The following is a 67636-nucleotide window of genomic DNA, read 5'->3' on the forward strand; positions in this document are numbered from 1 at the left end:
TGACGGCAATATGTTATTTTTTATTTTATTTATTTATTTATTTATATATATATCAATGGTTCAAAGAACCTTTTACAATAAAAAGTTTTACAAAAATAATAATCACAGCAGTGAACAATTTATTATGTAATATATTAAATGAAATATAACTATATAATTCAACTAAATAATTAAAAAATTAGTAATTAATTTTTTTACTGCAAAAAAGTTAAAAAGAAACATACAAAATATAAGATGACAAATATAAGATAACAAATTGATTAGTTTATTAACTTATGTAAACCGGAAGACACAAGTGCTATCGAGTGAACCAGAATCGACACCACCCCTCAACCGGCCAAATGATTAAAACCTTTTAACCAGAAAATAAAATCATTGTTTGTAAATTCATTTTATTCCTAGCACCACAATTGATGACAAAAACCTGGCATCATCTTAGTCAAGACCTTTCAGTAAATCCATCGGCCAACATACTAACTTTATAAACCCCACGCAATATGAAAACCCTATCCTAGGTACTAGTACAGCGTCCTTAATGACCCACCACGGCGGCAAAAGAATAGCCCAGCCCGACCTCCGACCGATACACACTCCCAGTCCTTCTTGTTAGTGTATTAGTAGATAAACCCTTTTCCCTTTTACAGAAAAAGAATGAAAATGTTTCCACCATATCACATATTTTGGTTCGACTGCAGATGCAACCATTTTTTTTCTATTAATGTTATTTTAAGCATAACGCTTTTCATACTTCTCCAAGGAACTATGAAAAGACTGCTTGGTCAGAGTCATAATCTCCGCGCCATATGTGAGGATGGATAGAATATATTGATTAAATACTCTAGTCTTTAAGAAGTTTGGTATGGAGGTATATTGAATTAAATTGAACAAATTTCACCCAAGTGATACTTATCCTTCTTTCGATTTCACTAGTTTGATTATCCCTGCTGACAGTGAATTTGTGACCCAAGTATACATATTCGTCAACTTTGTCTACATGTAATATTCTGCCATTGGTATTGATTTTCATCATTATTTTGGTTTTACTGGTGTTTATCTTAAGTTCAATTTGAGCATATTCCACTTTTAAATCATTGATCATCCCAGTTAACTCATCCACGTTCTAGGAAATTTGGAAAATAGCGTCTGCAAACCTCAGGAGATGAAGCCTTTACCCGTCAATATTGTAGCATTCGTGGAGGAGGGTACAAAGAATTGTTTTTAGAGGTTAACTCAAAAATACTGATTTTAAAGTTGCCTCGTAGTAATGACCTCGTGATATATTTAAATATAAATGTCATACATTTGGTTTAGTGAAAAACGAAGGCTTAAAATATTTTGGAAACTATGAAACATTAAGTGGTAATTATTTAGAAACAAATTTATAGGATAATTCTTTTAATACACAGTATATAATATTCAAACAAACTGACCTGTTTTAATTTTTTCCCATCTCTTTCTTATTTTTAAATAATAATTTTATAAACTTTAAATAGTTAAAAGCAAACTCGAAATGAGTCATACCTTTGTAATTGAGTACTGGTTAATTAAATATTACAAAAATAATATGTTGTATAAATTACATGTTGTCAAAGTGTCATCTAAATAAAATTAATTGCTAGGAAAAACGTATTGGTATTCAAGAAAAATTAACATTCAATACAAAAAAGGCATGTTTATGAACATACAAATTATGTCAAATTTATAGCCTATAATATATTAATAGTGATTTTATTCCGTTTAAAAGGCTAAATGGTGCAGAGAGAATTTCATAATATAGGTGAAAAACATATTTTAATTATATGAACAATACAGAAATTACTGATGTGAAAAAGAAAAAAAATGTTTCTAAAAATGAAAATAAAAATAAGATTAAAACAAAATTAGAGCGAAATAAATAATTTTGCAAAAAGAAGTAGTAAGGCAAATATAAAAACAAAACAAAAAACAAAATCAATAATTAGACCACCACACAATAACCTCTTGGCGTTCTCAACAGCCGATGCGTTAACATGAAAGGGTTCACCCTGCAGTGGCTTGGAGTAACATTTTACTGTTACTTCTTAGGGGTTGCCACAGGAAATAGACTAGATGACGATTACAAACGGAAGACACGGAAGGCATACAGGACGGTAATCACGAAGATACACTATCGAGCCTGTATCTTCAAGTTTAGAAGTAAGTATATCGAAATGTACTGAGGGCTCAAGTATCCCTCAGTACACATATCTACGCATTCAAGGCGAAAGAAAATTGTTTTCACCGAGCCCTTTTTCTTTGATTACGATGTATTGAATTTATTTTTGTTTAGAGATGTCTACTTTCTTATCTTCTATCGTACTTTAAATACAAAACAGTAATGAGTGAATATGTCATTTAACTCCAGTGGTTTATACGGAATCATCTAGCCATGAAGTTTTGAGATAATTATAGCGCATTAAGACCACTGTGAATAATAAATATAATTATTATGTTTTTTCTATTGTCCTGAAAAAACGTATCGACATATCAATAGAGCCGGCTATGTAATACCAAAGTACATAGAAATGGTATGGACGGTATAGATAAAAGTTAACTATTCCGTCTTATGAGTTCGTGTTCTTGAAAATCATGTTCAAGTCAGCACTTTTTGTTTTATTTACTTATTTATTCATTAACGCTCAAAGACCTTTTATGTTTTCAATGTTTTGTTTTAAATATAATATTCGATTTTACGTCATGGACAATAAACGAAAAGTATCTCCTTTAATTTTCTATAACACGGGTCCGTAGCGTTATTCCGTAACTCATTCGTTTCGTAAATTTATTCGTATCATACGGAAGGGAACGAGAGTAAAATTCTATTTTGATTGCTGTGGAGAGAGATGGATATCTGACGAACAGAGTTACGAAACGATATTGTGACGGAAAAAGCCTACCATTCTTTTTGGCGAAAGAGTTTATCCGTCCAGCCGCAGCTGTAACATTTCCAGGCCAGTGGCACTGCAGTCCCTAGACAGTCCAAATTGGCAATGTTATACACAGGTGGTCCTTAACTATTTCCAGGCTGCTGGCGTATAAATATTCCATTATTTTGCACGTGGAAGTCAAATGCGATGTAGATAATAAGATTTTTTTAACTAAATTTGTTGATAATTTTTACTAAGTTTTGATTAAGTGTGGCGATTCATAATTTATTGCATAAAACTTAATCGAATTCTAAATTATTATTTCAAATGCGTTGATATGATGGCGAAAAATATTTTAATGGTATCAATGTATGTAAATACGATGAATTCAACATTATTAGCATAACTTTTGGGTATGTCTAATGTAGTCTGATTCCGTAATAAAAGTGATATATCGAGAATAGTCAAGCAGAAATACGTACATTATGAGAATTATTATACCTATGCCTATTCAATTTGAACATAATCTTCGCGGTGGCATTTCGAATCTACTTATAAAAATCTGATCAGTTATACAGGCTGATCACAAACGTAATCTAGTTATCAATATTATTCTATAACACATTATAACACTTGTTTTATTGACAATATTTGCAATTTCTAAAGATGTATAACTGTTGAAAGTTACTTCATGTTGATAAATCAATATTGAGAGAAATTATTTTAGATAGAGAACATTTTGACAAAGAAAAACCCATATCAATAAACATAAGAGATTTTTTACTTCACAAAATAAACTTATTCAGACGTAAACAGAATAGTTAATATAATGAGTACTTAAATCATCCAATGACAAATAATAAGCCCAGTGTAAATACCTAGACTTTGACATATCCTTCTCAAATATGTTTTCCATTTCTCATGTAACATGAGTGAAATAATAATGATTGCAATATCGTAATCAGTTCACAATAACTTTATTTACAATGTGAAATAATAATGAATTATTTATTCAATTCAATTAATTTATTTTAAATAATACATGCATTACAAACTAAAATTTAATGCGTACATATTATAAACAGACAGAAAATATATAAAGAGGGTTGTGAAAATAGTAGGAGAATCCTGCTCCGGAAACCCTCTTCAGATACATGAAACAGATCAACATCCGGTGCGATGTTGTTCAGCATAGCGGTAGCCCTTCCAACAGGCATAACCATCGGCAGGTTGGTCCTGTATATCGGAATATGAGACAATCTATGCTGACGCTGTCTTAGGTAATTATCAGGAACATACAAACCAATGCTCATCATTATCTCAAAAGTATCGATCACCTTGGGCAACAATCGATAAAATGCTTAGTCAAATACACATTTCTTCAAGCATATCCTGGAAAAACTCGTTAGGGTAGAGCCAAGGATAATACCCGCGCACTCTCTCATGTAGAGATATCTCAGAAACTTCTTTCGGATTTTCTCTATCATAAGAGAGTACTTCAGTTCATGTGGCCCCCAAATCATCGAGCCACTCTCGAGTCTTCTTTGCACCAAGGAGTTGTAAAGAGTTCTCAGTACGTGGATATTTTCGAAAACCCTAGCAGTACGCAGAACAAATTCTAACATCTTCAATGCATTACTACTGATTGTGTCTTTGTGTTTATGAACGTTGTTTTTAGTATAAAACATATCAGTACAGTTTATTTGTAATTATTTTAAGCGCTGGCATTTACATTTAAATAAATAAAAACGTTTTTCAATGTGTATATTAACATCCTGTGCAGAAAACTAACCTAAATGTCAACCCAACCCACATGTATAAAGATGCATGGGACATTTTGATAGTAAATATTTTATATTTCACTAGAAATGTCATTTTTTGGTGATGTACCTTGAAAATTAATCTCGTTTTTATGCAATCAAGATATATAAAGCAGATTTATTTTAGGATATTCACCATTCAGTTCAGTGAGGTCTGGAAGGTGGTTCGAACTATATTCCTTCCTCAGTCAAATAATGTCGCACCTAACAGTGAGTCAAATGGACCTTATTATTTAAAAAAACTTCCGTAATGTCTGACGATTGCTCTAGATCTAGTTTCTTTCTGAGAATCCCAAAACCCATTAAGGGTTTTTCCGTACATTCCTGTTTCTACTCTTATACTTTGTACTGTCCAGTTCAAATATAGAAATGAGACTTTCTGCCGGGTCGTGCAGCGGTTGGCTATGAATAAATTAGTTTATTGTGAGGTATCGGATTCAATTTTTGACATGAGTTTGGCATGAAATATTTGTTTGGTGTTGTTCACTCAGTACTTTACCTACAGTTTCCCTTCCCTTGCATTTTATTATCTCAATTATTTTTTTTTAAATAATAGAGATATATTGCAGTTGATATGGTTACCTACAAATTTAGTAACCTGTCCACGATAATTTAATAAATAGAAGCTTAAATTTTTCGATGCGTGTAATTGGCATATTATAGAGTAAATGTATTAACAATCAATAAAACATTACTGTATCTACCCAACCTCAGGATCTTACGCATGATTGATTGACGTGCTAATATCTTTATTTTAAAAAACTACGTTTTAACCACATAATTACTTCGAAAAATGTCCTATTCAGTATTTTTTTTTAATAACTAAATTTTACAACAACAAAAAAATAGTGATTTGAATAATTACTGTAGTTTTACGTCAAATTCAAAATCAGTTTTGATTAAAACTTGATATTTTTTAGAAAATGTATTGAATTATTGAAATCAGTTCCCGAATAGTCATGTTGTTACATTATAATTGTAAAAAAAATGGAAGAAAACAGTCGGCTTCATATTTGGCCCCCTAGAGATTTTCAGGATGAAAAGTAGCATGTGACACTTGTCAGCTTTCCGGCTACCCTTACGTCCAAAATCACGTCGATTGATCTCTCCATTGTGACGTGAAAGAATCACAAACAAACAGACAAACACACTTTCGCATTTATAATATTAGTATGGTAATATTGTTTTGGTGAATTTTGGGAAACGACATGTTCAAAACTTTGTGAAATAACATGTTTAAAATATTGGTGTTAAGAAAATAAAAACATTCTTCTAAGCAGGCTTTTAGGCAAAAGGCATTTACAGGGCTTATGACCTGTCATTGGCCGGTTTAAGTGGCCATTTTACACTCTAACTTTAACACATTAACATAAGCCCTGTAAATGCCTAGACTTCCATATTCCCTTATTTAGGGTATTCGCCATCCCTGTTATGATTTGTTAAACAAACATGTCATGAAAACTAATTTGATTTTCTAAGTTCCAAAAAGCCTTAAGTGTCCGGTATTGGGCAATTTCCATGTAAGTCTTTTATTCAAGTGAAAAAAATATCCGACTTGATTTCATTAATTTATTTGACTTTTCACATAAGATGTATAATATTTTTAAACATTTGTTTTTCTTTAAATTTGTGGATCCTGTTTTGTATTTTGCTCGCACTCAAATGTATATATCAATTAATGAAGTTTTACATTCGCTTTTATATTAAAAGTGCAATTATTCAAAGATTTTTAAAAATAACTGTTATTAAAAGAGCAGAGATGTAATACATCGACTCTTCCCCTCTCTCGACCCATTTTTGCATCTATCAACCACACATTCAAGTTTGTAATATACCACATGACAGACACCACTGTGAACATATATAAATTTTTACATATTTATAACAATAACTTACTAATATGGAAGTTATAACTAAATATCAATCTTAGAAACTTTATCTAAAATATGCACCCATGTAGTTAGATTCTCATTATTTTTACTATCTTTTACGTGGCAGCTTTGTATTTTGAATAAATAAAATACAGTTAAATTGAATTAAAGCAATGACGACCAGTTCTAGGGATTACAATACAATAACAAATCATTTAACACTAATATTTCATTAGATGAGATAAATCAATTCTGTTTTCCAAACAGTTTTGCGGCATTTGTTTGACTGAAATTGTCCTATTTTAGGTATTGGTAGGGTGTGTGTGCCTTGCATTACTCGTACTGGCTGAAGATGATGGACAGTACCACCCTGAGAGATATGGAGATGATGGAAGCTACCGCCCCTTTGAAGATACAGCCAACGTGGGAAACACCCTTTCTTATACACCGTAATTATTTTGTATTATCATGAAAAAGAGTTTTTACTATTACGTTTCATAGTTACATTGTAGTGTCAAGATGCCCTATTTGATATTAGCTAGAGACAAGAAAATAATGTCTATCAGTCCACAGAAACCCAGAGAGTAAATTAACAAAGATAATATTTCATCCTTTTATTTTCACTAACACTATAAATATAATTGTCTATTCTAATCGTAACTTTTAGGATTAATCTATTTTCATTTATACTTCAAAGATTTATTTATATGTTAAAGTAAATATTTTATTTCAACTCTTCTCTTACAAGACTCAGTCATGATTTTTTAAATTTTTATATGACACAATATTTTTGGGTATTTTGAAATAATCATTATTATATCATTCATTTAAATATTATTGTTGATTGAATAAAAAAAGCTACCATCATAAAATCATTTCACAGAAGTATATAAATTAAAAGGAACTTTGTGCTTTTTCTAGTGCAAAGTTTTATTTTTATTGACTGGAGATTTTTGACGGATACGTAATATTAAAAACAAAAATAATAATATTTTGCATGATATGTATTTCGCATGATTTGTATGTCAGCCTCGTGGTGTAGTGGTCAGCCCGTTTGCCTACCAAGCAAGAGGTTTTGGGTTCGATTTCCGACACAAAAATGATCAAGATACGCTGCGATTGGTTTACCGATGCATTGCTCTATGCACCATTAGGTGCGGAAAGGGAATGATGGTGATGACGTATTTTTAACTCAGTGTCCGGGCGGATGAAGAATATCTTTGTTTGTGTGAATTAGAAATAGGCACGCGATTACAAATGCTATCTTCATCGGTACATATCGAGACGGTATATAGTAAAATCGATATTTTTTGTACGCAAATGTGTATATTTGTTTCAACATTTAAAGTATCTAAGTCGGGTAACTGTATGGAAAAAAATGGAAGCATATTTTATTTTGCATACAGAAAATTTAATTTTACTTTGTTGATAAACTTTTAGATAAATGTCAACTTCCTATTGTAAGCTAAGGCTAAGAGCCCTTAACGAGTGTTTTCGACTCGATGGCTAATCTCAGGTACAAATCCTTAAAAGGTAATCGAATCAAGTCTTCCTCTTAGTGTGGTTATTGGAGTGTTTGTTTACCGTGCTTGAGGTCCTGGGTTCGATTTCTGTAAGGGGCATCTGACATATTTTTATTTAGTTTAATTTTTATTTTTCAAAATAAATCAAATTTTAAATTGACCCATTTTAAAATGGGTCAATTATTTACTGAAAAAAGCGTTACGGATACCCTAAGATCTTCAATTAGGTACGTAAATATTAATGCCCTATTAAATTATCATGAATGATCCATATTTGTTTGTACCAATAGCAAACGACGATTTCGTTTACAGGTAAGCTATAAAAAAATATCAAAAATATGTACCTTCATAGTACATAATAAAAGTAATATCTTTATACATATCATTTTTCTGTACGTGTGAAGTCACTGAACGCTGACTAAACGACTTAACCGATTTACGTGCGGTTTTTAACGAAATGTAGATCTTTGTACTGCGCGTGTTCGTAGATATTAAAAGATATTAATCTTAACTAGATGAATAAATATATTTTTCATCGACTTACCAGTGTTGCATTTAAGGAGAATGCATATACAAAAAAATGGAAAGATATTGTTTTTTGCGTATAAAAAAAAAATGTTTTGTTTTTTGTGTATCTCAATCATATTCTTTCCTTAAATTTCTTATAATTTCTACCCATTTATTTATTTTTACTCGATTTTTGGTAATACTAAAATAATATAAACTGGCATTCAATACTTTTTGAAAATAGCATTCATGAATAAAGTGTACTCCTGTTTGTGAGAAAAGCCGAGTTTGACATTTGCAAAAAAATTGTTTATTGAAAATTGAATTATTTTATGTTTCGGAATTCAACCATAAACAAAAACCTACTTAAATTCAATATTTGAAGATTATAAATTTTTAGTTTTGTAATTTAATCACAAACATGTACCTAGGTACCGACTTATCAATAAAAAGTATTTTTCCAAGGCAAACCAACGTTCGGGCAGGACAAAATCTGTTGGGTCAGCTAGTTAAATAAATTGCTATTTTTTCTGTGGTTCTCTGTGATACAATAATACCTCTCATATATGAAATCAACTCAAACGTAGACTATTATTAACTTAATAATATATTTTATTACGTAGCAATACTATCCATTTCTTTAATACATAACTTATATTAAAGTTTGTAAAAAATAGCTTAATTAATTCAGTCGGTATTGGGTATTCCCATTACAATTGAAATGTCAACTGGTCGATGTGTTCTAAAAATGAATAATGCCAAGAACAGCCGCGTCGAGAGCCACATGTCCTCCAATATGACTGCATGAAAGTAATGGTGATCATATGTCAACTGTATCATCTCAAAGAAAAATAGCTCTCAAGAAATACTGTTTTCCAAATCGAAAATCTTCAAAGAATTTGTGCAAACTGTAAGCTTACTCTGTGACTGAAAAACCACAACTGGGTTTAAAATATTCAAAATTTAGTATACTTGAATTAAGAAATAATGTAAACAGTAATTGTTAGGTGCGCATAATCAATTATATAGACGATTTGCCTGATGTGTGACAACATCTTTCGCCTACGACTTGCTGGTTTCTGGTTATTGTGTGGTGACAAATGTGTCTTTCTTACCAAATTTACTGCAATATTTTTTTTACTTAATGCTACTGACTAATTTCTAAGCATTCACCGTAAGGTTTTCAATACGAGGATAATATTATCTTGAATAAACATAATTAAAATAAATAAAAAAATCATTTCTACCTAATTGATATATTTTTTATTAGTGTAAAATTGGAAGCATAATATAACTCTAGAAAAACGTTGCGAATTAAAATAGTTCGAGTTTATTTGAAGATTGATAATTTAAACGTTTTTTATCGGTTTAAAAAATGCACATTAAATAATCAATTTTTAAATATAAAACGTTTAATATTTGTTTCAAAATGTTTGTAGGCAAAATATTGGATTTCAGACCCAAAATGTTCTCCGAACCTATTGCAATTTGTTAATTCTAAATAAAAAAATATTTCTACGAGGTAAAAGTCAAGTTTTTTGCGCTTCTTTTTCATAATATGTCTGAATATGTTGAAAAAAAAATTATTCGTAGAGAAAATACATTTTTTTGCTACATGAAAGCAAATTAAAGCAATATTTTTTTTTTACAGTTTGTACATTTTTTTATTTATTTAGAATTATGTTGTTAGTGTTAACATCGTCAACATTATTGCACCTAATTAATCATCAGGGAAAAAAAATAATGGAGAGTGATGTAAATAAATAAAAAACTAATAATGTTATAATTTATGCAATGCTGAATTTATTTGAAATAATCGATATCCATTTTTATTTTCAGGTTGAGGTATGGAAAGAACTTAGAACTCGTGGCTCCTCAGTACGTAAACACGTTCAAGAAACCAATTGCATATCAACCAATCGCGTATCAACCGATCGCGTACCGGCCAATTAAACAATTCGTAAGTGTCCCAAGCACCCCCCCACAACAAGCTGTGAATCCAGCCTATTACGTCCATCCTATTACGACTCACTCTGCTAGTCCAGAAGCTTCCAGTCGCATTCTCTCCCAGGATGGAGAAATCCTCCCCAACGCCTATCACTACAAGTTCGAGACAGAAAATAATATCAAGGCTGAGGAAGCGGGTAGTTTGGCGAACGTAAATTCTGAATTGGAAGGGCTCAGGGTTACAGGATTCTACGAATATATTGGCCCCGATAATGTGAAGTATCGTGTGGACTACATAGCTGACGAGAATGGCTTCCAGCCTGTTGGGGCTCATCTTCCCCGTTAGACAGTCATAACTAGTATTGCAAATACAATTACTGACTTCGTTGGATTTTACACATGTTTCAAAAATAAGTACGAATTGATCATTTGTAGAACCAATCTACCGCATTATCAATCATTTATTAAAAATATTATTTCATCATTGTATCATAAACATATCATCTTGATTTCATTTGTGCATACAATGACGTACAATTAAATAGATTCACATAAATAATTGCATTTTCATCGTGATTTACTATGCTTTTTTTCAATTGTTGAGGGCAAAGCAATTTTTGCTAAAACTGAAATGCATTTAGTTAGAAAATGACGAGTCCATTTATTTTACGTCAACACGTACAAATATATTATTATTTAAAAAAATGTTTACATCGTATACATCCTCACCTTTCGTAAAAGTTATAAACATACATTACATAATGTCAAATACAAATCATTTATAAAACATTATTTGTCATTATTTTCTTCCTGTCTATGAATTCTAATTAAACCGAAGATGTAAATAATATAATTCATTATAATGAATGGCCACTAAATATTTATTTACGTTTGTTAATTTATTTTTAAAATACCGCCTTAGCTTAAAAATAAGAACGATTTAATTTCGCATTTTAGATATTAATGGAAAAATATAACGATCGATATCGGATACTTATCGGTTTTTATTGTGACGTAGAAGAATTGTATGGAAAATAGGTATAAACGTTCTAATGAAGGTAATTATTAATTTTATGAATATTATAGAATGTGAATAGTTATCATCGGCGGATCATTAATTTAATGCATTCATACGTTATTTATTTTTATTTATACTTGAATCGCATTTGTCTTAGTGTGGGTGCAAAAACTCACAGCTGCGTTGTGTCCCAATAAATAAATAATGTATTCAACAATACAAGTCATTTATTAAATTCACACGTTAATATTATAAACATTATAATATGATTGAAACCCATTTTATTAAACCTACGCATTTAATATTGTTTGAGAATACTCAGTATACTGACAGGGCGGGATCCAACAAGAAGTAACGTTAATTTATTGTTATGAAGCTTAATTGAATTGTTGAGAAAATAAAAAAAGTTTGAAAAATAAAACAAAAAAAGTGTTTCAAAACATTGTTTAGTAAGTATAATAATTTGTACAAAAATGTACGTTATATTATATACCTACCCGACTTATGCGGGTAGCAATTTTATTATATCACCGCTACAAAAAATACAGTCAAACATTATTCAAAATATATTTTTGAAAACACGCAATTAATTCATTAAGACGATAAACAATATTTTTAGTTTTTTTTTTTGTATTTTTCAAATGAATTCTAATTTAAGCAAAAACTGTACATCGGAACCAAATTTTTGACACTTTTAATGAAAATATATGTGTACCGTGAGGTACTAGACCCGTCGGTACATATCGATGTACCTACCCAAAACTTGAAGGTACGGGAGTCGGTAGTGTATCTTCGTAATTGCTCTGTAGAATGTATCTTCAACTATACCGTCATAGTGAAGGTATGACTTCCAGACGTTTACAGAAATACTTATTCTAAAATTATTTATTACTATTGTACACTTACTTTAATAATGGATACTATTCAAATTGTTCGTTTATATGTATACTTATACTTAATCGTGTTTATATTTACTATTTATAATTTATCATATAAACTTGTATTTTATACATATACCTATACTCTTTAAATTTATTTTTTTATACATTTACATTTACACTTTTTTTTTTTCTGGCATTTCTTTGAATTAACTTTATTCCCTTGTACATAATACAGTTCCGGGACATTGCTTTTCATTTCTTTTTCAGCCTTACATTTTGAGATCCTCTTGTTGCATAGTAACATAATATGAAAGAACTCATTATTTTTTAGTTTGTTTTGAAAATATTTTGAAACTATTTCTTTAGTAATTTTGTTAATTTTATTGGCAAGATTAAATTAGATTATTTGATCAATTGACATAATATCTAGAAGTTGAACTTTTTTTTCATTTTATACTAGTGTGCATTCCAATTTAGCAAAGCAATACATTGCCTTGTTCAGCTCGTTCATTTATGGAAAAAAGTAGTTGAATTTGATTAAAATTATTATTCTCTTCAAAAAATATATTATCAAATTATTCGTTACTGCGATAAGAAGGTACAATTGTGGCCCGTCGCTTATGTCGTGGACTCTTGGATCAAAGGTCCAAGTTTCAAACAAGCTTTACCACAACTTTATTTCCGTTTGCAAATATTAAGCATAACTGTTTGAAAATGTCCCCGGAATAAAAATATTTGGGTTAATCGCTAGAACGCAAATATTTTCTAATAGAACCATATTTAACAGAAATATTTTTAAAGGTAAACCTGAGAGTAAGCTTAAAAAATAAATTTGGACTGAGAAAAAACTTGTTTAAAAAGGATTTGTTGACTCATTTTTAAATAATATATTATGATTTCCAGTATCAGGGGAAGAAATTTTCTAAGCACTTTTTATTTTTTTTCGAAAAACCCTGACTTTATTAAAATTTATGTTTCCGCTATATAAATAAATGATTCAATAATTATGCAGATTATTGTAATATGTTCACTTACGTGAAACATGTATCTAATAAATTGATAAATTTACTTAGTGGGAAGTAATCTAATACATAATGGAGTTATTCACTCAACCCTTTGTGTTCGAGAAATAATTTTAAAAATACGTTATATTTTATCAGAGTTTAAGTTTTTAGTTTTAGCTACATTTGACTAAGTTATTTGTTTAGCCGGTTTAGTATATTGCGTTATTTTTTACATACATAAGCGAACTAATTTCATGTCTAAAATAGTTATTTTATTTTAATCATAATTTCTAAAATACATAGGTATACACGATTTGAGCATAAAGGGTTTTTGGCGAGTAAAAACAGAAGATTCGTTACTATTTACTACAATGATAAAATATTTTTTATCCGGTATTAACCGTTTTGAACTCATCGGGCCCAAGGCAATTTTTTTTAAAGTTGGTAAATTTTCTTAAAGTTTTTTGTAATGTTTATTTGGACAAGTACTGGATTCAGCTCTTTAACTTGTCAAACATCAACAGATGAAATAATTGAAGAAATAAAGATGTTCAAATATTAACAGAATGGTGAATGTTACACAGTATGTAAAGTAGCCACTTAAACCAGCCAATGACAGGTCATAAGCCCAGTAGATGCCTAAACTTACATGTTAACTTTTCTTAGATGTTCCTTATCTCCGTTGTAATCTTTTAATAAAAAAGCACTGTTTTAAATTTTAATGAAGTAAGAAACGCGGATTCAATTTTCGGGGTCATTCATTGGTTGGGTTCGATTATATGACGTCGAAATGATAAGTCGGTAGAGCATATCAAGGTAGATAAAGATACTACAGAAATTAAGTATACCGTCTCGGCTATCGCAAGAGGCTAAATTAGCAGTTCATAATGGAGTTCTGGTACCAACCCTAATGTATGGAAGCGAAGCATGGAGTTGGAAAAAAAGGGACGAAAGTAGACTGAATGCTGTTGAAATGCGATCCCTCAGGTGAATGTGCGGAAAAACAATGTATGATAGGTGCCCTAATGTCGAAATTAGAGCAGAATGCAAGGCTGAGTTAAGCATTATCGACAAAATTAAGAAAGGTCTTTTGCGATGGTTCGGTCATGTGGAGCGAATGAATGATGAAAGAACGGCTAAAAAGATTTATGATGCGAATGTGTCTGGTTGTAGAAGTCGAGGAAGGCCGAGAAAGACATGGCATGATCAAGTACAACAAATTCTTGAAAGTGGTCAAGTGAAAAGTCGGAATAATCGACGTGCGTGCATGAGAAGATGTATGAATGTGAAGGAAGCAAAGGAAGTGTGCCAGGACAGAGTGGTGTGGCGTTCTATCCTCTCTGCCTACCCCTCTGGGGAAATGGCGTGATGGTTAGTTAGTAGTTAGTTAGTTAGTCTCGGTACGTACCGATAAAGATAGCTTTTATAATCGCAACCCTGGTTTATACTTCAAAAGGCAAACCAGACAACCAAAATAAATGCATATATTATGGCAGTAAAAACTCGCGCTTTACCAACAACGTGAACCCGGTGAAGACATTACATTTCTTTTGTTAATAATCGATTGAATGGAACATAATACAGAAATAAAAATACAAGGAGAATTAGAAACAAGAGAGAATGGGTTAAATTTTACAAGATTTAAATTTCGTCTGTATACAAAGAATACACACAATCCCATATTGCCTTTAATGTTGAATGTCAATCGATCGCCTTGGCAATTAGTTTTAAAATGGATACATTTTTCAGCAAAGACATCTAACTATGGAAGATTTATTGGTATTAGAACGTTTCAATATCTTCGATCTGTTTTATTAAAACACATAATCCTTCCACAAATGTGTAATATTTACACGCAAAATGTTTCTTCTTGTAACAAATAAACAGGATACAAACAAGATGGAAATAATATTTTCGTATTACAATTATATCAAATTACCATAAAAAAATTCATTTATTTTACAACAATAATGTCACAATACGAAATTGTTAATGTTTAAAACCCAAATTTACAAATAAGACTAGAAATTTTCCACTAAATGCATTTTTTACTACCTACTAACATTTTTGTTTGCTTTGCATACTTTCGAGTACATTGTAAGAAGTATAGCCAATGAGAGGTTATAAGTTATAAGTAATGTAAATTCCTCCCAAACTCTGCGATCCAAACCTACCAGTCTGTATTAAAAATCTGTATTTAGTTTATTTAAATTAAAATAAGTATGGGTAAACAAAATAACAAAAAAATGAGAGTAATAAAAGTTACTTTGTCTATTTTTGTTTCCTTTAATATTTGCATTTATATTAGGGTTGCGTGCTCTAGGAGTGCGCATTTATTGGTTTTATGTCTAAATCTAGTAATAAATAAAACATTTCTTTATTTTTTAAACTTTTAGTAAGTCATCCTTAAAATACATTCGGTTTAAAAAACCTTATTAAATCCTACGAAAAAAAAAAAAAAAATACGAAATCAATAATTTTGTGTTTAAATTTTGGTGATTCGGCAAGTGTACGCACTATAGCAAGCACTCACACTAATAGAATGGACTTGTTCAATGGCTACATTAATAATAAAATATTTTGACAATGGAAACGGATTTTCTGGATCGATTAAAGAAGATATGGTAACAGATATATTTGAGATCAGTTTTTTGTTTTATTTATGATTTTTTTACAGCCATTTATGTACTTTATTGTTAAGTTCGTTTTACCATTTTGCATCCGGTTTTCAAGAGTTTTCTTTCGGCTTTTTTTTTTATCTGTAAAGAGTTTATAAAGGATGTTATTATCTTTAATTTTTTTACCATAAGAAAACATAACTGCTTTGGCTTGTGTTTTGTTGGGGAATATAACCTTTAACAGCCGCTGCTTTTCCGCAAGTTTATTTTTTCCAAGCCTAAACGTTTTTATCTTTGTAGGTGTTTCATGCCCCAAAATATTTTTAATGATTTTTCTAGAGTTAAGATTGTCCTCATTTCCCTTTTCTTGAACATTTCCAGAAGAGTTTTCTTCAACATATAAGATAATGATGTTGTGCTCTTTTTTTTGCGTTCGTTAATTTCCATCATGACTTCATTAATTAACTCCTCTGAAGTAGGTTGGTTGTGTTATTGTGTCTATGGATAGTTTCAAAAGTCTGATTTCATTTTGAAGTTTTTTGTTTTGATCCTTGAAATTGTCTGCACACTTATTACAGTGAGAGTTTAGATTTTTCCTTTTAGATTGTATACATTTTGTTTCAGAAGCATTAAGTTCAGAACAATTAAGACAAATTTTGTCACTGCATCCATCGCATTTGAAGAGTTTATCTTGCTGCGATAATGTATTACACTTGCTACAGTAGCTCGGTATTGTTAATATATTTGTACATTATGAATGTTAGAAATGAACGTTTAATAATGACAAATAAATACTGACCAATTAGACAAGCCAAAAATTACAAATGACCTCACGGCCGGCCAATAAAGATAATTCAATAGGACCAATCAGAGAGCTAGATTTCTTTTTTTAACAATAATATATTTTGTGAACTAAATCAAAAGTTTTAAGTTCTTATATTATCACAACTGGATCACTTCACAAAAAAAATAGTTTCTTGTTCTGACAGCTGATTTAAAAATCCATATTTAAATCACTTTTGGGTTCACTACCACTTTTTTACTAATTAACAGAACACCACATGGGAAGCATAAGTTTCCAACAACAATTTAATTATTTATTTGTTGAACAAATTTACGGACAATGTCCAATTTAAACAAAAATAATAAAATAGCAAATAATAGAAGCAATTCAACAAAGAAAAGAAAAGCAAAGACAAGTTAATACATTAAACAGGCATTATGGAATCCAGGTTAATTCTACAAATATAGAGTAAATTTATTGGGAATATTTTTTCAGTCTATTTGTAAAAAAAACTCAATTTACAATAAAAATAATTATGATCTTGAGATTCATTTACAAATCTTATCATTCTGGGTAGAGGCGCATGGAAACCAAAATTAGTCTTATAATGACCGAGGAACAGAATTTTATCATTTCTGAGTCTACGTGACGGAACATTAAAAGATATTTGTTGAAGAAATACTAAGCCGAGCATAGATTATTAACAAACTGAATTTGGTTTATGAAAAATTAAATAAAGTTAGAAAATATTTTTTTATTTACAAAAATGTTTAAGATTTTATTCTGTGCGTTTGAATGGTTTTTCCAGAAATATAACATTAAAAACATTAAATAACTTTAATATACAAATAGGAATAATGTTTAACTGTGTTTTTGTCCATCTCGGTATTATTGATACTACTTTTCTTTGACTAACGAAAATACATGTCGCAAATTAAAGCATCAATATTTCTCATTCGGCCCGTTACAAACGATCAAAGTTTTTACATTTCATTAAATTAAACGATACATTATAATACTATTATATATTTTGAAAAAATATATGTAAAGTTACCACCCGACAACAGGTAATACATTTTTAATATCTAAAGCATTAACTTTGTGGTCAAACATTTTACTAAATGTTATTGAATATTTGTATGTAACCAATTTTTCTACCGGTTTTGAACTGTACGTGTCTCTTCATCAGGACACCACTTAAACCAAAATGCAAAACCCACTATACACCTTTTAGTTGTAGCACAAAAATATTAATCGAAAACGACATGCATTTTAATAAGCACACGCACTGATTAGGTTATAAAAATATTTTATGTTGTGGGAGAAATAGTTGAAAAAGGGAGGAGGGAATGAAAAGAGGAGCGTGAGTTTAATATGTATGGGTGACCATTACAATAGTACATCGTATATAAGGCTATATTGAAAGGTTGTTAGATTATTGATCAAAGGATCATTATTTTTTAAAGCTTTCCTAATGTGAAATATTTCCATATTATTTACTTTTAACACTTTATTATTTGTAAATAAGATTTTAACTCCTGTATTTTTATTAAAGTCACGATTTAAATTTATTAAGTTATTTGCGAATTCGGAGAAACTGTAATTCTGAAAACACCTCATATGTTTTTTAGCACGAATATCAACATTTCTTGATGTTCTTCCAACGTTAACTGAAGGACAAGAATTTCATTTTAATTGGTAAACACCAGAATTTTCAAATAAACTATTTCTTTCTTTATTGCTCAGCAATAATTTACCAGTATTGTGATTTGTATAAAAAACAGGTGTGATATTATTTGGTAAAAATTTTGATGCATTTGTGGATATGGTATTTACGTCAAGTATTTTTCTCCATTATTATAAATTATATGGACAGAATATAAAAATTGTTATATTTGTCGCGTTCGTTTTATATTTTTGTGCAAAAACTATGGTGAAGGTGTAAACTGGGTTTCACATGTTGGTTTAGTTGGTGTCCTGACGAAGAGACGGGCACGTCTCGAAGCAAGTAGACATAGATAAGTCGGTAAGTAATTATATGCAAATATGTAATAACATTTAGTAACCGGTAATACAAATTAAGGCCGGTAATCTCTTTAAAAATGGCCACTCCTACACAATGTCTCCTATCCAATCTAAATACATTAATATTGTTGTAAATAAAATAAATAATTCTAATTCTATTACGATTAGGTAAATAAATATTCTCAATACGTTTTAGCTTGAGGATGACTACATAATTACACATGTGTGGAGATTTATGGCTACTAGCAAGTGCTGTTAAAATGGATTTTAGAATATGCCGAAGCGTTTTCTTTGTTTAGATTCTACGATTTATTTACGTTTTGCTCTTTGACTTTTTAGAAAAATGGAATGAATCCTATTGTAGATATAACACGCCCACAATGCAATCAAATATATTTTTTCTCGTCATCTGCCTGAATTTATGATCCCAGCGCAGGATTTTAAAATACCGGCATATAACCGCAGAGTCAGAAAATTACTATCACAATATAAATTAATATTCTTTATTAATTGGCTAGAACACTAGTGACTGCTTACGCATTTTAAAAATAATCATAAAAGCGATTCTAAAGAGCCTTACTCGTAAAATCGGTATAAAGTTAAGCATTGGCATGGTGGTAGAATACAGACGGGAATACCATCCTTATTCTACCACTATGCCTAGGCGTAACTTTACACAAGGTTTATAAGTAAGGCCCTTCTAAGTACATCGAGCTTTTTATGTTTGGTACAATATGTATTATGTAGGTATTAAAGGAATTATTTTGTCGAAAAAAAATCGAACCACTAAAAAGACGTACTTAGATTTTTTGTAACTGTTTTTTGTAATATTTATTTTAATTTATTTTATTAACATAAAGGGCAAATCTGCCTTTTACCAAAATTTATAATAATAACATATTTGGCTTAATAAATATTTATATTTTTTTTTTAAAAACATTTTTTTTTTTATACCCAAGATTTATAAAAAAAAATAAACCTAAAAATTATAAAGCATGTTCAGTAGAAAGTTTAAACATTTCAAGAATAAATGTTAAAAACAAAATCAAATAATAAAACATTCTAAAGTAATACAACAAGAAAATCATAAGTACTGTTTCATACAGCTGGGAAAAATGAACAAAAAACTGTATATATTATGAAATGCATGAATAAATAAATATAATTACCATTCACCATCTTTGAAAAAGTTCAAAAGGTTTGTTCTATAGGAACAATACCCTCCACTAAATATATCAGATACGTGGGAATAAAATTGCCTAATATTAACAGAGAAATTAACCATGTACGTGTACTTGTGTATCAAAACGCAAAAAAATATATTTTAATAAGGATAAACAATTAGTACGATCTTATAAAATATTCGTATCAATAACATTAAAACATTCATACTTGTAACAAGTAACATTTTTCAATGATTAATAAATAATTTGGCCTAAGTCGGCCTCGTGGTATAATGATCAGCGCGTTAGCCTGCCATGCAAGAGGTCTCGGGTTTGATTCCCGGCAAAGTTGATGTGAAATATTTATTTAAAAGAATGTTTTCAAACTAGAATATTTCATAGTCCCTGGACCGGTACCTGAAGCATAAGACTGGTCACCTTACCTTCATGTAACAAAAATGATCAAGATACGATGCGATTGGTGTACCAATGCAGGGTCCTATGCACCATTAGGTGCGAAAAGGGAACGATGGGGATAATGAAAAAATAATTTGAACAAATACTCGTATAGTTTGTAAAAAATCAATGTTTTTCTAATTTATTGTATTACGTTTCTAATCTAAAGATTCAATTTGGGTAGATTCTTTTTTTACTAAATCTAGTCTTGCATGTATCCGGGAGGATGAAGAGTAGAGTTTTGAGTGTAAAAGGGAGTAAAAGAACCAAAACCCTGCACAAGTTTTTTCGAACCGATAGAGTAAAAATCCTGAAAAAACTAAACGAGTGGAGATAAGGCTGCCTCGTAGAGCTGTGATTGGCACGTTTTTATGCCACGCGTGAGGTTTAAGATTCAATTCCCGCCAGGGTGGATGTGAAATATTGATTTCAAAAGTGCTTCTATACAGCAATATATCATTGTTAGTGGACTAGTACCTGAAGCGTCAGAATGATTAGTACGATCAACTTACGTTCCGTGTAACAAAAATGATTAAGATTCACTGTAATTGTAGCACCAATGCAGTGCCCTATGCACCACTGATTGCGGGTAGGGAGGTGAAGATATAAAAATGCGTTTTTAATATATATTAGATTATGTTTATCATAGATCTAAATAAAATAAGTAATACTTTTTTTAAAAACCTTGACACACTGCCGCGAATCTACACCCTGGCTCTTGACTTCACTTATCTAACACCAATTAAAGAACTCTTAAAAAATTCTAAACAGTTTCATTTTGGTGAACTTTTTCAACTAGAGTCATTTGAATTTATTTATAAGTTAGTCACTGATATCACTGTAGACAAAGAACTAAAACTTTTTAAAAAATGTAATAAACATGGACATAATACAAGAATATCAGAACAATATCACATACAACATTTTAAAACAAGACAAGGACAATCGATACTAATAAATCAGGCACTGAAATTATACAAAAAACTACCAGACAAAACTAAACAAAAGACTCAGACAAACTTTTTAAAAGACGTAAAAAATATTATTATAAACAATAGTTTGAATAAAAAATTATATATTAATTTTGTCAAATGAATGTTATAATCCGTAATAGTTAATAAATGAAGTTTCAAATAAAAAAAATGTTTGATCAGTTGATTTATGAAATTGAATTAACATATGGCCACAATTTACAATGATTATGGCATTGACCGATCTACAACTTTATCCGTCGAAGAAACTGTCTAACGATGTCTCACGCGGTTTGATTAATTATTGGCATTCATAAAAAAAAAAAATAATTTTAATTAGTGTGAAAATTAAAATTTTCCCACGCAGATTTTAATTGATTTCTTTTTTACAAATTGGTATCGATCGTTCAAAAACTTGGGAGTGTATTGTACTGTATAAAACTAGTATTTTGAACGCCTTAATGCATGGCTGTGAGGCCTAGTGCCTATGTTAAGAAAAAAATGAGACTAGCGGCTTTTAAGATATGGTCCTATAGACGATTTCTGGGAACCCTTTAGAGAGACAGCATCACGAATGACGAGTTTCTTAGAAAAAGCGAAGAAGGAAGGCACCTGCTTAAGATTATTTCTGAAAAACGTGCTCAATGGATCGGATGGGATGTCTGAGGGGATAAACTACAACGGGCGCCCTCGTCGCGTCGGTGCAGTCACGTAAAGTCTTAAAGAGGGCCAGGCAGGACAGACCGGAGTGACAAAAGAGGTGCAATGATATGCTTCAAACCAATCCAGAGGATTTAAACCAGAGAGAGAGAGAACATTTCAAAAGTGTCTTACTAAAATTAAACTTTCTTGGACAAGAAATTGAAGGCTGAATATCGTGTTTTTTGCATAACAAGATGAGCTACAACTAGTACCAATATTTATTTATTTTTCTATACACCATTAGATACAGTCAAAATGCTTAAATGCGTTAGTGATTGAAGCTTTGTCACTGTAAAACCACTTTAAAAAAAAAATGTATTCGCACTTATTTGCCACTGCGTCTCCATATTTATAATGCTGCGTACATAAAGATGTAATATAAAGAGATGACACTCCATACAAATCCGATCTAAAAATTTGTCCCTAAAGGAAAGGGAACCAACGAAGGGAGCAAGTATCGTCTCCTCATATCACGTTGACTTTTGCAAGCAAAACACGTAGTGTAATAAAAGCTCGGACTGTTTACATAGATATACTGTAAGTTCTTTTCAGTATATTGCTCCCTTACCCATGCGCGTCACCTTTGTTTATCGTTTCACTTTACGCCTGACCAACTGAGCAGGACAGAGACAAGAGATAACTCATGACTAATAAGTACCCGGTAACATATTAATAAGACGTTTTTTAACATAATTGAGCTATTTCATTCAAGTATTGATTATGATAATAACATCACTTAATGGTGAAAGGTTATAACATCGCTTTTCCCGATCAATTTTTGCAGTATCTTGGCGTACATATAGGCATAGTCCGTTCTATCAAACATATGCCAATTGGCCGCAGGTTGAAGGACCATATTTTGAATGCTCATGCTTACTCTAGTTATTTATCTGTATGGCTGCGTACGCCTTTTTATTTCTACGTGCCTTAAAAAGTATTTTATTTTGTTTTATTAGTGGAAAAAAAGATTGAGATACCTATTGTCAAATTCGATTCTTAGGAGGATGAACATGAAATTTGTGTTTTTAGGGTTAACACTAGTATTTTACTGTCCCTTGACTGATTCCCGTAGCGTAAGACGGGTCATTTTACCATATAACACATGATCGAGATACATTGTACGTATTTTACCAATGCTGTACCCTTTGTACTAACAGTAACGTTGTTTTTATGATGTTAATGAATGTCAAAAGTCTACATTTTGTTAATTTTAAATCTACACCATTTGACGTCATAAACATGTAGCCTATTTACGCATGTTTTTTTGCAAATTGGTCAACGTTGCCTTCGAAAGATTTAGAGATAATAAAATATTCGATCTGACCAGTAGAAAGAAGTCAGGCGGCTAACTTAATATTTAAGGCTCGGTTGTTTAATAATTGTAATAGTGCAATAATTTTGAAAAGCAAATCTTTTTTATAAAGGAACAAAAATAAACTCAACAGTGGTTTCAATTTAATCCGATAGGACTTTTGTTGCTTTTTTAATAAATTTTATAAAAAAAGCCAGAAATAAAATTTGACAATAAATTCACAACGAGTCAAAGCGCAGAAACCTCGAAGATATTTATTTTGATGGCCATAATTTCAAAGATAATATAGTGTCAATATGGTGTCGAAGATAAAAAAGATGACATGTACTACAGGAGAATCGTTGTCAAAGAATATACTTCACCCATGTGCAAACCTAAATACCTGTACTAGGGCACATGACACCAAAAACTGAAAGTGGTAAGGGTATCTTTGATTATAGGATGAAGTTTGCCGTAAAGACTGGTAATGTATTAAAATAACATGACATGTGTTGAGTGCAATAGCACTGCTACCGACAAAATGGTGAGGTAGTGAATTACGGGATACAAATTTGAAACTTGGTAGACTATTACAGTGGTCTATTTGTCAATTGCGCGCGAACGAATCGCTCGTACGACATCGATTTAGTCAGCTGAATGGATCTTCTACTGTACCCTGGAAATATGGAGGGCCAATTGGAAAACCTTTACATCGTGGAAAAATTAACCAATAACCGGTATCTCCCCAATTTTTGGAAACCTACGGCCACTCGAAAATATGGGTTTAAATTCTTTAAGCACAGATCAGAAATATTTTAACAACTAGTTATGTCAGGGTATCTCCGATGGATCGTGTTATTCGAAACTTACAAACCGCCAGCCAGGAAAATTATTTCAATCTCGTTGGCTGACTACTGCCAATCAGATATTGATATTATACATTCTAAGCCTTGATCCACTTAACTATTTTAAAATATCGGTTGACAACATTATGAGTGTTTACATCCCCATCCAATTTAGTGTAATGAAAGAACTTTTTTCTAAAACTGGAGCTCTTGAATCACGTCTTCGAATTAGTCGAAATTACAAGGCGCTTATGTCAGGTAATTCGCTTAGTTATCAATCTTGTCATCCAGAGAGACGCATTCTTTGCTCACCCTATCTATGATCTGTATAAAATAAAATATCAGAGAACTTGGTTTGGGAATAATTATTTGTGCGTGCGCTACCAAAATTAAAGCAGTCAGTATTTTTAAACTGCTTCAACTGAATTTTCAAGCTACAGACTATATTGACTTAATTTTATTGGTTGAATTTTAAATAAAACCACAGTCTATTTCCTTAAATTTGTATTTATTTATTTTTCTTTCGAAGAAGACAGTTGAAAAAGAAAAACAAAATAACACCACTTTCCACCTATTTCCTGACTTGTCACTTTTATAATTATTTTATTTGTTTATTTATTGAAATTTACATGTACACAATAACGCGGTTATAATAACATTTATTTATTTATTTATATACATTAGTTTATTGAAAATTATTTAGGACATAAATCCTAACTCCATGGTACTTAAATTCCTGTGTTGAGAGGACGTGCAATTAGTTGACACAGACACATGAGAATAATAGACTAAAAACGATTTCAAACTTATAACTAACAATTTACGTAATTTTTCATAAGCAAAGTAATATTATAGAATAGTAGAGTATGGAAATCTCAAAATTAAATATTTATACATATTAACCATTGTAAATTTTAAATTCAAAAAAAAATTAATGTGTTTACCCATCATTACTCACCCACGATGACAATGCCTGCATGCTGTCGCTAATTTCCCTTTTGAATTTATTATTATTCAAGTTGAATATCACTCGCATTCGCTCCAATAATGTTATTATGCAAGTTGCAAATTGTATGTATTCACGAATTTTTTGCTGCATAAGTGTTTACGTCGACACAGTAAAATAATTTGGTGTGAAGGGTACGTTTAAAGAGTACATGGCCATCAATTTAACTAAGTAAATTAGAGCATTTAGTATTGCCATTTAAAAGCTTGAATAAAAACATAAAGTCAGCAATCTGTCGTCTATTATCCAAGAAGTCTGAAAATGCATTCTCGCTTCATTGTAGTTATTGAATTGGTAATCATTTCTTTTTTTTCACACTTATATGTTTTTTTTATCCAGGAAGCCATTTCAATGTATACTCTTCTATAAATCAAATGTTATTCCATCTTCAAGTCTCAGTAGATAAAGGGTCAAGAGGACTATTGAATATTTAAATTAAAAATGATGTTTCAATCTAAATCAGTGTTTTTCAACCTCAAAAGGCAACCCTCTTACGAGTACAAAGCTTGGGGGGGTAGCTGTAACGAGCAAGGCAAAAATTAAATTTGCTACCCAATAATATTAAATATTAAATAATTCGTCAGAGAAGGCAACGGGAAACCACTCTGGTCATCTTTTCCCAAGAATCACTACGGCGAGTACATCAATAAGCCGTCGTCCTGGCTGCGAATTATAAAAGTAGCGCAGGACAGATACATATGATTTCGCTGTAGTGATCGCCAACGTCGAGGAGACCCGGCAAGGCACTAGAAGAAGAAGAAATAAGTCGTGACAATCGAAACTTTTGAGACCCCGTTCGCTAAGACAGCTTACTTTTTAAATTTTACGTACCTCAATGGCATGTACATAATTTAAATAAGGCTATAAAAACTCTAAAGAGTATTTTTTTTTCAAAAAGTGTTAAACTACCTAAAAACGTAAAATATTTGGCATATACCGATACACATATTCAGCGGAAATGTCATGTTTAGCTGTGTTACATAGTTTGAATAGGTAGCATTTTAGTTTTTATGAACATGCGTTTGGCCACCCATCGCCCCCGATCAATTTATGTTGATCCAAACTAGTATAAAAGTCGAGGGCACGTTTACGAGCTTCATTGTGATTTAGATTTTCATTTTAACAGTTTCAAAGTTTAAATGAAAATGAAATTCTTGGTGGGTGATAATTTTAGTGCGTTTTTAAATTTATATTAATTTTATTATTGCGGGTGATCACTACACGATCATTAAAAAAACCTTTTTCTGAGATATTGTCTATCTCACTTTGTAACTGCTTTTTAATAAATTTTATTAACATCATTGCATATTTCAATTTTATCTATTTGTATTAGTGTACATTAAAGAATACTTATTTCGTGTTTGATTATATATACTTCCAGAAATCAGCTTATATTTTTTTTTCCCTAGACGACGACGAGATTTAAAGGGGTTGTCACAATTATAATTATGTAATAATAATGCTGTTCCCATAGTTAGATGTGCAAAGAGTTGTAAAAAAATGTTGCAATTGTTATTAAAGTTAAATAATCAATTTTATTTGAAGTCAGTTCAGAATAATAAAAAATCCTTACAATTTCTAACAAATATTAGGTATCGTATCAGAAAATATGTTATTTTGAGAACTCGAAATATTTTTGAGGAACTAGTCAATTGAAGTACGAAAAATAAATAAAAGTTTCATGCGTCTGTCTCCTAGAATGTCTCACTTACTTTGCGAAATGTATGTTTAACATACGCAGAATGGTAAATGTTATATACTATGTAAAGCGATCAGTTAAGCCAGCCAATAACACATCATTAACCTAATAAATCTTTGGACTTCTGGAAGATATTGTCCGTATTTATTAAAATATCTGAAGCCGTTCTTCATGACTTTTCTTCTAATCAGTTTATCTCTTTTCAGATCCTACTGGCTGCTATTGTGGGAGTCAGTTTGGCACAGTCTAATAAATTCTTTAAGCAACCCTTCAATACATACCCCCAGAACCGGCCATCATACACACGTACTGGTGCTGAAGAAAAATACGCTAGCATTTTGAAGAGCAGTTTTGACTCATCGCCAGATGGAGCTTATCAATACAAGTAAGTCATTTTTGGCAATTTAAACACATGCTTGTTTTTTTTTTAAATCATTATTCTCGAATTGTAATCTAAAAGGAGGGTAATGCGTGCATAAATGTCTATATGTTCATGTTTATATATACATTTATGCACGCATTCTTGTACTTTGAAACTATTATTTTAATCACAAAATTTTCGAGTTAATCAAATTTGTTAAAGTGTATTACGTATATGAGACATTCGAGAATAACTATCCAGTAGCAGAAATATGAACAATTTGATATTTAATTAATATTTTGGAATTTGGATTTTTATTTTCGGTTAGAATAGTTTTAGAACGGTTAGAATAAAATAAATTATTGAAAACGGGTACCGAGGTATCGGGTTTTGCCACAATAAAGAGTGAATTTTCACTTTTTTCTCTTTTTACCTTATTTTATTTTATTTTAAAAGAATTGTTTTAATAAGATAACGAGCACAGTAACATTGACGACAACTATCATCAAATGGAAGCGATTTGATTGGCTGGACCACATAATGCAAATGGCTCAAGTGTAACGCGTAACTTTGCATAGTCTATTTACAAGTTAACGGATTTATCATGTTTTAAACGTCCACGGCTAATAATTCGTCAACCTAGTTCATCTATGACTTTATACGACAATTTTTTCAATAATATTTTGTTTACATTTTTTAAAAAATATATTATTTGCACCGCAACAGGACCGAGAACACCTATACTTTAGAAAAATCACATTTTATTTTTGTATTCTCACTGGGAATCGAACCCGGAACCTTCCACGCGTGAGTAAAGCGTCTTAACCACTACACAACGAAGGCCACCGTCAATTTAAAATTGAGACCATATTTTTTCCTCTTTTTAGAGCTTTTTAAATAAAAAAAAAATAAAATATTTCATAAAAAAAATTAACTTCGATGCATAATAGCCAAATAAAATACGATGTTTATAAACGTGAAAGTTACCACTTGACAATATTTATTTATATTTATTACCAATTTTACTTACTTTTTTTGAATATGTTATATAAGCTGATGATCTCAAAATATCAAAAATTTAATCTTCTTTAAACGATTGTAACGTTCATTAGCAAATCAAGGTAATTGGTGTCATTAAAATCATCTCTTTTTAATATGGAAAAGTGTCATTATATTTTTTCATTTTATATTTGTTTATTAATTTACGGGTTTATACATTCCATTTAAATATAAACTAAAGGAGACACAAAATTCTAATTTCGTACCAAAAAAGCATTATCAATTTTGAAAAAAAAAACAATTGAAGATTTTAGAACCCCCTTTGATGACAGTATTTTCTTTATTCTTCTTATTAATGAAATTACTAATATAGCTATGAAAGAATAGGGTTTAATATTACGAACGGTAAAATATCTCAATTAACTTAATTTACTAAAAATATTTTTTTTTGTATTAGTTCAAAGTAATCTAGAATATTATTCCGCCATTTGGTCTTCATTTTATAAGTCTAATCAGTATAAATCAGAAAATGTTGAACGTAAATTTTTAAAATGTATAAATTTCAAATTATTGTTCACGAATTGATTGTAATTTGTTTGAGTGTAAACTTAATTTAAAAACATTATCAAGTAGCAGGACAGAATCAGTGATTTGATACATTTCAAATTATTTAACGAATCTCGTAAGATTTAATGCTCATAAAGCTCGCACGCGACTAACACAGGCAGCGCTATTTTATATTAACAAATCTAGTACTAATTACTTTATTCAACCGCCTATTCAGAGACTACAAAAACTTGGCAATTAATATATATTGATATATTTTACTATCAATATCAAAATTTAGAAAAAGTGTTTTGTTATTGGTAGAATAATTTATTGGGTCATTTAGCTTTTTCGTGTTCGAGTCCTATTGTTGATTTTGTAATTTTATTCGTGAAATTAAATTCCATTAATATTTTTGAGTTTGTTCATTTTATCCAATTCATCACTTTGCATTTTGTAATCATAATCGTGTTTAATTTTTTTAATGTTTAAATCCACTAGAGCATCAAAAAAATAAATATACAAAAATAAAAAACAATCAATTTTTATTCAATAAAAAACGACAAAATGTTAATAAACAAAAAATACGTATAGTTCTTATTAGACTTGTCAGAAGAGTCTGGCTTTTGTATTAAGTAAACAATACAGATGAATTACCATAAAAATAGTATACTCTCCTATGTTTCAAATGACGTTATTTAAACAAAATTTAGGAAGTTAGTATGTATTAAGATACGTTAATTTAATAATTCTATGATAAATATTACATCCGAAAAAAAAAAAATTTTTTTAATCCAAAACACTTATACTGGTTATGTAATGATTTAATTTAATAATTGATTTTAGAAATAAAATTAAAACAAAATATGACGTAATAATTTAATTAGTTTTTTTGTCATTTATTTTATTAGAATTAATGTTCCAGCAATATTGAAAATACAATATGAATTTTTAATGTAAAATATTGATTTTTTTTTCAATATAACCCTAGTTTGTTGCATAAAGATCAATTTAGAAACATGAATTTACTTTACAAATATTACATTGTCGACGCTGAAATTAGCATATAGAACACAAAATGCATTATGAAACACGTAAATATGAAATTTTCCCCATTTTATTTTCTTACTTTTGCCGTTTTATCACAATATGTTTACTTCCCAACCTATCCTCATCACTTATTTAGTAAAGCTAGAATATTAAAGTTTATTTTCCAAATATTAAAAATCATATGTATGAGATGGCTCAAAATTAGACAGCGGAGAGACTTTCACTCCCTCTCACTTCTGTTCAATGTACTTCATAGTCCTAACGCTCCTATATACTTGCGTGAAAAATTTAAACGTTTATCTGTTAATGGTTTACCTCTTCGTTCTTATTCTTAAGGCTTTCTTTTAATACCAATCCACAATTTCTTTTTCTTCTCTAACTGTATAATAGTGTCCATACCGCTCGACTGTGGAATCATCTCCCATCCACCACCATTTATAACTCAAGTTAAAACATATTCTATTGAATATGTTTTAACTTGAGTTATAATTATAAAACTTTTATTTTATTGGTTGATTGGAAGAAATTGCCATTTGGCAATAAGCCCGCCAATGTACAATTGAAATTATGTACAAAAAGAAAAAAAAAATCTGTATAACCTTTTTACGTCTGAATGTTTTGAACTATTATTTTACCAATTTTTTTAAGTATTGCAGAAAAATGGAGGTTTCCCAAATAAAATAAAATTAATTTTCAGCTACGAGACCGATAACGGAATTGCGGCAGAGCAATCTGGCTATCCTCGCGCCTTGGGTGGAGTTCCCCCTCAGGTGGCCGAGACGGTTCAGGGACGCTTCTCCTGGACATCCCCTGAAGGACAACTCATCTCCATAGTATATGTGGCTGATGAAAATGGATACAGACCAGTGGTAAAACCATATGTTCATAATAATAATAACCCACGACTTGGGTGGTGGCAAAAAATATTATTCCAGTTCTGACGAAAATTAAATTAAAGCAAAACGAGACTGACAGGAAAAACCCTCAGTCTCTAAAACGTTTTCAATTATGTGAAGGAAGTTCTTTCAGAGATTAGTGGTTACACGAGTGAACAGTTCATCTTTATCGTTAACGTTATTATTACTTGATTTTTATTTAAAACTGTTGAAAATGTCCCATAATTTAAATTTTATTCGAATAGATTCCATAAACGCGAAAATATCTAAATATGTATTACAGATTGGAATAGTGGCTTTAAAAAATGTCTGTTAACCGGTATATAAAAACTTTTTTTTATTTCTTCAGAAATTTTAATTAATTTTAAACCAATGCCTATACGAGTAGTACAAAAATATGCTGAATTTTTCATCTTCATTTGATTTGATCTGAGATTTTTTATAAAGTATGTTTTACTGTTTTCAGGGTGACGCCATTCCCACTCCTCCGCCAATCCCAAGTTACATTCTGAGGTCCATTGAATACAACAAACTAAAAGCTGCTCAACCACAAAGGCGATTCTAGATTATAACTCTGACACGATAAAGCTTCATATGATTAAACAATATACGCTTGTTTGCAACTACACATGGGAATTTTGTGTAGATACATACCACGTACATATATATCGATGTTAACAATGCCAACTTATCTTAACTAACATTTTTTAAATGTTACAGTAGATGTCTTGTAGGATATATGTAACTGCACACGTTGAAAATGAAATATTTTTTGATACAAATAGTTAAATGTTCAATGTTACAGTTTTGTCTTTTCCTAATTGAGAATTTATTTTTGATTGGGGCTATAAAAGTGCCTCTTTTGTGACTTTATTCTCATATACTCAATTAGTATCTATTGTAATACGTTAAAAAGTGTATGTAGCCAAAATGTTGGTTAAGATATTTTCGATGTTAACAACCATTGATATAAACACGTTTCAACTAAAAAATACATACATAAAAACTAAAACAAGATTTTCCAAAATAAAAAAATTAATTTCACAAAAGATGCAATATTTATTTGTCGTTGGAACAAAAAATTTCCCCTTTGAATGCTATGTTTTTTACTACAACCTGCTAGAAACGATGGCACTAGTTATTATTCTGAATAAAGATACATTTAAATTGGAAAGAAATGTATAAATGTCTCTTTTTCTGTTTGAAATATTATTTTTTTTAACTCGTAAGCAAATATCTTTTTCTTTTATTGTTATTGGAATACTTAATAAAAAAATTTAGATTCATAATAAATTCAAATAAAATAATATTTTTTATCGATGAAAATTTTAACAAAGCGTAAATTGAATTTCTTAAAATAAATCCAATATCAAAAGTCCTCTTACAATAAAATTTCAATATTTTTTTAACAAATTCTAAAACTTTGTCACAAAAGTACAATTTTATATTTATTATGTTTATGATATCAAAATACACTTTGAACTAAAGGTCACCTATAATGTTTCTACAAATTTAACAATTTTATGGATGGTATTCTTAGAATAGAAAATAATATTTCGAGTCCGTTTTTCAAATTAATTTATAAAATAAATTGAATTATTAAAGGAAATATAATACAAATTTTGACTTCGTATGATAAAAAAATAATACGGATAATTTCGATTGAGTAAAATATCGGGTTCATTAAAAAAAATCACATTCAATTGCAAAAGTTTGCTTTTGACCTAATGAGGCTTGACCAAAACCAAGTAAGGGTTATCATTAGAGTCCTTACAGGGCACTTGAAGACCTCTAGATCTAAGTTCTGCAGGGCAGATGATGAAACTGAGCTCTGAGAAGCATTCTTGGTTTGAAATGGGATTCCCATGTCAAGGATATTTATCGTAACACAAAAATACTTCCTTTCAAGGTAATGGCACTGTATGACATCACTAACACTATTTCAAACATCATAAACTTTTCTGCTCACACAAATTTAAAACTTACATTTAATCATGAAATTCACAACTATAATACACGACATGCAAAAAATCTTCACATTTCTAAATTTTGTTCCACGAAGTTCGGCAAAAGGTCTCTGGAATACATTGGTCGTATACAATTTAATAAACTGCCTGATGACCTTAAAAATGAAATGTCGAGTGGTAAATCTCAAAGACCAGAAATGAAGACCTATTTCTTGAATCTTTTTGAAAGTGATAGTTTTTAGCTCAGTTTCTGTGAATAGTCTATATATTGTGTTTTAGGTTTAAATGTTTTTCTTTTCTTTTTTTAATATTAAGTTCACAGAATGTTTAAATGTTTTTATTTTCTTTTTTAATATTAATTTCACAGAATGTTTAAATGTTTTTCTTTTCTTTTTTAATATTAAGTTCACAGATTGTTTGAATGTTTTTATTTTCTTCTTTAATATTAAGTTCACAGATTGTTTAAATGTTTTCTTTCCTTTTTTAATATTAAGTTCATAGATTGTTAAAATTTGTTAAAATTTTTATTGTTTAAATGTATACTATGTATTGTTACAAGAAATGTACTATTTTTTTTATGTACCGTCCCAAATGAGTTTTCTCGTACAACTCCTGGGAATATAATATCATGATATTCATGTCTTATATGTTTTATAATAAATAAAAAAAAAAAAAAAAAAAAAAAAAAACACCTATCCACATTCTATGTGAATATGATGCTTTATATCACAAAAGAAGTCGCATCCTTGGAGGACCGCTGGTTAAACCCGACGCTAGATCGCTCACCCCTTTCCTTATTCATATATATAGATCATTTCGAGATCAAGGCTTGAAGAGGGAGATTAAGCACTATACAAACCTTCGCCTTCCACACAACACCCTTCAGGCTCTATGAAGACCTGGAAGAAATAATTTTATTCATTTTGAATCTTGAAATAGGGCGCACATAAACATATTTTTATGTGTGCTCTAATGTACATTTTGTCAGGAACAATGTACATTTATTTAATAAATGAGTTGTTTAACACATATCAATTCATTTAATTCTCAGGAAAATAACACAATAGATCTACACAGGTAGTAACGTCAGGAGCTTATAAAGCACTGATTCCTATTCTTCAGAATAAGAATAAAAACATATTGCAATTTGCGGCTTGTAACCAATAGGCCCGAAATAAAATAAAAATCAGTGTTATCAGTATTTACATATATTTTAAAAAATATATTACAAAATTATTGAAAATAAAAAAACCGAACTGCAGGGTCCTGTTCCGTTGGTGAATGTTTAATTTTCTTACTTGAGTTGGACTCTGAAAACAAAAATGGATATTTTTTTAATGAAAAAAGAAAAATATAAATTCTGTGTGCATACGTACATAATATTTATTTATTTATATATACACCCAATGGGCATATTAAGGAACATATTTATACATAGAAAATTATTATTAAAAAGTAGAAAGACTCAATGGTATAAAGTAGACTTTGTGGAAGTGGAAGCGGAAGAGAAGTGTTTATAATTGAATTTGATTCAGTGATCGTTTGAAAGAATACAACTTGACAATAATATACATTTGAATGAAATAAAATCAATTATTTGAAAACATTCGTATAAACTTACGTACGAATGCATATTATCGTAGGTTATTCAAATTTAAATTCATTTCAATGAGGTTATAAAGAATTATAGGTCATACATTGTATATGTTTAAAGATTAAATTATTTCTGTACTCAACCGGAAAATCTGAGAATCAGAAAAACGAAGCATTTTACATGCAACTCAGAGGAAAATAATAAATGGACATGAGATTGGACGGCCATTATGGTGTATGTAATGTACAAAACGCATGTCCATGTAAGCTCCGAGTTTAATTCCCGGAGAGTAATATTTCTTAGCCCATGTAATTTGCGATTGTTATTGAACACCTTCAAGTATTTATTTGTGTGATAGTACAGCACAGTTGCATCTTTAATAAAATACAGAAAAACAGAGGAAATAATAACAGAAACCCATAACACCGACATGTGTTGCGACAAGCAAGTCGATTTAACGAGCGGGCAAGCTAGAAACCCATAAACATTATGTGATTTTTAACTTTTGTTTTAAGAACACAATGAATTGCAAATTAGGTACAGTGGATTCAAATATAGGAAAATAATAATAATCATTAATTATTCGTTTTTAGTATGAAAGTTAACAATCGTTTTGATGCAGCGATCTCAACAAAGAGATTAATGATACTACCATTAACAGTCGACCTGTAGGAAGACTTTATTTTAAACAAAATGTACAGTACAATATTTCAGTTTGTCCAAATGTTCATAGACAAAAGACTGGATTTCAATGTGAAATAATTAAGTCTGATAAATCTCTTCACAACAATAAAGGTTTCAGCTCTTTAACTTCACTTAAATCAACAAATGGAGAAAAAATATAGATGTTTAAACATAGGCAAAATGGTGAATGTTACACAGTGGCCACTTAAACCAGCCAATGACAGGTCATAAGCCCTGTCAATATTGAGACTTCCATATCACCTTATTTAAGGTATTCTCCATCTCTGTTGTAATTTGTTAAAATGTACAGTATTATACAAGTGATCACTCACGAAAACGCGCTCAAGCAATTGTTATAATTTATAATTACGTAATAAAAACGAAATCGGCTAAAAATACTGACTAATGAGACCCGAAGAGCTGAATTTCTTAGTGTGAATAGTCAATAGTCAGCTATAGCCACCGATATCTGACTGCTACCTGCTAGTTATACCCTATTACCGTTGAAAATATCTACTGAACATAAGGATGTAACTAACGACCTAATCGATAAAGTCTATAGATAAGATAATATTACTAAGTTTACTTACTTTGGTCTGTATCCATTTTCATCGGCGGTGTACTGAACGTTGACAACCTTCCCTCCAGGGGCGGTCCACGCGAAGTTTCCTTCGATCACTTCAGCCACTTCGGGGCTCCCTGCCACGGTTTTAGGGGAGCCGAGGGCGCGTGCGGATATTCCGTTTTGGGTCTCATAACTAAAAAGGAGATAAATTATTACATGAGGCTCAATAACTCAATTTAATACATACTCTTGTCTCCCGATTGCAATGGAAAATAAACAGAGTTATCTAAAATTGTCTATGAAGTATAATTTAATTATCTGTAAAAAAAAAATCTCATTAAACGTGTGAAGTTGCAGGTTTCCTACGGAGACAATTCAAATTTTAATAAAAATTATCATTATCATTCCCTTTCCGCACCTAATGGTGCATAGGGACTTGCATTTGTACACCAATCGCAGTGCATCTTGATCATATTTGTTACATAAAGCTAAGACGATCAGTCTTACGCTCCAGGTACCAGTTCAAAGACTATAAAATATTCTAATGTAAAAACACCTTTTCAAATAAAATTTCATGTCAACCATGTCGGGAATTGAACCCGATACCTCTTGTATGGTAGACAAACGCGCTCACCACTACACCATACAAAACATAATTTCTCAACCTAAGATTATACTTTATAGAGGGGCCCAGGCACAACCCATGGGCCTCGATTACAATGAAAAGTTAACTGAGTTATCTTCAATTGTCTATAAAATAAAAACAAATTTTTCGTGCTAAAAAAATAATTATTTATATGGTTATTTTATTAAAACATTTAAATTACCGTTTACTGATGAATTATATTTCAATTTTTTATAAAAATTTACTCATTTGCGCAAAAAAAACTTAATTTTATTTTCTGAACAGTTAAAGATAGCTTCCCACTAACTCTGCATTATAATCAGGGCCCTGGACTCGAAAATTTAAACTTACTCATATTGAGATAAACGCTTTGCACATTTTTTGCTATCAACAAAACTTTAACGACGCCGACATATTGTTTAACAAACACATGCAAATATTTGCAGTCCATTTACAAGACTTTCTTTAAGGAGATCATTTTATGTGATGAGAGGATTTCGAACCTCGGGTCTCTGATCCAAGAGCCAGCGATACTACCACGAGACTACCACCCGTGCAAATATTGAATCGCGTTCTGTATTAAGATCCTTATTTTTATTTTATTTATTGCACTTACTTTGTAATTGAAGCACTATAATTTTAAAAAAAAATAATTTATTAAATTATCAACCGATTTCGAAGCTACACAAACTCCCTTATCAAGGTATAATTTAGTAGCCAAATATATTAATGTTTAAAACGTGGTGTTTAATATTTATTTTAATTTTAATGTTTTGATTACCTTCGTTCTTCGAAAATTAAAAAGACAATGAAGAGTGTTTTATTTTTCAATTATGTTACGACACAAATACATTTTCAAGTTTCGACTTGCCAGAAAGTTTCAAATTTTTTTTGTTGTGAAAATTGTACAAAACCTCCAACGGATTGCTATTAAATTGTAACTTTTTTTGTATGTTCAATAATTTTTTTTATTAGATGTTGTTCGTTTAAGTTGTTTTATGTTCTTTGTTGCTTTTTTTCCCTCGTTTTATCTCCTTAATTTTTTTTCCTGCCATACGCTAAATAATACGCATTCATATTACGTAAAGCTCTTACTTATATTCAAAGTGTCCTTCGGGGTCACTCTTGAAGTGTTGGTCGGTGATGGCGGCCGCCCTGTCCTCCACCGCCCTGCGGCGATGATGGTGGCCGGAGTGGTCGTGCGCGGGAGCGGGAGCGGGCACGTGCACTGCCTTGGGGGGGGGCGGCACGGGGCCGGGGGTGGGGTCGGGTTGGCCGGGCGCGGGTGGGACGGGCTTGTAGGGCACGGCCACGGCCACTGCCACCAAAAGGGATGTAACCAACTGCGTCAAAAACCAAAACAAAATCGCATTATTTATCAATTTAAAATCTAAAATTGGCACATTAGTAATTAAGTTTTCACTGTCAATGAAATGTGAGCACATTTATCGAACAAATTTAATTTATAAAATTTGAAACATTCCCACTGTGCAATCGTCATCAGCAAATCTTCATCCGCATCTGATGATGCATAAGGCACTCCATTAGTACAATAAATGCAGTGTATCTCGATCATCTGTTTCAGGAAGGTAAGGTGATAAATCGTACGTTCCAGGTGCAGTCTAGGGACAATAAAATACGGCAGCGTAAACCACCTTACAAATCAATATTTTTTGCAGGACCTTGAGCGTGGACAATGCGTCAACCACTATACTACAAGGCGGACCTTTTTCTACCCGATGTCTTTTAACAGGATTTTTATCTGAGAGTAGTTATCGAGTCGAAAGGACTGGTGCGGAATGTTTTTTTTTATTAAAGAATAACCCGCTAAGCCTCTATTTCGAGGCTTGTCAGCAGGTGGAAAAGAGGGGATATGGAAGGAGGTAATGAAAAATACACCACAACACCCAGACCAATTGAGGAAAAAATCTTTCTTGGATTTTTTTCTTGCAACTGGCGAGAATCGAACCCGCGACGCCAGTTTCACAGTTGGCCGTCTAACCAACTGCGCCACGGCACCCGTCATTCATAGAACTGTTTTCTTCATCCGCTCGGACTCAGACCGTGGAATCGCTCATTACATTTTATATTATTGTTACTCGTACAATAATAACAGCAAATTTAGACGTTTGAAAAAATTTAGACAAAAATATGCGATGATAATTTACAATAATATTGGTTATTCTGCACACAATTTCCTTACAAAGTAGCAACAATTTTACTTTTGTACTTAATACTGAAGTAAAATATACATTTAATAATATTAATAATGAATTACCAAAATCTTCATACTGTTATTGCTTTGTTCACGGTTGTATACTGAATGCTTCGTTACAATCCTCGCATCTTTTTATACCACAGCAAACAATAATATTTTTTAAGAATTTTTTGTGATGTTAACTTAAACAGGTTGTATGGTTTTTGAATGGATTCATTATAAATAACAACGCTGTCTTGAAAACCGTCCGTTAAAAGGCTCTTCATAAAACGCAAAATCCTTGAATAATTAACAACCAGCGCAAATATAATACATTATGTTTTATTTATACATATATGCGTATTTCAATACAAACATAGAATCTAAAAATGGATACTGCACAACACTCGTATTATTGCCAAAACATGTTCAAATTACATATATTATAAAATAGCAAAAAATAAAGCATAGCTTATATAGTATAAATACATATACGGACAAAAATATATACAACGGTAGCTTATCATGTCCCCAAACCACTACATGATATGTATAATTAATAGAACTCCACAAGGAATCCCAATCGTTGGCAGCCTTCGAAGTATAGTGACTTAGACGTTTGACTCACTCACGAAAGGCTCCGGGTTCAATTTCTGGTGAGAAAACAAAAAATAAGGATGACTTTTCTCAAGACTGGGTGTTCCGTGCTGCGATTCACCTCTTTAATTCGGCCTTCTGCCTGTTGTGGTGTAAAAAAAAAAAAATAAGAAAAACAAATTTGCTGCAACAGAGAAGGAAAATATTTTTAAAAAGGGAATATCGAAGTCTAGGCATTTACAAGGCTTATGACATGTCGTTGACTGGTATAAGTGGCTACTTTATCTTTAAATTTATTTCAACAGAGAGGGAAAACATTTTTGAGAAGGGAATATGGAAGTTTAGGCATTTACAAGGCTTATGACATGTCGTTGACTGGTATAAGTGGCTACTTTACCCTTAAATTTATTTCAACAGAGAGGGAAAACATTTTTGAGAAGGGAATATGGAAGTTTAGGCATTTGCAGGGCTTATGACCTGTCATTGGCTGGTTTAAGTGGCCACTTTACACACTGTGTAACATTCACCATTCTGCCCATGTTTAAACATCCACATTTCCTCAACTTTTCCATCTGTTGACATTTGTGAATTAAAAATCTGAAACCTTTATCACGTGGGATGCCTAGACTTCCATATTTCCTTCTCAAAAATGTTTTCCCTCTCTGTTGAAATAAATTTAAATATGAACAACGCCCTAGGGAGGAAATCCAGCCAGTCTGCAAGTATTTGAACATAATCAAACATTTTTGGACTACTTTACCATTCACCATTCTGTTTTTGTTTAATTTCAATCTAAATAACTCCCTATTGAAGAAATTCAGCTGGTCTTCAAACATTTGGACATACTCCGAACATTATTGAAATTTAAAAATATCAAAAACCAATTTGATTTGTTTAACTCTTTACAAACTGTTGTAAATAATTCATTTGTGCGCGGTGATGTAACATCGTGTTACCACAAGCAAAAGACGGAATATTTCAAAGTTCAGACATTTGAAAACCGTAATAATAATAGTTTTTTTTTTTCATAATTTATGAAAAATAAACACATAATGTAGCCCTGTTATAGTAAAATAAATTAAAAATCATAAATACGCCGCTCATTTTAGATGCGTGCGTCCCCTATCACTTTTAATAACCGACTGAATCTGTTTCACACAAACACTGGTCACATAAGAGGGGCTCTATCTTCCTTGTTATGAGTTCTATCTTCATGTTCTATCTTACACAGGTTTATCGCTATATTAGTGGACATTTATTTTTCGCGTAGCAAGGATAAATATTAAATAAGTACGAAGGTTTTCAGGGTCACTGTTATCAATTTGTTTATTTTTTGGGTGATACCATGTGTGTTGGATTAGTTCCGACGTTTTGGCTACCATTACAAGAGCCATCTTCACACTCAATTTACCCTGAAGATGGCTCTTGCAATGGTAGCTGAAAGGTCGGAACAAATCCAACACACGGAATCACCTAAAAAAGAAACAAAAAGGATTAATATTTTTTGTATTAAAGTTTAGCACAAATTTTACTTTTCAAATCTGGTGTAAAAATGTCAATTTGAAGATTACAAAAAATACAACGGCATCATTCAAAAAATTAAGAGATATATCAAGTTTTGTATTGTATGTGAACAAGTGTGACATTACAGCCACACAAGAGTTCGTGTTTACTGCTTGTTTACATAAAACGAAACTTCACAAAATACTGATACAGTTACATAAATCGGTTATAGGCATAAATTTAATAAGTAAGCCTTCCTGAACAAAGTGTGTTCTTTTTACGTTCCGTGACAGTATAAAACCGGAGCTATAACTATCTCCTTAATACTTAAAGTATAGGAGAATATATATTCCTAACACTTAAAGTATGTGAGATATCTGGAATTGTTTTTTTTTTCTTTTTATCTACTGAACGCGCTAAAGAGACTTAAGGGAGAGTTACATAAAAAATGCTAAAATGTGAGATTTCAATTAGACATTTAATTAATTTGTAGTATTTTAAGCCAAAAATATGAAAAAATGTAAATACTTTATTTTCTTTTATTCTTTTAAGTTAGTAATAAAAATTCTTAAATATCAAAAAATCACTGAAAACATTCAAAGTTCAATTGTCGTGATGTTAAAATTTTCTTCTCTCTTTTGATAACTCGGTTTTTTATTTTTTAAAAGCTTTTTGGATTATTATCCGGGATAAACTATCACTATTTCAATGGGGTAAATATCTCATACAAAGCGTCATACAAAAAAAGACAGTACGATCGACGCATCATTTACGTTCCACGTACGAAACTGGTCGCCTTATACACTTAGTGCATTTTTTTTTTAATAAAAAAAGAACGCTATTTTTAATACATTAGCGAAAAACCGCAAAATTGATGTAGCTAGTGTAGAAACAACGTTTAAATTATTTGTAGGTCAGTGATCGAATTACAAACATAAATAACATTACGTATTTTGTGAAAATTTAAATGTTAGAAAGGTTTTTTGTACCTGCCATATCAGTATTCCTTTTCTGCACCTGATGGTGCAAAGGGCTCTGTATTAAAACACCGATAGCTGCATTTTCTAATTATTTATTGAAGGTAAGATGATCAGTCTTACGCTTTAGGTTTCACTTCAGGGACTATTCGGTATTGTAGTGTACAAACATTTTTTTTAAATAAATATTTCGCTTCAACCAGACCCCGTGTATAGTAAGCAAATTCACTGACCACTACACTATGAAGCCGTTAGTTTTTTTTAATAATGTATTTTTTTGTAGTAAACATAGTAAAATGTGTTAGTTGAAAATAATAATCAGTACAAACAAATTTATATTTAAATTTGAAAAATCGATAAAAAACCAACAAAAAAATTAAATTTAGACGGTTTAAGTATTTAAATATGTTCAGTCATAATACGTCACACGCATATAGAGTCACCCATACGGACAAAAACCGTTCTATGATTATCAATCACGAAGTTAAGTTAGCTATAGATTACAGCAATACTCAGATCGAGAATTGCCAGCGCAAACCAAAACCATCCGTTACACTTTTATTGTTAAATCAAACCAAAAATTTGGGACGCTAAGCGGGAGCGAATTTTTACTCTGAGTATGTAGGTGTGTATATTATCGGGGTAAACTTGTGTTGTTCCAAGTTTAAATTAACAATTTGTTTTCCTGGTAAAATCTGGGTGACACCAATTGAAATTGTATGTGTTACCAATAAAAAATGTGAATGTGTGCGTTAGTATTATTTTAGAGCCATTCTGAAGAAATTTATTTAAATATATATAATTATTAATATAAAATTATTATACAAATTAATTTAGCCCTTAACCGCAGACACAAACATTTTATACCGTTAGTGTATAAAAATAAATAAAATAAGAACAATAAACAAATTCAAATCACTAACTTAAAAAAATATATCAATTAAGCGGCCTCCGTGGTGTAGTGGTCAAGATGCTTGACTCACACACGGAAGGTTCCGGGTTCGATTCCCGGAGAGAACACAAAAAAAAAAAAGTGATTTTTCTCAAGCCTGGGTGTTCTATGATGTAATTCACCGCTGCAATTGGGCCTCCTGGCCTGTTGTGGTGCAAAAATAATAATGTAATGTAAAAATAATCAAACCAAATAAATTTGTTTTACAAAACTTTTTACCTGTTAGTTTCATAATGATGCATGATGTAAGATTTGATAAATCTGTGTAAAATAATAGTATTGTGAACATTACTTCCATCGTTATTCTAATAATGGTCCTGTAGAATAAAATTAGTATGATGGCATATTAAATATTCATCCTCATTATCATCATCTGGTTTTAATCATCTAGTTTTGAACATCGGCCTCCCTTCCCGATCTTCACAGCTCTCTGTTCTTCTAGTGTACCATTGATGCCCCGCCACCTTCTAAATATCGTCAGACCACCTTGCTTGTGGCCTGCCTGCATTTCTATAGCCGGTTCTCAGTCGCTATTCCAGGGCTCATTAGGTCCATATTCACCGGTGGATCTAATAGAATGGCCAGCCCAGTTCCATTTAAGCGAGGCTGTTTTAGTATGCTACATCTATAAGGCTTGTTTTTTCTCTATCCCATTCGTTTTCGTTTCCTGTCCCACAAACTAATATTCAACATCCTAAATATTATAATTTTAAAACCAGTTCTTTTAATGGTTTGGGATGAACACGTATCTGTTGCGATATTTCATAGTAAAATCACCCATAGTAAATAACCATTTATAATACTACGTTGAATAAACATTAAACATGTATACCATAACAATATATCTACATAATATTATTATGTAGGTAGGATCATAAACTGATTTAAATCCTTAAATTTATTTTATCTTTCAATGTTATTATGTTTTTCATCGTTTCCCCTTCCAAGCCCAGTGGCGCATATGAACGTTTATGCAAAAAGCCGCCAGTCCACGATTTTGAAAAATGATATATTGATTACAGTATTTGAGTTTGTCCAAATGTTCGTAGACAAAAGACTGGATTTCACCCCCTCGAACATTTGGACAAACTCAAATATTGTAATGAAACCAACTGGTCCAAGAAGAAGTTTAAAAATTGAAAAATTGTTTTCAGCCGTTGCCTAGTATGTGAAATAATTCAGTCAGATGAATCTCTTCGCAACAATAAAGGTTTCAGCTCTTTAACTTTACTAAAATCAACAAATGGAAGAATTGAAGAAATGTGGATGGTCAAACGTGGGCAAAATTGTAAATGTTACACAGTGTGTAAAGTGGCCACTTAAACCAGCCAATGACAGGTCATAAGCCCTGTAAATGCCTTGACTTCCATAGTCCCTTATTTAAGGTATTATCTATCTCTGTTGTAATTTGTTGATATATTGATGTTATCGAGTGCAGTCAACAGCCAGACTACTTTCATACAAAAAACTGTATTAATCGCCTTCTGAAAATGGTGTTGATCACAAAAACAACATTTCTCAATTAGCAGAAAACATCCACAGCACTAGAAAAATCTTACCATTAAAACTGGTCAAATACGTAATTAGATTCTTTTTTATAGTAAAAAAGTCAAAAACATTCGTTTGTAAATTTCACAAAAGTGCTATTATCTCAGTTTCACTTATATATAGCTGGGTGCTGAATAACTACGTTCATATGAAACTGCATCAAATACAGCGTATCTAGATCGTATTTCAAACGAAGGTTAAGTGATCAGTCTTTCGCTTTTAGGGCAGGAATAATAAAATATTACAATGTAAAACCACCTTTAAAACTAATATTTCTCTAGGACCTCTACCGTGATAACGCACGAACCACTACCCTACGAGGCAGACACGCCATTAACGCCATTTTATTTTAGCAATATTACCAGATAGTTAATTTATTTAAATAACCTAGCTTTTATTTTAATATTCAAGTGACCCCGTCCCCACTGGGTAACAGCTATGACGCTCCTCAAGCATGGAGGGTTTATTTTTCTCATCACGGTGTTTCTAACAAGTATTTGCTACTCTCATTCCCCGCGATAGTAATGATGCAATTATAGAACTTGCTTTTCTTGATCTATACGACTAATAAGAAAGAGCCAGTTTTATATAAAATACTTCACAAAAATTCAAAACAATAATAATTCTTAATCCAATTCTTCTAATTGGACAAATGCAGGACAGTAAAAAACCAGACAACTTGAAAAATTATATTGGAGACAAATTTGAAATTGAGCACACGATGTTTACACAAACCAGACATTATATTTGTATAAAGTGTTTATAATTCGATCAACCAAAAGAAATGAAAGGAAATAAATTTGCTTAAAGTGATTGAAATTTATTGCAACCGAAATAGAAAACATTCTTGAAAACTAAATATGAAAGTCTTGGCATTTATAAGGCATATGATCTATCATTGGCTGATTTAAGTAGCCACTTTACATACTGTGTCACATTCATCATTTTGCCTGCAGATGAGTCTCACCCACATCTACAAAAGTTTCGCCTCTATTACTTCACAAAGGTTAACATATTTTTTTTTTTAATGTTTTAGTCTTTATTCAATAAAATATACATATTATTACAATATTAATACATTAAAAAGAAAAAAAAAAATTAAAATATATTTTGTCCCGATAAACTATTCAATAATTGTTTGTCATTGGGTGCTCAGACATTAGTTTTAATTAAAAATCAAATTAAAACAGTACATACATAATACTGTATACGTATAAAATAATAAACATAAAAAATAGTTTAAAGATTTTTTTTTTTTAATTAAGAAAATAGAGTAAAATAAAACAATTATAATTAAAGAAAAGCAATTGACTTAAGTATATTTTAAATATAAGAAAAAAATAAACACATATATAAATAGCGTGTGCTTATAAATGTAATCAAAACAAGTTGAAAAATAAAACAAATTAAATCGAACATTTCAATTTATATCTACAGAAAAAAAGAAAGAGAAAGAAAAATGAAGAAGATGTTTAAAAATCTAAAAAATAAAGTTGTTTTATGCAATTTAGTATTTAACAGGACGATATAATATACACAAACATTAATTTTTATTATGGATACATTTTCTCGTGTTATTTTTACGCTGTTTGCCATTTGCGCCATTTGACCTTCACATTTATATTTAGAGGAGCTCTCCATCTCTTCACCTCCCCATTCCACCTCCTCACAACCCATTCCACAACTTATACATTCAACTTTCACCTTTGGTGAGCTGAATTGATCAAATACTTCCTCAAAATAGACATGCTATTTTGTTGTTCGTTGCCATTGTAAAAAAAATTTATACACTTATTTCAAATAATTAGCCAAAATTATGATTCCGAACGGCTTTGAAACACAAGCCATTAATTTTTTTATTAGTTAATAATGTTATTTGGTAAGGTATCCAAAATTTATTGCACATAATTCTTCTTTTATTTTATTTTAAATATATGTGGCGGGTTTAGGCTTTCTAGGACATGTTCAAACTAACTTAAACATTCACAAAGTATCCTTATATACTAAAGTTAGTTATATTAAGTTAGTTTGATAATGTCCTCACACGATGAAACATGTCACATATATTGTTTTTAATAAAAGTAGAATTAAATCCAACAAAGGTGTTTTATGTTGGATACCTTGCCAAATTTCGTTATGGAATTCTACCAATTATCTGCATACACAATAAATAAATTATGTTATTACCTTTAAATTGGCAAAAATTGCATAAAATTATTTAATTTTATTTAATTACAATAAAACACATTTTTTTATTATTAAATATCAAGACCCAGCTTATACGAGTAGTTACAAAACCAGAAACAACATGTTCTTGAGAACTATGAAGTATTTAAAAATAATTTTTCTAATATTTATAGCATGTTTGTACATAATAAGACTCTTTTTTTAAATACAAGGTGCTTTTCATAATAATAAAAATGTTTGAAATCGTTTTGTTTCTGAGGAAACTTTAATACAACACTCAGTAGCGAATGAGGAAGTTCAGTGGTTTTTTTCATTTTTTTAATTTGTTAATAGACTGTTAAACAAAGTCTTTTTTTTTTTTTAATTTTTACATATCGTATTATCGGCGCTACGATTTTTTAAAGTTTTGTATTTCTGAAATAACTCCTCGTGTGACGTCAGAGGTTCATTTCCGCTTATTCTCATTCATTACTTCCTATTGACCCAGAAGCGACAAGCAGACCGGAAATCTTCCATAGCTCTCAGATCATAGGTTGATTCACATAAACTAGTGACGTCATTTAAAGTAGTGCGTTTTTATCAAAATATTTTTTATTATTTTTTCTGTACATTTTCAAAAAAATTTGAGCTACAATTTAATGCTCTAATTTTTACCCCGCGTAAGAAAACATTTTTTGAATCCAATTTCCCGTAGGGCTGAAGTTCCTCATTGTAAAAAACTTTTTTTTCTATATTATTAATAATGCAACACTATACACAGGTTTTACACACATAATAACTATTTATAGATTCAACAATATTATAAGTTTGTCCAAATTCTTGTAGACAAGGACTGGGGAGCTGTTTATATTAACATATTACAACAGAGATGAAGAACATTTAAGAGAAGGTAATATAGAAGTCTAGGCATCTACAGGGCTTATGACCTGTCAATGGCTGGTTTAAGTGGCCACTTTACACACTGTGTAACATTCACCATTCTGCCTATATTTGAACATCTATATTCCTTCAATTCTTTCATCTGTTGATGTTTGTGAAGTTAAAGAGCTGAAACCTTTATTTATGCGGGTGAGATTCATCTAATTGAATTATTTCACCTACATACTAGGCAACACCTGAAATGTTATTTTTTCAATTTCTATACTTCTTCATGGGCCAGGTGGATTTATCAACAATATTTTGAGTTTGTCCAAATTTTTTAGATGAATCTCACCCGCATAAATAAAGGTTTCAGCTCTTTAACAGATGAAAGAATGCCTGGATTTCTATATTACCTTCTCTTAAATGTTCTTCATCTCTGTTGTAATATGTTAATATTTATAAATTATTAAGTCCTATCAGAAAACGCCAAATATAATTTTTGACCATCTGTTGACTGACGAGTTTTACAAGTTTGGGCGACGATATATTTAAATTGCAAACATAACAGTTATTACAAATATACTTGATTATAATTTTTATTATTTTGATTATTTTATTGATTAAATATTTTTGGTGTCCATTAAACAATGTAAAATATTTTCACCATTATGAACATCGCTAAGTTCTGACATTTAGATATTATTTGTTAAGTGTCCTCGGCACGGGTAACCCCAGTGAGGTCACATTATTTATTATAGTTTGTAAGAGAAAAAATATGAATGAATAAATAAATAAATAAATAAGGGCCAATTAAGTAGTTTAAGATAGGGATATAACAAATTTTAGAGTTCGTAGAAGTTTATAAGCACGTTTTTTTTCTTTGCAAATTATATCAAAATAAAAAATGAAATCAATTATTTTTAAACATTAGATAAAATACTTATCTCGTATGAAAATAATTTTGAAAAATTATCTTTAAATATTTTTACATATTCATTAAAGAGGCCTTAGGCCTTAGGCCTTACTGTTTTTTACCAATGAGTAAAACTAAGGCATAAGTAATGTAAATTGACGATAACTACTAAGATCTTATTTAGTTGGTTCCGCCATTGAACATTATTATAACGGGTTTATTTGTGTGCTGAAAAACTTGAAATTTACAGGTTTCTACCATTGTTTATCATTGTATAAATATTTAAACGTGAAGACGGAGACATCTATGAGAAACTAGTGATGCTACGAAAGCGAGATGCTTATTAAGTAAACAAATTTACGTTCTAAATGTTTTTATACTGCATTATCCTCAATTTTAATTTTCTTCGTTATTATTTAAAAAGCGAAAAATATTTTTTGTGTTCGCTTATAAATTTTGCCTTTGAAATCAATTTTAGTACCTACCAAAGCAAAGACATTCTGAAAATCATTCAGATGAATTGAGCAGGTGAAATGATTTAATTTTATGATTTACATACAAAACTAGTGTAATTCAAATATTTTTTAATTTTTTTATTTAATCCAATACATAATACAAAAACATAGTTGACAAACAAAAAGGTTTATGCAATAGGTACATTTAACATCATTTCCTTTTTATTTATGGATGTAGCCACTCCACTGGCCCACGGGCATGTTCCGGAGTGTCAGCGTATTATTTATTTTGTACATAATCGTAAACAAATATTATGATATGAGAAAGAACATTCAGGAAGAAAAAAAATGAAAAATTCAAACTGAATTTTTAGAAAATTGTATCAAACAACTTAAAAATTAAATATATAAACATTATTATTATTAGAGCCCACATTAGAATATGTTTGTGTGTACTACTTAAATTAAATTGGATTACCAATGTGGTGAGTGCCCTATGCACCACTGGGTGCGTGGCACATATATTAGTTTAACTTATTTAGCATCTGTTAAAATAAATATTTTAAAAATGTTTTATCATGCATATTTCTTTAAAGGGGGATTTTTTTTAATTCCTTATAATTCATTGATTTATTACAATTTTATAGATAACAGGAAACTGAGGAATATGCTTCACATATCAGAATATAATTTTAATTTCATGAAAATTATTTCACAGTTTATTCATGTAGGTATTTTTTTAAATCTTTTTTCTTATTTCTTTTGAATTTTGACACCTTTAATATTTTGATGTGATTTAACAATTGATATAAACTGCAATATAAAATAATAATGATATAAATAATTCGTATCGGACTTAATGCAATAATTGATATCAAACTTTTGATTGTGTTAATTTAATATGTTATTATGATTATGTACTTAAATATATCAATAGCAAAGCAGTGCCAGGTTTGGCTTATTCTAAATAGCAAAGAAATAATAAAGTTTTTAGATAACAAGTTTGCGTAAATTGACCGAGTCTCTAATGTATCCAAACCGGTCTGCATCGTCCAATACTCCTGGGGATCATCTCGTGCCACACTGAGCCTTATGCAACGAACAACCAGTCCAGTTTGCCTACAAACCTACTAATAGTGTTACGCTATATTCATTTAATCATCTTTCAATATTTTGTGGAATACGTTAATATCATTATGACAGCCGCGAGATGGTTAATTTATTAGCCAAATATACATCGCACATCGGATAAAATTGAGTCATAATTTAAAAAAATCTGGTTTTTAGTTAGGTATACAGAATAAATTACTAAGAAAATTGTTGTAGGTTTGTAAATTAAGTCTAAACTAATATTGACTTATTTATATATCTTATAAAATAATTAAAATAGTTAGCCTAATATTGTGTATTGTAAAGCAAAAATGTATTATTTAAACCATAAATAGGTACACTAAACGTAAGTATTAACATTTGAATATTATAATTCGTATTATTTTTATACCTACTGGTTTTTTAATCTTCAAGTACGAATTAAACTAATGTTAATTTTGTGGAATTACATTAAGAAAAAAGATCATCCAAACATCTTAGGGTGTCAAATTCAATTATAAACACCTCTCTCCCGCTTCCACTCCCACAAAGTCTACTATAAACCATTGAGTCTTACTTTTTTTAAATAATTTTATATGAATAAATGTGTCCATATTGGGCGTATATATAAAAAAAAACTAGGTTTTTTTGTGATAAGAAAATAAATTAATATCGATTTTATATATTCAATTTAATAGTTTCTATCTTTGTTGTAATATATTAATTTTAATGAATCCGTTTGGGGATGAAATTCAGTGTTTGTCTATCCACATTTGGAAAAACCCTCAATATTTTTGATAAAAACAGTTGATCCAAGGAGTATAAAAATGTCGAAATATACGCTTTAATAATTTCTGGCGTTGCATTCCTAATATATTGGTTTTATTATGTACACGATATTTGAAATTAATTTATTAGATTAGTGGTAAAACATGTATTTTCACCACAGGACGTCGCATTTGAACTTGTGACGTTCTGGTAGTTATAACTCACAATCCTGTAAAATGTATCTAGAAAGGGTGCAAGTCTTTGTGAAAACCGTTTATAAACAATTCCATCTTCAGCCTGAAGTATTTCATCATGGCGAATCAAAGTCAATTGAATTTCACGTATGATGAAAGGTCACTTATGACTATTTTTAAATATGTTTTCGCAGTTAAATAAGAAACGAAGACACCAAACCATAATGTGCTGATATTTATTTAATGAGTCATTCTGAGATTGATGAAAAACAAACAAATAAACGCACTTTGATAAATTTGATAATGACATAATTTTTATTAGGTCAGATCAAGTCACTTAACACATGTTTTTATTTATTAACTAAATGACCTAAACTTAAATAAGTCACTTAGATAAGTTGGAACGAAACAATCACAAAGCCACATTGGTCGTTTTTATATTAAAAAAAATAAAGTTAAGGGTCATTTTTATCGGAATAAAATCAATTCAACATAGTTTCGGTCACTATATGTTGTTCTGCGTTGCGTCCCCCACACAGTAATATAAACACAACACTAATAGCGTCGCTTCCGTACTGACACGGAACCTAAATTTTCTGAGTAACAAAGAGACCGATGTAACGGTTTTGTCCTTTCACACCCGAATGTTGCTTTTTTTTAAAATGCATAAAGATGGATAGTTTTCATTGGAGTCGTTTAATGATCTGAACTCATTTTAAGTTTTTTTTTAAATATGTCGTTTTTGTTTAAATGGTGCGATATGTGTATAATCAATACAATGGAGTACTATAATATTTTTGCTTGAGAATGTGTTCGCAATCTGTTAAGGATTAACATATATCTTCATCGGAATATTCTGATGAAGCAACACAGAAATTTGGAGGAACAGACAAAGAATCACAACGGAACTTGCCCATTAAAATCCAGCCGGAAATAGTGTCCATTGCAACATGTTGATTTGAATTCCCAGAGATTCTACCCAACTTCTAAGCCTACTTTTCTCCACTCGATTTCCTTTCTCAGGATTTTTACCTGAGAGTAGTCATCCAGTCAAAAACGCTCATCCAGAGTTCTGGTACAAATTCACACTAGGAACTGTATCCGCCTAGACACAGAAAGTTTGCTCAATAGCTCAATAACGCTTAAAAACGAATGGCTGAACAAGAGTTTTCCTAAGTGAGGCATTTTTAAAAGAAAAATAATACGTGAAACGTTTCACGAGGTAAAAATGTCTGAACTTGTTCAGCAGAAAAATGTCATAAAAGCTTAAAGCATCAACTAAATTGTCAGATGTTTTGTCAAATTATCACTTACCAATTGTTCTGTGTATATCGGTTTCGAGACGTATGTGGGTATTGAATGTTGGTGTAATTAGCGGCAGGACGAAGAAACGAGTATGTCTCGAAACCGGTAGATATAAGAGTTTCGGTAAGTAGTTATATTAAATTATTTATTAACTTTGAGAAAAAACAAAAGAAGGTGAGTTGGAAACTATAATATTTGGATTAAATGAAGTATAATAATGTTTTACTTTTTGATTTTATTGGTTTAGGTGGTGACGTTCGAGGATCTTATGTAGTTGGTAACATCGGTATTCGAGTCAGTGCATACTTCTATTGTTTACATTGCATCGGGTTATCCTTGAACTTTGATTTTTATTCACAAAAATATAGGAAATACCAGTGTTTGACTGGTAAAAAGACTGATTGGTTTCAATGCAAAAAAATCTTTCAATGGAAATAAAGTATGTCTTTAAAAAAACACCGGTATCAATACATTTTTACGTTCATATTGAGAATTGAACGCGGAACTTAATACGTTGCAATTGTCCTAAATTTCTTGCAACTGGGAGGTAATATATTTTGAAAAGGGAATACGAAAGTCTAGGCATTTACGGGGCTTATGACCTGTCATTGGCAGTTTAAGTGACTATTTTACACACTGCGTAACATTAACCATTCTGCCTATATTATGCCATTTCCACAACTTTTTTTTATATTTAAAAAATAATAATAACCCGCTTAGCCTCTATTTTGAGGCTTGTCAGCAGGTGGGATAGAGGGGATATGGAAGGAGATATTGAAAAATACACCACAACATCTCCGTCTCCGTTGGCCGTCTAACCAACTGCGCCACGGCGCCTGTCAACTATTTTATCTGTTGACTTTTGCGAAGGAAAAGATCTGTAATTTTTATCACGTGGATGAGATTCATCTAGCTGAACCAATTCACCTACTAGGCAACGCCTGAAAACAATTTTCCAATTATTATACTTCTTCTTATACCAGATAGTTTAATCGACCATGTAACCACTGTGTAACATTCATCACACATTGGTATGTAAAACGGCCACTTAAACCAGCCGGCCATAAGTACTTTAAATGCCTAGACTTCCATATTCCCTTCTCAAAATGTTCTTCCTATCTGCTGCAACAAATTTAGATCTAAATAATTCCCTAGGGATGAAATCCTGGCTGTCAACAAACATTTGGAGATAATTAAAACGTGGTTTTTGCAATAGTGTTCCCTTGGTAAAGATGTTTAGTGATAGATAAATTATTAATTTTTTATTTTATGAAGTGCATATAGTTTGTATATTGCGATACCTGTTACTGTTCGTGAACTGAAAATAAACAAATAAAATAAAAAAAATACTTTTACGGCTACACCTCGAAGTAGGTTTATTATAATTTGGGTTAAACATTTCTTAGATATAAGGTATATACACGACCCAATGAGGAAGTTCAGTGCAACGAGAAATTGTTTTTTTTTTCTTACGCGTGGTAAAAATTAGGCCGTTTAATTGTATGACGAAGTTTCTCGAAAACGCATAAAAAAAATTACAAAAATTATTTTGATAAAATTAAACTGCTTTGAATAACGTCACTAGTTCTCCTAAATAAACCAATGATAGCATGTTGTGATACATGCAACCCACCAATCGGGACAACTCATCGTAGAGATTTTGTGACGTTGCGTCGTAGGCAGAGTAATTTCAAAATTACAAAACTTTTTAAAAATGTAGTCCCGATAATACGATACATAAATTATTTTTTTTTAATTAGATTAAGGTTGACTGTTTAATGACATATCAAATAATTTTTTAAAAAACACTTTACTTCCTCAAAATGACAATAATATTGTTTCCTTTGTCTTTTAGTAAAATTGACTAATTATATAATAATATTTGTGAAAAACGCGTACAAATAAAATTTATTGAACTAATAATCAAATGGAAACCACAAAAGAGTGCAATTAATAAAATAAATATCCTGCTTTACAAATTTAGTTTCGAAATTCTAATTAGACGGAAAAATAAAAAGTCAAATCGGACATTTTAAGATTTAAGGTTCAACTAAAAAAGTTCGTTTTGCAATATCACTGCATTTTCAAAAAATATTTTCGAATTTTTTTTGTTTTTGGCCTAAGACAAGTTTTTTTTCTTCTTGTCTTTCTTTTATAGTTAATGTAATTTTTTTTATTTTAAACGTTCTTTTAAGACATTAATAAATGCATACAAATATTAAAACCGTACCTTAACTAAATCCCCGTACTCGAGAGGTCAGTACTTTCTTTCTCATTTATTCAAACGAATTTTCTATGTTTTTATGCTTAACGTATTATCTAAGTCGGAAACGTATTGTGCAATAATACGTCGCAAAGAAAAGGGAAACCATTACGTAAGATGGCGGAGACGAACAGCCGAAAGAGAAATTGTTCTTGACACACTGTGGTTTTATTGACCTCCATAATCTTATCCAACCCGACACTCCCATTGTAGGTTCCGAGAATGTTACTTAAGCTCGCCGAGGAATACCTTTCCGACACGGTTCGTTTAGTGATCAAATAAATAAGTGCCTTAAAAGTACATCATAAAACCTTTGTAAAGATACAGCGTACTATTTTGGTTTTCCAAGTATTTTTTTCTGTTCTTGTATGCAGACTCTTTGGAGACTGCTATATATCAACTGTGTTATGAATGCCATCGATGTGCTTTATGGTATTAAGCTTTTGTAAAACCTTTTTTGTAAGGAAACAATTGCGTAAATTGCATCATATTCTCAGTACTCAGGTTCTCGCGAATTCTGTTTTCTTTGACGGAATATAATGTTTTAATTTATTTACGTAACCAAAGTATATGTCTATGAGAATGAGTTGTGTTTTTTTGGTTATTTAAAATGATAGCTTTATTTAAGAAATAAAATAAAATATTTCGAGTTAGTACAACAAATTTAAATACTAGGAGGAATAAGTTGAGTTTTTGTTTTATTTTATCAATAATGGGCAATTTTGTTATTTATCTTCTTCTTCTTCTTTTTCTTCTTCTTCTTCTTCTTCTTCTTCGTCTTCTTCCTCTTCTTCTTTTTCTTCACGTGTCATGTGAGGTCCCCCCGACATTGACGATCACTTGGGAGAAAGCTTCTCTATCCTTAGCAGTGCGAAACAGCTCCTCCACAGTTCTAATTCTGGTCCATGCACGGATGTTTCGAAGCCAGGAAAGCTGTTTCCTTCCGACCCCTCTACATTCCTCGATCTTCCTCTTCGTGACAAGCTGAAGTATGACATATTTATCACCTCTCAACACACGGCCAAATATTAAATCTTACGGAGCCTAACAGTGGTGAATAAATCTCTATTAGTATTGGCTCTAATAGTTTTTTACAAATCAAAACTATTAAAAAATAAATGTAAACAAGAATGCATAATATTTACACTCTAGAACTGATTCATTGGCCTGCCTTAGCCGATTGAAAGAACAGTCAGGCAGCTCGAACATTAACTCTTTGGAGATCGACACCTTCCACATCAGCGAAACTATGTTTAAAAGGTAAATACTCTTGCTATTGGAGAATATTATACCTTAATAATGTTGAACCATTGCTCAAGGGTTCCTGGTTTGATAAATTGTTGCAATATAATGCCTTAAATATTTTGCTATTTGTTATGTTATTTTGATCAAATAAATTAATTTCAAACATATGTCGTAATAAAATTTAAACGACTTTCGAACGTTTTGATTCGTGTTTTCAACATCTATTATTAACGGCGACAAAATATGAAGTAAGCGAACGCCCAGAATCCGCAGATAAGACTTAATACGGGAAGGTACTGAACAAATAATATTTTAACGTTTGTGTATCGGTTTTAATTATATATTTAAAGGAATCTGCATTGACTTTTTAGAAAAACGTGATTGAATTTATGAAAAACATACACTATGTTATAAGACCACTTAAATTTATTTTGGAGAACTTTTATATAGTTCCGGAAAGCACAGATAATTTTATCTACAGGTGTAGTCATAAACTCTAGATGGAACGATATATGTTTTAGAATACTATAAATATATGATGTAGTGATCGAAATAAGTTCAAGTGGATTCATAAGAAAGTTTTTTATTTCGTAAATTGATTGTACATATGTATAAGTCAATCCAAATAACGCTCTTCAGGTGAGATCCAGTCAATATCTGCAAACATTTGACCATATTCAAAATATTTTAAAACAATATGGTGAATTGTTGCTGTTTTAGTATTTGAATAGTAATAAAGATAAATTAAGCCATGGATTTTATGGACTTCTTATATAAAGAAAAAATACTTGACTAAATATTCAGGCTAAAACATTCAAAATAATCCTAGTAATTTAAGACATTGTCTCCCACGTTGTCAATAAAATAACCAATAAACTTAGAACGTTGGTGTTGAATGATAACGTTAATAAATTTTAAAAAGAATTTTACGTAATGAAGCCACGATTATCATTTTCCGATGAGAATTTTATGGCCTTTTATTTTTATTCGTTTTTTTGCATTATTCGTATGAAACAGAAATGCCGGACGAGCATCTGATTGAATCATAATTGTTGATACTTACCTTCGTAGATGTTTTCTTAAGAAATTAGTAACTAATTTTGAGTTCATATTTTTAAGTTTTTGTTAGTTTGAAAAAATTGTAACTTCTTATTTTTCCGTAAGAGTTATTATTTTTGGTCGTATTTTTTTTCCGGTAATCAAAAATTAATGAATCTAATAAATTATATCATTATGGACATCACATTATATCACTCGCCATTTGATAGTCGTAATAAGCCATGGACTACGTAAAGCCGGCCTCAAATAAACGATAACTAGGAGAATATTCGTATCTCCCTAATATAATCGTGATGTCATTGATCCATCGAAATTACAATCACATACCCCGTGAGATAATACGTTTCCATTAATATATTCTACCCGCGCTTTGGTTGCCGAGAGATGTCCTTGAATGAATTTAACAGGATATGTGAAAAGTGTAAATTTGCTTTTCCACAATTCACACTAGACGTGGCGTATAATGCAGACTCACATACAAATATAGATTCGTAGATTTGTATGCTAAAATAATCATTCTCTATTTTCGTTCATAAATTACATATTACTAGTAACTTTTGTCCAGACATTTTCAGCATTTTGAAATCTATAATAAATACGTTATATTATCAACCTCGTGGTGTAATGGTCAGCGCGAATGCCTACCGTGCAAGAGATCTCGGGTTTGATTCCCGACATGGTTGATATGAAATATTTTTTTAAAAATGTGTTTTCACCTTTGAATACTTTATAGTTCCTGGACTGGTAACTAAAGCGTAAGACTGATCATCTTATCTTCATTTAACAAAAAAAATATCAAGATACGCTGCGGTAGGTGTATCAATGCATTGCCCTATGTACCATAAAGTGCGGAAAGGAAATGGTGATAATGATATAAAGAAAATAATTAAACAAACTGGTTTAATTTAAATTTTATGTGGATATAGCTATTTATCATAAATACAAATAAAATGTGTTTAATTTTGCCGTATAATTTCTATGGGCTAGGGGAACAATCACATGAGTCAACTTTATATATATTTTTTTTATTTTATCATCTTGTAGTATGCAATTTTATCCACACGTGTTCCAAAACACGTAAGTCAAATAACGTTTTAAAGGATAATATTAATACCAATGTACTTTATTGGCACTTTGGTTTTGCGCTTACCAGAGCTCTTTTTGTAGCTAACTGTGCAAAGGATTGATCCTTTTTTCGAGCTACCTTCTATTTTCTGGTCAGAACAGCAGCAAACACTTTTATTTTTCTTAATGACTTCCTCTGGAAGCCCTGACATCTTAGACGTAGCATAACTTACTATGGAGGCAATGGAAGCTACCTTTTTTGCTTGGTTGAAAATATTGTCACGACATAAAAGATCGAAAAGATGAAGGCGTGTTATTTCTCGTGCGACATATGGGGACAAAAAAAAATCTTACTCCCAAAACGAGTTGATACGATGGTAAGACTAGATTTTTTTTAAAGCTAGAAAAACACGCAAGAGCACAAAAAATATGTTTGTGCTTGAAAGTGCTTGGAAAAAGTTCTACTCCATTAAACCTGATAACTTTTACAAAATGAGTGCTGATTTTTCGATGCTGAGTTTTTTTTTTTTTTCCAGTTAAATAAATACGTTTGTCAAAAAAAACAATTGATATCGTACCTGTAGAAGTAGAACGCGTGAGTAATTAATAATAAAGTATAAATATATCATAAATTCACTCAAATGCACAGCTATAAGAAGTGTTTCGGTTAGCGGCGAAATGATGCAAATGAACAAATTTTTTTATCGCATGGGATTAAGTAGGTAATTAACTGTCAAAATTTCAGCGAATCAACTTAGTTTTCTGTGGGAGCTCAATGACTAAATACACTTTTCCAATCACTTAAAATTTGCCATTTCTATCTTATTGTGTTTTTTGCCCTAAGTAGCTTGTAATATCGTATTCTGAATCACTGTGTGGCGGGTGCGCGATTGTAATTTGTAAGACGCAATCGTGCGGATTAGCGGGAACCAGAACACTGTCCGTCATATCTTTATATATATATAATTCCTCTGTACGTGTGATGTCACCGTACTCCTAAACGGCTTAACCGATTTACGTGCGGTTTTCAGAGAAATATAGATCTTTGCGCTTTGCGTGTTCGTAAATACTAAAATTCTCAATCGAATATGTAAAAAAGAAGTAAAGAGCATAAATGTTTTATTCATCAATCTACCAGGGTTGCATTCGAGGAGAATGTATTTGCAAAAAAATGAAAAGATGTTTTTGTGTGTAAAAAAAATTTACAAACAGCATTTGTTTTTTGAGGATATCAATCAGATTCTTTTCTAAAATTCGTTATAATTTGTACCCATTTATTTATATTTATTGGATTCTTGGTAACACTAAAATAATATTGAATTCAATACATTTTTAAAAATCGTATCCCTACATAAGTACACCCCTTTGTTGGTGAAACGACCGGAGTTTGACGTTTGCAAAAAGTATTATATATTTGAAAAAATATTTATTTTATGTTTTGGAATTCAACCATAAACAAGTACCTAGGCACCTACTTGAATTCAATATAATCAATTTTTAGTTTTGGAATTCAATCACAAACAAGTACCTAGGTACCTACTTATCAATGAAAAGTATTTTGCCAACGTTCGGGCAGGACAACGTCTGTCGGGTCCACTAGTTATAATATAATATACAACCGCGCACCCGTCATTCGCTGCGGTATGCGGATAGTGCGTTATGCACCTAAAAATACATATAAATGCATTGACATGTTTTTATACATTAAAACTACTTTTAATTACTCATATTGTATATGTATATGAAATCAATATGTTGCTGCTCTTACTATGTGTCATTAATTTTGAAGATGTTTTTTATATTGACATAAATTTATTTTCTAATTTAAAGATTCTTCTCATCGTTTCTTTGAATACCTTAAAATATGTAAGTGTATATTTATGTTTGTCCTTTTAAAAAATAGTTTTATTTTATTTTATTTTTACATCTAAGCATGTTTTTCATTCTTCATTTTAATTCTTCATTTTAATTCTTAACTTTTAATTACTTTTACAAATTTTCTTAATTTTTTTTCTTCAATTTTAATCTTTACACAACTTCCTTCTCTTTTTTGTACTTTAATTAATAACCTTATATAAAATCATTTTATAATATGGAAACATCACTGGTCCATTAGAGTTAAGTCTAACTGTGTAAAATATAAAACAATGTTACTGTACTGTATGTTTCCTAAATAAAAGAAAAATAAAAAATATATATATAAATATATTTTGTAAACTTTATTCCATGTATTTGAAATTTCTTTTTCATTTTATTTTTTGTTGGATTATTTAAACAAAAATATATTTGTATATATGCAAATTACCAACATAGTTCTCATTTGACACGTTTTTTAAACTTATTACGTATTCAAAGTACATTTGGCTAATTTTGCAATGATAATTTTTTAACCACTCTTAGCATTTTGAAATTCCTGTCTTCTCCTTACATAGGCATACGATTATATACATATATAAATTGTGTTATGTAGGTATTATAAAAATTTGTACCCATCAAATGATTCTTAAGAATTTTGTAGCGTCACTCATCAGTCTCGGGAATCGGATTACCTGTAGGTAGTTAATTAATTAATTTACATACATAATATGTATTATGTATAGTACGCCATCTCATTCAGGGTCATTGAGCAAAATAATCAGGATTGAATTGAAATAGAAAATGCCATTCTACTCTTACTACAGAAATAATACATATTATGTACATAACCTAGTAAGAACCTGACATTGACAATTGAGTAATACTTATAAAAAAATATTTCGAGACACAAGTCCTCAATGAAACGAGTTTTTTTTTTTTGCAAAGCAACGGTTACAAAATATAGGTAACTATTTATTTATTTATTCACTACAACAGCATAATATACATAAAGTTGAATAACGCATCCCATGAGACCAAAAGCCTTTTTTTGAGTCTTGATACAACATTATAGAATGTGGAAGCAAACATATCTAAAAATACAAAAATAGATACTATAACATGAACAACAAAGAAAATAAATAATGCCATAATGGAATGTGATGCTGATGCCATGTATGTAGGAAAGTTTTTTTATACATAGATATGGGCAATTCATTTTTTTAATGGAGTTTTTTAGTTTTATTGTATTTGTTAATAGATTATTTAACAAGGCCAATTTTATTTAAATATATATCGTATTTTTAGCGCTGTGATTTTTCAAAGTTTTGTATTTATGAAATAATTCCATGTGTGACGTTCTCCTCTGTCAGCTCTTCCGATTGGTTCGTTTACGATAAGCAAACCGGATATCCTTCACGGCTCTCATATCATTGGTTGGTTCATATAAACTAGTGACGTTATTCAAAGTAGTGCGTTTTCATTTTTTTTGTACATTTTCAAGAAACTTTGCTGTATAATTTAATGCTCTTATTTTTACCGCGCGCAATAAAAACATTTTTTGTATCCAATTTCCCGTAGGGCTGAAGTTCCTTATTGCCGACTATCGCTCCATACCCTGTTACGTCGGATTAATTGTTGTGACTTTCAATTTTTTTTTAAATTTTGTATTAACCATTTAATTTACAAGTCACTTTGAACAAATAAGTATGTTGGTGTGTAAATGACAGGTTATAGGCTCTGTAAATGCCTTGACTTCCATGTTCCCCTCTCAAAAACGTTTTTTCTCTCTTTTTTAAAGAATTGTAAAATGTCATACACGAAAACCGTTTTTGATTATCAAACCATAAACAACTTTGTTTGTACCACAATATTTTGAGTATGCGTGTGTTTATGGAAAAGAACTCGAGAATATTTTGGTGAAGGAAATATAGAACTCTAGGCATTTAGATGGCTTTTGACATTCACTATTCTGCCCTATTTTTAGACATTTAGGCAACAATATTTTGAATTTGTCCAATTTTTTGTAGACAAGGACTGGATTCAACTCCCTGGTGAGCTGTTAATATCAACATACTACAAAAGAGATGAAAAACATTTTAGAGAAGGTAATCTGGAAGTCTAAGCATCTACAGGGCTTGTGACTTGTCATTGGCTGGTTTAAGTGACCACTTTACACGCTGTGTAACGTTCACTATTCTGCTCATATTTGAACATCTATATTACCTAGTTAAATTCTTTCATCTCTTGATGTTTGAAACTCAAAATATTATTCATAAATCCACCCGGTCCATGATGAAGTATAGAAATTGGAAAAAAAAAAATTTTAATGCGTTGCCTAGTGGAAGGTGAAAGAATTCAATAAAATTAATCTCACTCGCATAAATAAAGGTTTCAGCTCTTAAACTTCACAAACATCAACAGATGAAAAAAAATAAGCAATATAGATGTTCAAATATGGGCAGCATGGTGAATGTTACACAGTGTGTAAAGTGGTCACTTAAACCAGCCAATGACAGGTCATAAGCCCTGTAGATGCCGAGACTTCTATATTACTTAGACTTTTTACGGCGATACTTAAACATACACACCTACCGAGAGATATGACAAAAACATTGGTAATACCTTTAGTTAAATCTGGGCAGGTAAACTTGACGGAAAAACAAAACTACAGGCCAATATCACTAACAACCATGATATCCAGAATCTTCGAAAAATTGGTGTTAAGAATTATTTCGGAGAAATTAAGTACTTGCGGAAACCAATTCGGATTTAAAGCAGCTTTGTCAACAGATATGGCAATATTTGCCTTAAAACAAACAGTGGCCTACTATAAATCAAGAAAAACGAATACATTTTTAAATCGGGTTGTGGTCCTGTGGCTAGTGTCTCGGACTCACGGACCGAAGGTCCGTGGTTCGAATCCCACTCTACCCCAACTCGATTCTATTTCCTAATAGTGAGTTATTTACAACTCGTTAAAAATGGCCTTTAAAATTAAATATTTGGGTAAATCATAAGAACGCAAATATTTCTTTTAAAAAAAAAAAACAAAAAAAAATACGCATGCTTTCTGGATTTGAGTAAAGCATTTGACCGCGTAAATCATAAAATATTATGGAATAAAATGGAGAAGAAAGGAATTCCATCTTGTATTATTAATACGTTGGCAGCCTGGCACACACAACAGGAAAATATTGTAAAATGGGGAGATGCTACATCTACGCCTTTTTATTTGAAATGTGGAGTCCGACAAGGAGGTTGTCTGGCACTTTTTAATTTATATATGGATGATCTCACCGTGCTCCTTAATTTATCCAAAGTCGGATGTCATGTTAACGGCGTCTGCGCTAACAATATTAGTTATGCAGATGATATGGTATTATTGACTCCATCTATTAATAGTATGAGATTGTTGCTCAATATTTGCGAAAAATATGCAATTGACCACAATATGATATACAATGCAAAAAAATCTGCCGTACTTATATTTAAACACAAGACGTCAATTTCTGAGTTCATGCACCTATCACCACCTGTATTCCTAGACAACAACAGTTTAACGGTAACTGCAAAAGTCAAATATCTAGGGCACATACTGACTGATAATTGTAAAGACGATCAGGACATAGAGAGACAGAGAAGAGCCATCAATGTCAGGGCCTCTATACTAGCGAGACGCTTTTTTCAATGCAGTAACGAAGTGAAGAAAATCATATTTACTTCGTATTTGACGTCCATGTATACAGCGGAACTTTGGAACAACTATACGCAAGGAGCGTAGAATAAATTAAGGATCACGTATAACAACTCATACAGACAATTATTCGGATTGCCTAGGTACTGCAGTGCCTCCGAAATGTTTACAGCTGGACGAATAAACACCTTCGCTGCCCTACTTCGCCAAAGAGCCTGGAGCCTATGGGAACGCCTGAAAAACTCTAATAATGAAATTCTCCAAGCCACTGCAAGGTGGATCCATTCACCGTTGTTTGAGCGATGGCGCGATATGTTAAGACAACCATAAGTGCTGCAATATAATTTTTATTTTATTTTTATATTTAGGTTTATTGTTATATTTATGTTTATTGTTATATTTTTGTTTATGTTTATAATTATGTTAATGTTTGTATGGTAGAATTGGCTCAGCACTATGTAGCCATTTTACTGGAATAAAAATATTTAAAAAAAAATTTAAAAATTACCTTCTCTAAAATGTTCTTCATCACTGTTGTAAAATGTTAATCCTTTTTTTACTACGGAACTGAATAGTTATTTTCAACACAATTAATTTAAGGGTCTTTTTCACTAGAGAAACCGGTCCTAAGGAGAATTGTGCAGTTTACAAAACATAATTTTACAAATTTCATGTCCTCAATTTGTTGAATTTTCTAAATTAAAAGAATCTCTTTAGCATTAATAAAGGTTCCAGCTCTTCAGCTTAGGCAGAATGTAGAATGTAAAACAGTGCGTAATGATGTACTGTTAGTTCGTTTGCCTACCATGCCTAATGTTTCGGGTTTGTTCATTCGCCTTGTGATGTACTGTTAGTGCGTTCACCTACCATGCCTGATGTTTCGTGTTTGTTGATTCACCTCGTGATGTACTGTAAGTGCGTTCACCTACCATGCTTGATGTTTTGGGTGTGTTGATTTGCCTCGTGATGTACTGTAAGTGCGTCCACTTACCATGTCTGATGTTTCGCGTTTGTTGATTCGCCTCGTGATGTGCTGTAAGTGCGTTCACCTACCATGCCTGATTATTTGGGTTTGTTGTTGGTTTGCCTTGTGATGTACTGTTAGTGCGTACATACCATGCTTGATCATTTGGGTTTGTTGATACGCCTCTTGATGTACTGTCAGAGCGTTCACCTACCATGCCTGATGTTTTGGGTTTGTTGATTCACCTCGTGATGTACTGTAAGTGCGTTCACCTACTATGCCTGATGTTTAGTGTTCGTTGATTCGCCCATGATGTACTGCTAGTGCGTTCACTTACCATGACTGATGTTTCAAGTTTGTTCATTTGCCTCGTGATGAACTGTTTGTTTGTTTGCCTACCATGCCTTTTGTTTTGGGTTCGGTCATTTCCGGCAGAACTGACGTGGGATATTTGTTTGATGGACAACTTTATCACATTATTTCATAATTCTTGCTTTTGTGAATCAAATGAAAAAGATACTCAGCAGTGGAATACAATTATTGCGAATATTTTCAAATCGGGTTGTGGTCCCGTAGCTGGTGTCGTGGATTCACGGATCGAAGGTCCGAGGTTTGAACCCTACTCTACTCCAACTCGATTCCCATTTTCTAATAGTGAGTTTACATCTCGTTGAAAATACCCCACAAAATTGAAATATTAAGGTAAATTATAACGTTGAAAATACGATTTTTTTTTATGAAAAAATATTATAAAATTATTCGGCTTAATGTTTTTGAGCTGTGCTATCTACTGATTTTATCAGGGCAAGTTTTAATGTCTCAAAGATTTATTTGATTAATTTACTTGCCTCATCTTCTAGATTTATTTAACTTTGTGTTTAATAGTGGTACACACTTAACAAATAAAAAGTAGTTGTTCCAATTTACTTAAAACTCTAATCCTATATTACATGATAAATTTAAATTTATTCATTCATGAATACCTCGACGGATTATTTTAGGATTAATTATTAATATCCACTGAGCATCTTAATATTACGCAATCTCATGACTTTCCAGGAACAAGCTTAACTAACAATAGTAATACTGTTTTTAAGAATGTTTATGGATGTAATAATTAATAATAAAAATACCTTCAAAATAATTCAGTTTCTCGATACTATCCGAACTTACAATAAGAATTGAAAATTATAAAAAGAATAACCCGTGATTTGGTTTTGATCAGACTGAATTATATTTTTTACGAGGGATATGATTATGATAATTCAACACAATATTAATTTAATTTTTGACGCTCTATCTGTGTGGTTATTCATTATTATAAAATAAATATAAACAACTATGTTTTTAGCAAAAAAAAATTTCTACCGACCGGTTACAAAGATATACAAGCTTCTTTGTTCAAATTTACTTAACTTCAGTTAACCTAGTTAAGTTTATCATGATAAAGAAGCTTATATAACTTTGAAACCGGTCGGTAGATTTTTTTTTTAATAAACGGTTAAAAACAAAATTGTTTTTATTTAACATAATATAACAGAGATAAATAAAATTTTAAAGATGGGAATACAGAAGTTTAGGCATCCACAGGGCATATAACCTGTAATTTGCTAGTTTATGTGGCGACTTTACATACTGTGTAACATTCACCGTTCTGCATATATTTAAACATCTTATTCCTTCGATTCTTCCATCTGTTGATGTTGATGTTTTTTATCTCTGTTTTATCATGTTAATATTAACAGCTCCGTAGTGAGTTGAATTCAGTCCGTGTCTACAAAAATTTGGACAAGCTCAAAACATTGTTGTTTTTTTTTTTTTTTTTTTTTAATAATTTTATTTGTTTATAGATATATATATATATAGTAATCGGGGTTATTAATTTATTTATTTATTATATATATACGGCCTAAGCCAATTACAACAGTTACCTGAAGAAACATAAATGCAAGAAACTAAACAAAAAGAACATAAAACTATTTAGCAAAGACAAACAAGGGCAAAACTCCATTCGGTAATTTGTAGAGAAGGGGAAAGGGACAAGACCACAGGATGTGTTCAGAAGGTTGGTTGGGATATCCGCAGCAGCACGAAGGGGAGTTAACAACATAAAAAGCTATTTTTTTTTTTTATCAAATTCAACCATGACCTGATAAAAACTGAGTAGTCCAGTGATCGGGGATAACCTAAGAAGATTTTTAGCGCTGGCGGATTGAAGGAAAATAATTATTTTTTTAATAACTTTTTTTTTTAGTCAAATACGATAATTTACCTTATAAAGCTGGCATTTTGGGTAAAAAACGAACATGAAGCACCAATTATATACTTTTTAAATATTTGACTAACACCAGTACATTTTAACATATTACAACAGAGATGAAGAACATTTAAGAGAAGGTAATATAGAAGTCCAGGCATCTACAGGGATTATGACCTGTCAATGGCTGGTTTAAGTGGCCACTTTACACACTGTGTAACATTCGCCATTCTGCCTATATTTTAACATCTATATTCCTTCAATTCTTTCATCTGTTGATGTTTGTGAAGTTAAAGAGCTGAAACCTTTATTTATGCGGGTGAGATTCATCTAATTGAATTATTTCACCTACATACTAGGCAACGCCAGAAAATATATTTTTTTCAATTTTTATACTTCTTCATAGACTAGGTAATTTATCAACAATATTTTACCAGTACATTTGTTTTAGAACGTTCCGGGACTGTGAAAATCAGGTTAAAATCCGTCCAGTGGTTGCCGAGATTTACCTACTTATATATTTGTGGTTAAATATAGTCACAGTGATGTGTTGAAACATAACAGGATCATTAAATATAGTCATGTAAAAAGTCTTCATATTCCTGGATAAAATAATATTTTACTTTTATTTGAAACCGAATTTTGGTTACATAATATTACATCACTAGACACGACGAAACCTGGTCTCTGGGGAAAACATTATTACTATATGATAATTTGGGCCAAACTAAATTACGCATTTTTTCGAACTATAATTAAAACCCAGTTCCCGAAAAATGTCAGTAAAGGAAATCAATCCACTAAAAATTAAAACGTTAAATGTGCAACTAAATCAATCATTTTGCTAAAAGGTATAATTAATTAAAGTAGATTTTTATTTTCTCTAGCTATTTAATAATACATTGTTTATTAAGTTACATTAATAGTAACTTCTATTAAACTAATTTATATATCTACATTATTGCAATAAACATAATACTTTTTTTGAAATCAATAAATTTTCTTTCATGCACACGTTCTGGGATTTCATCATTCAGTATCATAATAGTTTATTATATTTTTAATAAAACCATTATGCACCTTTATCATTTAACAGCCACTATTTTAAGTATATAAGGGAACTTTGGAAGTATTAAAGTTAGTTTGATAATGTCCTAACAAGACGAAACCCATCACATTATACACTCTTGTATGGTTAAAAAAATAAAAGTAAAATTAAATCCTATAAAGTATTTCATTTCGGATACCTTACCAAATGTTTATATGGAATTCTACCAATTTACTACATACACAATAAATTTTTACTTTTATTTTTTCTGTCTTAATTTATTATGTTTCAATCGAGCGTTTTAGGCGTTTGAGTAAAAAAAATTAAATGAAAAG

General features: G+C 30.9%; 3 protein-coding genes across 3 annotated transcripts; 2 read left to right on the forward strand and 1 right to left on the reverse strand.

The window, feature by feature from the left end:
• Positions 1-4853: 4853 nt before the first annotated feature.
• On the forward strand, positions 4854-11276 carry LOC148285541 (larval cuticle protein LCP-22-like). Its single transcript, XM_088243788.1, has 3 exons — positions 4854-4915; positions 6883-7025; positions 10446-11276. Exons 1-3 carry the CDS (start codon positions 4901-4903, stop codon positions 10897-10899), a joined length of 612 nt encoding a protein of 203 aa, XP_088099914.1. The 5' UTR covers positions 4854-4900; the 3' UTR covers positions 10900-11276.
• A 15150-nt stretch (positions 11277-26426) lies between these two features.
• On the forward strand, positions 26427-32650 carry LOC148285542 (larval cuticle protein LCP-22-like). Its single transcript, XM_088243804.1, has 4 exons — positions 26427-26474; positions 27223-27401; positions 30670-30841; positions 31335-32650. Exons 1-4 carry the CDS (start codon positions 26457-26459, stop codon positions 31431-31433), a joined length of 468 nt encoding a protein of 155 aa, XP_088099930.1. The 5' UTR covers positions 26427-26456; the 3' UTR covers positions 31434-32650.
• Positions 32651-34027: 1377 nt separating this feature from the next.
• On the reverse strand, positions 34028-38711 carry LOC148285543 (endocuticle structural glycoprotein SgAbd-5-like). The gene is made up of 4 exons (XM_088243648.1): positions 38582-38711; positions 37399-37646; positions 35704-35871; positions 34028-34145 (listed from the first exon to the last, which is right to left on the reverse strand). The coding sequence occupies exons 1-4, from the start codon at positions 38591-38593 to the stop codon at positions 34130-34132; spliced, it is 444 nt and encodes a 147-aa protein (XP_088099774.1). The 5' UTR covers positions 38594-38711; the 3' UTR covers positions 34028-34129.
• Positions 38712-67636: the final 28925 nt, after the last annotated feature.

Source organism: Micrasema longulum, unplaced genomic scaffold, assembly GCF_059751315.1.
Source record: "Micrasema longulum isolate JH-2025_06_02 unplaced genomic scaffold, ASM5975131v1 h1tg000024l, whole genome shotgun sequence".
NCBI lineage: Eukaryota > Metazoa > Arthropoda > Insecta > Trichoptera > Brachycentridae > Micrasema > Micrasema longulum.

What these genes read in the sequence shown, in the direction of transcription:
- LOC148285541 (XM_088243788.1), top strand. An exon ending in AACACCCTTTCTTATACACC is followed by an intron (nt 7,026 to 10,445) that starts GTAATTATTTTG and finishes TTTTATTTTCAG; the next exon opens with GTTGAGGTATGGAAAGAACT.
- LOC148285542 (XM_088243804.1), top strand. An exon ending in GATGGAGCTTATCAATACAA is followed by an intron (nt 27,402 to 30,669) that starts GTAAGTCATTTT and finishes ATTAATTTTCAG; the next exon opens with CTACGAGACCGATAACGGAA. An exon ending in AAAATGGATACAGACCAGTG is followed by an intron (nt 30,842 to 31,334) that starts GTAAAACCATAT and finishes TACTGTTTTCAG; the next exon opens with GGTGACGCCATTCCCACTCC.
- LOC148285543 (XM_088243648.1), bottom strand. An exon ending in GAAGGACACTTTGAATATAA is followed by an intron (nt 35,872 to 37,398) that starts GTAAGAGCTTTA and finishes TCTCCTTTTTAG; the next exon opens with TTATGAGACCCAAAACGGAA.